This window comes from Bidens hawaiensis, unplaced genomic scaffold (genome assembly GCF_021521415.1).
Source record: "Bidens hawaiensis isolate Kalapana, Puna unplaced genomic scaffold, B.hawaiensis_p1.1 tig00006368_1, whole genome shotgun sequence".
Taxonomy (NCBI): Eukaryota; Viridiplantae; Streptophyta; class Magnoliopsida; order Asterales; family Asteraceae; genus Bidens; species Bidens hawaiensis.
In genome coordinates, this window is record NW_027491426.1 from 240,593 (window position 1) to 312,681 (window position 72,089).

Consider the following 72,089-nt stretch of genomic DNA (forward strand, 5'->3'; position numbering starts at 1 on the left):
AAAAATTCGAGATGTTAGAGAAAACGGGTAAATTTACACTACATATAAAAATTTTTGGTCGAAAATAGGTAAATTTACACAACTGCGCAAAAAAAAAAAAAACCGGGGGGGGGGGGGGGGGCGGCCCACCTCGGGCCCTGTTGAAGCTTCGCCCTTTTACACGGTCGTATAGCCCCTATACGACCCGCATAGGTTTTATGGTGTATTAGGTGCTATATGAGAAATTAAATTCCTAAACGGCTCGTATAGGTGTATACAGTCGTATATGCTACAAAAAGCTGTTTTTTGTCTCCTGCCAGTTATGCGTAGCCTATACGGCCTGACCCGTATAGGCTTATACAAGCCGTATAGTCATCTCCAGTAAGCATGGAGGTGGTTTATGAGGATCCCATCCCATTTAGTAATTAAATTGAAATTGAAGAATGAATTAACCACATGGTTTGTCCTTGTGGTTTGCATACATTGTATGCTTGATCCTTAAACTTAATTAATTACAAACTTGATCATGTTAGTTATAAACTTATTAATAAGGTGGTTCAGATGTATGAATTTTGTAACAATGACGGTCCCCATATTTGAAGCTAAAACGATAATAATAATAAATGGCTGTAATCTAAGATTAAGAATGTACAGCAAATGAAATAACTATAGAGAAAATACAACCAAAACCTAAACCTAAATACATACGATTGCTGAATTCAGGTCCAATTGACTCAAGTAACACATCCGGAACAAATCGAGCAAACGGGGACATAAACAGAGAAATTCAAAGCATCACGAGACAAAAACTTAACCTAAGACAATGTTGATATGAATATAAAAAATCAAAACAAAGATAAATTATTAGTAAGAAAAACATTTGTGTTTGAATAACACTTATCAACAATTTAACACTTTGCAACTAATATTTCTAACAACTTATCAATTTTCGATCAACCAATCACTTATGTATACAACCTAATCACAAACAAAGCCCTGAAAAGTTAACGTCGCTTCAACGAACAACCTCTAAGAATCAGTAAGCCCTAGCGAATTCTAATAATATTAATTGTGTTGTTGATAATGGTATCCATAACTTTAATCGAATTAGGGTTTCAGAAAACTTGAATTGGAAAGGGATTTACATGTGTATGCTGTCGGCGGTAGAATAGAAATCCGATACATTGACGGGATGAGGATCGCAATACATGAATCAAAGCATTGAATCTTCGTCCATCTTGAAGGAGTAGTGGGCATTACAGATGTAACCACCGCTGGTTGGCTTTGGAGTACGATTAAGGTTGTAATCAGGGTTTTCGTAGAGGTGATATGCGAGCAGGGAAGAAAGTTTTCAGATGAGGGTATCTTGATAAAGAAGAACGGGAGGTTGAGGGAGAGTTAGAAATTATATTTTTGAGGAGTTAATGACCCGTGTAGTTATCCGGATTAAATTAAAGAGAGGTTTCCATTTCAAGCCATACGTATTATTGTATGGTAGGCAACAATTATAAAGACATTAGAGCATTCCCAGCCTATTCCCTACCCTATATTCATATATATCATATACAACAACAACCATACCCAGTATAAATCCCACCAATAGAAAATTGTTAGCAGGGTCTGGGGAGGGTGGATGTAGGCAAGCCGTACCTCCATCCCAAGGGATAGAGAGGTTGCTTTCAGAGAGACCCCCGGCTCGAAAACCATATGCATGGGATCAATAATAATAGTGATATTAGTAATGAATACTAAATATGTGTTATAGTAATAATAGTAATATTAACAATGAATAGATCAATAATATTGATATTATAATGAATAGATCCATACTAAATATGTGGTATAGTAATAATAGTGATATTAGTAATGAATACTAAATATGTGTTATAGTAATAATAGTGATTTTAAATATGGAAAATTAATAAAAGTGATATTAGCACTTAATACTAAATATGTGTTATAAATACTAATTTGAGGATAGGGTATTATAGTAATATATCATTTTTCACTCGAAATAAGGTGAAGAAACGCCCTCCATCATAGAACTATAATCAAATCTCTACGTTTCTCCTAAAAGTCCTTGGCGTTAATCTTGCGTCTCCAAGAATTCCTATCCTCAACCTTGTCCTCGGAGAGGTGCAAATCTAGCAAATCATGCTTAATCCTCTCGGCCCAAGTTAATTTGGGACGTCCTCTATCCCTCCTCCCCTCTATACTAATAGTTTCTACAGATCGGACAGGAGCCGCCGTCTCTTTTCTCTTAACACGTCCAAACCATCTCAATCTCCCCTCTCTTATCTTATCTGAAATGTTAACAACCCCTAATCTCTCTCTAAAAACATCATTTCTTATCCGGTCTAATCGTGTGTGCCCACACATCCACCTTAGCATTCTCCTTTCTGCAACCTCTAGCTTACGCGCATGCGACTTCTTGATAGCCCAGCAGTCTGTTCCATATAACATCGTGGGTCTAACCGCGACCTTATAAAATTTACCCTTTAGCCTGTTTGGGAATCTCTTGTCGCACAAAACTCTTGTAGCTGCCCTCCATTTAGTCTATCCAAATTGGACACGGTGGGCCATGTCATTATCTATTTCCCCGTCACTCTGAACAAACGATCCTAGATATTTGAACTTCGTTACCCGCGGAACCACTTAGTCTTCGATGGTGATCTGGATCTCCTCATCATCGTTTATCCCGCTAAAGTTACAATGGAGATACTCAGTCTTTGAGCGACTAATCCTTAAACCTTTATTTTCTAAAGCTGCTCTGCACTCCTCTAACCTCATGTTCAGATCTTGTTTTCTCTCAGCCACTAAGACAATATCGTCTGCGAACATCATGCAGCAAGGGACTGTCTCCTGAATTGACTTTGACAACTCGTCCAAGATTATTGCGAAAAGGAAAGGTCTCAGTGCTGAGCCCTGATAAAGGCCTAACTCCACCGGGAATAAGTCAGTATCCCCCAAGAGCGCACGGACACTTGCTGTAGTGTTGGCATACATATCCATAATCATCTCTATATATTTCCATGGCACCCCTCTACCCTCAAGGCAATCTCAAAGTAGTCGACGTGGCACATTGTCATACACCTTTTCTAGGTCGATGAACACTATATGTAGATCACGCTTCTTCTCCCTATACTTTTCCATGAGTCTTCTTAGGAGGTGTATTGCCTCTATAGTGGACCGCCCCGACATGAAACCAATTGGTTCACTGTAACCTGGGTTTCCCGTTTAATTCTAGTCTCTATAACTCTTTCCCATAGCTTCATAGTATGACTTAGTAGTTTGATGCCTCTGTAGTTCCCACAACATTGGGCGTCTCCTTTGTTCTTATAAATAGGTACTACGACGCTACTCCTCCATTGATCTGGCATCTTATCGGACTTGAAGATACTATTGAATAGAGTAGTTAACCACAAAACTCTTTCCTCCCCTAGGCACTTTCACACCTCGATAGGTATGTTGTCTGGGCCAACTGCCTTAGTGTCACACCCCGCCAAGGCGGAAACGCGGGCACGCGTCGTTCATGGATAATCACAACAATTGATTAACGTGGCGATCCTATATGCAATGCGATGCTTGTATATGCCCACAAATTTCTTCCTGATTTTAGTAACCTGAATAACATACTTAAAAGTTAACATAATGTTGGTGAGTTCACAGGTTTTAAATGCATGATTAAATCCGTTGTTTGGAAGATATTGAGTTTCAAACATTTAAAATGTATAAAACATGAAATGATTTCTCAAATATATGTTTTCATGATTAAAACACTTATCAGCAGCTTATGTTTTCATGACAAAAAGTGCTTTAAAACTTGTTTATGTTAACGTAAATAAACCGTATTTCAAAAGTTATTTATGTCTTTGTGACTAAAGCGTACATTGAAACTTATTTATAAAGTTGAAAACTTTGTTTGTTACGAGTGCGTTTTCCCGATTAAAACGTTGTCCAAAAAGTTTACGTCTACGAACTTAAAAGCCCTTTTATATACAAGTGAGTGTATGCGATGAAACATGATATATACGATAACCTAAACAAGATCGATAATCCTTTGTAGACTAGCTAAGAATAAAAATTAATATATGACAATGAGCCTACAATCAAACCTAAATCCATATGTATGCCCGATAACCGTGCCATCACGGTGTGAATTATAGAATATATGTTCCCATTAACATGTCGGTTGGAGTGACTAACCATGAGCGGGGGATCAATCCCGATAGTACTACCCACATATTCCTCGGCTAAACCCATAGTTAATGATTATAGAATGTATTAATCCGAAGATCTTAAGGGCCTCATGTAACTCATGCTCACATAAAGATTCTATGTCTTGTTTACTAATTATCGTAATAAATAAGTTTATGTAAAGTATCAAATACGTTTATGCAAGGTTATAAGATAAGTTTATGTAAAGTTATAAAATAAGTTTATGCAATGCTTTGAAATTAAGTTTAAGCAAAGTTAATAAATAAGTTTATGAAAAGTTACTAATTAAGTTTATGCAACGTCACTAACTAAGTTTATGCAAAGTTCTCAAATAAGTTTAGTATGTTTCTCCCCCGAATTTGTAAAACAGTAGAAGAGAAAAGGGGCGTGAAACTCACCTCAGTGTCTGTGAGTAGCTATAACATGACAAGAGATTATGACGGTGTCCGAATTACGTGCGTCCACTAGACTAGCTAGGTAAAGATTTCTAGCTAGGAGATGAATATGGGCTTAAGTCCTAGCACTTGAATCCAACACCTATAACTTGAATGTCCTTCCTTCATCCCGATTATGTCTCCATAGATTTATTATTTGTATGTGCTAACCAAAACCATGAGTGGTGAAGGCAATCTACTACGGTACCGGCGGTGAGGAATGTGATGGTGGTGGCGTCCTACGGTGGTGGTTAGGGGTGACATATGGTAGTTTACGGTGGAATTTACGGGTGATTTACTATGGTGTTTACGGTTGCGAGGTGGGTGGCCGGTGGTTGTTAAGATGAAGAGAAAGATGGTGGTGGTGGGTGTTCGGTTGTAAAAGGAACAAGGAGGAGAGAGTAAGAACTCTATTTACAAGAGTGTTTGGTACTTAGTTTTGTGTGGTTTCCTCCTCACATCCAAGTTTCTTTTATAACCACTAGATATTATACCATCTTTCTTGTAATTAATTGTATGCATATGCGTTGGGTGTATAGACATAAGTATATACGATGTGGATAAGGTGATAGAAGTGAACTAGTTTAAATGCTCCTTCTAACTAGTTGACTTGTTTGCTTATTCACTTTTATGCAACAATTTATATAGGTAAGTTTTGAGTCAAAGAATGGCTACTACCCCTACCTTTTAGTCTCCTTTCACACTTTAGTGCAAGTTTGTAAAAGTGGTATTGCAGGCTTATAATCACATGGTGTCTTGTGTGTGCATAACAATCGAGATACATATAGAGACAAACAGAAATGGACAGTTGGTGTGATGGGTGGTTGTGGAAAAGTCTTAGAAGGCTTTCTTTTATTTTGATTTTCTTATATTTTCATTTGGTGTAATATTCTTTGGGATTTATGTTTTACATTGGAGTATGTTTTCATGCATGGACCCTACTACCTTTCACCAACTTATGTAGTCTAGGGATGTGGGTATGTTTTGTGTGTTGGTGCATATTATAACAGAGAAAATAAGAAGGGTCAACAAAGTTTATGGGTAAAATGAAAGAGAGTTGAACTTGCTTTTTATTTTGGTGTACTTTTGTTTATTCTCTTTTGATGAATGATTTATTAATGCACATTCTTTGACTTGCTTTTGACACTGTACGCATTCATCTCAAACCTTTTACCACATTTATGTAACATAAGGTAGAGCAGTGTTTTGTTTTTTTTTTTTTTATGACATGGATAAATTAATGTGTGGCACGAACCGATTTCTTTTCTTTTATTTTTTTTATATAAATTATAAAAGTATTATTTTTTTTCCTTTCAATATATATAAACAACAATCGTCATGTCGGCTGTTTTATGAGCATGTCGCAGTAATCCATATAATCACCTAGCGTGTAAGATACATGTGAACACAATTTCTTAGACTTTTGATGATTTAATGAATATGTATCTAATCTAGGGCATTTATGTAATGCAATTATGTCTAATTATTGTTTAAGAATTGTACGGATATCGCGGGTTGTCACATTCTCCCATTGTTAAGAGAATTTCGTCCCGAAATTTAGCTGATGGCGAGATCTGAATGGAGTCATTAAGGTGACGTTAGGACCATGATAAAATGAAATGGGGAGACTCATATGCTTATGAATATGGAATCATAGTAGTCATTTGTCTTTAAGGACAATCACGATGGTTCGGGCTTTTTTTTCTTCTTGTTTTTTTTAATGAATATTGAAGATTACATTTCGTACATTTTACCTTCCTCAGACCCTACCATAGCTTTGCTATTGGTGGGATATACTGAGTACGATGATGATGATGATGATGACATTTCACGGAAACGTGTTTACTAGCTTATGGGATGATCCGAATTTTTGAAAGTGCACTAAATGAAAAATGTAAGTACTTACTCTATTCCTTTTATAATGAGATAGATGCCAATATGGATAGCCACATAAAAGGAATAATCTATTTGAGTTGTTATCTAGATTGAAGAATTAGTAGTCAAAGTTACCAAGTCTTTCATAGACTAGACGGCAACAGTGGACAACCGAGTCTGGCTTTGAGATAGATTATGACAGGAATTTGTTAAATGTGGCCCTGTCGAATTATTTGCATTTAAATATAAGGAAGTAGATGAATGGAGGAATTAAACATGGAAAGAAATAAGACTCGAGAGGTCATAAAGATTAGATCTAGAAATTTGTGTGGAAGCAAGGTGGCGGTAGAATGTTGGATTAACATTAAACTTTATGTATTTATTACTTCAGTTTCAGGATAAATATTTTTGTTCTTAAATATAAGGAACATTCGTTTTCCTAAAATGTATAACGCCGATAGAGTTTAAAGGCTATAGTTATTATGAAAAGTTAGTTGATTAGCGTTAGTCTTATAAGTGCTATCAAAACTTTCTTAAAGAATCAATATGATGTTTTGGAAAATTCGTGTTTAAAATACAACATGTTTATGTATAGGTGGTAGTTTCGAACAAATAAGTGTTTAGATCTTTAATTTGTGGGAGGCGGGTAGTATGTTGATCAAATATATATAAGTGTTACTATGAAATAATATGAACTTAGAAGTTTATGTAAAGGTGATGTGAGTGCAAAAATATAAGTGTTACTATGAAATAATATGATTCAAAAAATTATGTGAATTTATATTAAAGAATTCTAGTTTTAAGCCTTAAATAAAGATAATCGATAGTTAAAGAAAATTTGGACTTGACATTCGTATAGGGATTTGAGTAAGGGTTGATAATCAAGGCTAGATTTAATAAAAGGAATTATACTCCGACGAACATAGGAAATGACGTAGAAGTAATATTGGGTGAGCCTGATGCATAAGAGTTTGAAAGGCATCAAAGGATGATACAAATTAACCTTTATATGAGGAAGACAGTTCAATAAACTTTATAATATCGGACGTAGGGTTCTATCATCATGTTAAACGAAGAAATCGATTGTTGGTGGCCCGTTAAAGTGTTGTTAAGGCAGTTAACATTTTCTAAATCCAACTATTAGAGAGTGTTGGAATGATGGAGATAAATGCAAATATTTTGGCGCTAACAACAATAGTCGGGAAAAAGTTACGATTTATCAAGTCTACGAAATGGGTGGAATGAACGATTCAATAGATTGCATTTAGGCAGTTTAGAACATGATAGGAGATTTCGATGAAGGTGGAGTACATCCGGATTGCTAGTCTTATCATAAGTGTATGCCAAAGACGTCGTAAGTGTTTACGTGGGTATGAAGAATCTTAGGTTATACAAGCAACGAGAAGTGTATGCAAAGAGTTTTGATTAAAGGAGTGAGATTCCATTTACAATTGAAAAGTAGGAATTTCCGTTTTATTACACTATATGGAGCGTTGATCGCTTCTAAGTCGAGTCACTCCAATTGTGGGTAAGACCCGCAGAAGTATTTATAGCCATCGGGATGAGTGAGGTAGGGGAGCCACAAAGTGACTTGTGCTATACTAGGGAGAATATGGGAAAGTGATAAAGACCTAGATTGATTATAAATGAAATTTTTATTTGTTGTTACTTCTCGGTGAAGTAACAAGTTACAAATCTTTTCAAAATCGGCTTGGGTGGGGAAACCCAAAAGCTAATGGAATGATTTTGATGAAAAGCTAATCAGTTTTGTCGTCGAGGGCAACATTTTTTTTAACCCATCGAAGTAACAATGTGTAATGCTAAATATTTTGAGTGGTCAACAATAGTTTGGTGTATCATAGGGTATTTTTATGGTTATCCTAATAAACATTCATTTTATTTAGAGTTCAGTCTCAGTTAACGAACTTACAACAAAGGACTATATGAACATGTGCTCGATCCATAGAATTCGCCAGGCCTTTCATGCACGACTTCTCATATTACGCGTGCACTCATAATAATAATTTTCCTTGCATGATCGTTCGGGCGCTTTCCAAATTCGAGCTCCTAGTTCAAGGAACCGAGGTATTCATTTAGTTTCATTCTCACATATCGAATATTTTAATGGCTAAGGAAAGTGAAACTTTTAGCCTATTATTGAATTTGTAACAATGGGATGGACGAGAGGGGTCCACCCAGATGCATCCTCGAGTTAGAAAGTTATGAGGAAGCTTTAGTTTGAACACCAGAAGAGTAGTCCTCCAACCACTTGCTCTTAAAATCGTTGAAACACAACTTTTAGTCATTACCCGTATAGGTATCCATCCACTTTGAGGGTGTAGGCGAATCATGTCGGTGTGAGGACTAGTGCAACATATTATTCGGTAGTGCGGCAAGTGAGAGATCATTTATGTTTTGTTGTGTTGAGGAAGAACGTTCAGAATTAGTGAATGTTGAGGACGGCATCTTTATGATATTAATATCCGTATAATATAATATGCTTTTATTTTATCTAAATGCAAATGCAATGATTATTTTTTTTATGAGTCATTTAGTTATAGACTAGGCCCTCTAGTTCACTATAACCAATGGCTCTGATACCAATCTGTCACACCCCGCCAAGGCAGAAATGCGGGCGTGCGACGTTCATGGATAATCACAGCTATTGATTAACGTGGCGATCCTATATGCAATGCGATGCTTGTATATGCCCACAAATTTCATCCTGATTTTAATAACCTGAAAAACATACTTAAAAGTCAACATAATGTTGGGGAGTTCACAGGTTTTAAATGCTTGATTAAATCCGTTGTTTGGAAGATATTGAGTTTCAAACATTTAAAATGTATAAAACATGAAATGATTTCTCAAATATATGTTTTCATGATTAAAACACATATCAGCAGCTTATGTTTTCATGACAAAACATGCTTTAAAACTTGTTTATGTTCACGTAAATAAATCGTATTTCAAAAGTTATTTATGTCTTCGTGACTAAAACATACAGTGAAACTTATTTATAAAGTTGAAAACTTTGTTTGTTACGAGTGCGTTTTCCCGATTAAAACGTTGTCCAAAAAGTTTACGTCTACGAACTTAAAAGCCCTTTTATATACAAGTGAGTGTATGCGATGAAACATGATATATACGATAACCTAAACAAGATCGATAATCCTTTGTAGACCAGCTAAGAATAAAAATTAATATATGACAATGAACCTACAATCAAACCCAAATCCATATGTATGCCCGATAACCGTGCCATCACGATGTGAATTATAGAATATATGTTCCCATTAAGATGTCGGTTGGAGTGACTAACCATGAGCGGGGGATCAATCCCGATAGTACTACCCACATATTCCTCGGTTAAACCCATAGTTAATGATTATAGAATGTATTGATCCGAAGATCTTAAGGGCCTCATGTAACTCATGCTCACATAAAGATTCTATGTCTTGTTTACTAATTATCGTAATAAATAAGTTTATGTAAAGTATCAAATACGTTTATGCAAGGTTATAAGATAAGTTTATGTAAAGTTATCAAATAAGTTTATGCAATGCTGTGAAATTAAGTTTAAGCAAAGTTAATAAATAAGTTTATGAAAAGTTACTAATTAAGTTTATGCAACGTCACTAACTAAGTTTATGCAAAGTTCTCAAATAAGTTTAGTATGTTTCTCCCCCGAATTTGTAAAACAGTAGAAGAGAAAAGGGGCGTGAAACTCACCTCAGTGTCTGTGAGTAGCTATAACATGACAAGAGATTATGACGGTGTCCGAATTACGTGAGTCCACTAGACTAGCTAGGTAAAGATTTCTAGCTAGTAGATGAATATGGGCTTAAGTCCTAGCACTTGAATCCAACACCTATAACTTGAATGTCCTTCCTTCATCGCGATTATGTCTCCATAGATTTATTATTTGTATGTGCTAACCAAAACCATGAGTGGTGAAGGCAATCTACTGCTGAACATGAAATGATTGAAAACAATATGATTTGAGAGGACAAGCCAAGCTTTCAAATGAACAATGCTCTTGTGGCACCCATAGGCAATCTCTCGGTGAAGAATCAACAGCCTATCATTGAGGAACCTTCAGAAGCAAACTCATCTTGTAACAGTCAGTCAAGATTCAAGGCGCAGCTGATTGAAGATGAAAATCAATCTACTGGAAATGGGCAGTCTACTTTCACTCAACATAATCCAACTCAAGGAACAGGTTACCAGGCATTATTCTCAATGTTCACTGAGTCTTACCATGCCTTTGTGGCCAAGAATCTGATAAACACAAGCATCGTGCAAGAAGACTTAGAACAGATAGATGCTGATGATTTAGAAGATATGGACATCAAATGGCAAGCGGCTATGTTGGCAGTAAGAAGCAAAAGGTTGTATAGCAGAACTGGCAGAACCAGTTTCAATGGACCAAATGAAAGGATTGGATTTGACAAATCCAAAGCCATCTGTTATAACTGTCAACAACCAGGACACTTTGCAAGGGAATGCAACATGCTAAGGCAGTCTGGCAATCAAGTTAACCAGAATCAGTTCTACCAGAATCAGAACCAAAACTTTCAGCAGCAAAGGAATCAAATGCCCAACCAAAATCCCTATCAAAATCAGAATAGAACCCAGCAACAAACCTTTCAACCTCAGAGAAATAATCAGATGCAGGTTCACACAAATCAAAACAGACCATCTTAAAATGTTGTGAACCAGCAAAGGGATCAAGGAAATGTAGCTGTTACAAGGGTACCACAAGATGGGGAATTTGACTGGAGTAATCATGCAGCTGAGATGGAAAGGGTAAATGTTGCATTCATGGAAAAAGTGAATGATCAAGCTGAATCTTCAAACTCTCAGGTACATTCTAATATGTCAATTTCTGATCTTCTTGCTACAATTGATGAATTAAATCAGGAGGTTGGAAAATGGAAAACTGAATGTGGAAGGAAGGATATCTTTCTGAATGTGTATGAGGCTAGTGAGGCTACATATGAAAGTCAAATCAAGGGATTGGAGGATGATTGTATGGTATCATATCAAGCTCAATCCAGAATGAAAATTGAGATAGGACTAAAGAAGATGTTTGCTGAAGAAAAACTCAAGAATGCAGAGTTGTTGATTGAAATGGAGTTTTTGAAAAACCTTGTCTCTACAGGAAACATTGTTGGTCATATTGAAAAAATAACAGAGTAAGAGAAGTACAAGAAGGTACCACCACCATTCTGTGACAGTTCCCATTAAAAGTTGATAAAGAGAGCAGAAGTGAGTATCTTAAACAGTTCAAAAATGTGTTTGATGATAAGCCTGAATTTATCAAGCAGTATGATGATGTGATTGTAGATCAGGATGGAGAATTTGTGATGAAACAGACTGATAAGCAAGAAACTGTGATTGATGAACAGCTTCAAGGAGAGAAAAATAAGTGGAGTGAATACTCCAGTGAAGAAAGCAATTGTAGCTGTGGAAGCTCTAAGTCATCAAAGGGGAAGAAGAAGAAAAGAACAAATAAGAAGAAAAGTGACAAAATTCCTCTTCTGCCACCTGTGACATCACAGGTAAGAAAGCACCACGAAAGAATGAGAAGAGAGCATGTTCCATTTGATATATGTGCTAGACCACAGCCAGTCATCAAGAAGAGAACAGAACCATAGCCAGTCATCAAGAAGAAAATAGAACAACAAATTAAATCTTCTTATGATCAGAGTTATCCACCAATCTACCCAGTCTTTTCTAATCATGAATTATTTGATGTTGGTGATGTGAATTATACTCCAAGAAGAAGACATTCAAAAGAAGAAGAGGGAAGTTCTTCAAGATTGCCATCCAAGCTGAAGAAAATTGTTTTTGTCAAAGAAAAATATCCACAAGCAATTGATCTCAGCAAGCCAATCAAGATGGATTTCTTCAACACTTTGAATCCAAAGACATCTTTAGGATTTGACTTCCCTAAACCAAGTGACAAGATCAAGGACAAGAAACTTCTTGAAGATTTGGGAAGCTTTGCTAAAGTATTATGCAAGAAATGTGATGCATATGGGCATCACACTGACTCCTGTTGGATTCTTGAGGATATTTTTAAAATTCCAGATGTGGTTAGTGGCTATGACATGAAGAGCTACAAAGAAATGTATGAGAGATACTTGAATGGAAATAAAAACCCATCTAAAGATAAGAACCATCAGCCTATGTTGGAACAAAGGCTCAAAACAATTTTGAAGATCAAAGAAAATAACCAAATCTTGACAACAACAGACAAGAAAAGAAGGTCACCAAATGAAGAGAAAGCCAAAAGGAGACCAGGTGTTCTGAATGGTGATGAGAAGTTTCTGTTAAAACAAAGATTTGAACCAAGAGGATTCAAGTGGAAGACAAAGAAGGAAGTAGAAGAAGGGAAGGAAAAAGTGATTGAGGAAGTTGACAGTAGCATTAAAGTGTCTGCTGTGTACTCTGGATCAGAGTCCGACACTGATGAGGATTGTGAAGTCGTGTATGAAGATCCACCACCTGCTCCAATCCTAACTTCTTATGCATCCTCCACTATCTCTGAATTACAAACTGATGGAGCTTGTAACTCAGAATCAAACTGATTCCTTTTGTGTGTGTGCAGGAACAGTCCATGAGTAGCAATGATCTATGGTATATGGACAGTGGATGTTCAAGGCACATGACATGTGACAAGACTGCATTGATTAATTATGTGAAGAAATATGAGGGACCAGTTGCATTTGGGAGTGATGAAAATGGAGGAAAAATTGTTGGAAAGGGAACACTCACAAATGGCAAAGTATCCTTTGAGAATGTTCTACATGTTGAAGGACTACAGTACAATTTGCTGAGCATTTCTCAAGTATGTGACAGGGATACAAGGTTGCCTTCAATGATGAACATTGCCTGATTTTGAAGCCAGAGTTTGTGATTCCAACCGAAATGATTATACTGATGGCTCCAAGAAATGGCAACCTCTATGAACTGAGAATGAATACTGCAACTTCAAGAGGTGGTTCATGCTTTGTATCAAAGGCAACTGAGAATGAAACCGTGCTATGGCATAGGAAGATGTGTCATGTAAATTTGAAGAACATGAACAAACTAGTGAAAGGTGAACATGCTGTTGGTCTTCCCACAAGAGAGTTCAAGCTAGAAGAAAAATGCACATCTTGCCTAAAAGGAAAACAACACAAATCCTCACACAAGAGAAAACTAATAAACACAATAGATGAGGTCTTCATGGACTTGTTTGGTCTAGTGAGTGTTCCAAGTATTAGAAAGATGAGATACTGCCTAGTGATAACTGATGATTTTTCAAGATTCACTTGGGTATTTTTCATGGGCAACAAGGATGAAACCCCAAACCTGATCAAATCCTGTGTACTCAAGATGGAAAATCAACTTGACAGGAAAGTGAATGTAATTAGAAGTGACAATGGGACAGAATTCAAGAATGACACTATGAGTGAATTCTGCACTTCTAAGGGTATTTTCCAGCAGTACAGTGCTCCTAGAACCCCTGAACAAAATGGTGTTGCAGAAAGGAGAAATAAAACTTTAATTGAAGCTGCAAGAACCATGATTGCTGATGCCAACCTTCCTGTTACCTTCTGGGCAGAAGCAATAAATACTGCATGTTATGTGCAAAACAGGGTTCTACTTAACAAGTCTCAAAACAAGACTCCATATGAAATTCTCTACCAGAGAAAGCCTTATGTGAAGTTCTTGAAGCCTTTTGGATGTAAATGCTCACTCTTGAACACAAAGGACTACTTGAATAAATTCCAGTCCAAATCACTGGAATGTTTCTTTATGGGCTATTCATCTCATTCAAAAGCTTATAGAGTCTATGTGAAAGAGCACATGGTGGTCATTGAATCATCTGACATAATCTTCAATGAAAACCAGTTCAACAATACTGATGGTCCAAAATGGCTATTTGATCTTGAGAAAATGATCAAATCATTTAAAATCTATGGTGAAGACATGGATGATTATAGAACCAGCTTTGAAGAAAAAGAAAAGGCAAAACAAGTTGATCTGGACAAACTATGGACCTCAGTTGCTCCTGAAGAAAATGGATTTAACTTTGGAAGAAACATCCAAGGAGAAGATGAAGTAGAGAGAGTTGGACAAGAAGCTGCAGTAGAGAGAGTTGGACAAGAGGCTGCAGTAGACAGAGTTGGACAAGAGGCTGCAGTTGAATTCTCATAAGAAGGTCCAAGTGTTACTGAAAGTGAGCCTATCCAAAGTCAACAACCTTCTCAGACTGAAGGAATGTGTCAGTTCGAAGATAGGTTTCATACCCTGTTTGACTCATTCCATCTAGGAGGAAATGAGGCATCTACATCAGAAATCAATCATGTTCAAACCTCTACTGAAAATCAAGACAGATCTGAAGATGAATCTGTTGAGATGAATATGACAAATCTAGAAGCAGAAGTGTTTGTACCACCAGTTGTTCAAACTACCTCTGTTGAAAAAATCACCCTGCAGAGAACATAATTGGAGACCTACATGAAAGAGTTACCAGAAGTGCATCTGAAAAAGCAAATATCTGCCTGTATGCCTGTTTTCTATCCCAAGTTGAACCAAAGAATATCAATCAAGCTTTAAAGGACAACAGCTGGGTGGAAGCTATGCAGGAGGAATTAGCTCAGTTCAGAGACTTACATGTGTGGGACTTGGTGGACAAGCCCAGAGGAAAGTATGCAATTGGTACAAAATGGGTCATTAGAAATAAGAAGGATGAAAGGGGGATAGTGATAAAGAACAAAGCTAGATTGGTAGCTCTAGGGTGCCTATAAGAAGAAGGAGTAGACTTTGAAGAGGTATTTTTGCTCCTGTTGTAAGACTAGAGGCTATCAGGATTTTTCTAGCATATGCAGCATCAATGAACATTAAAATCTATCAGCTTGATGTAAAATCTGCATTTCTGAATGGAAAGATAGATGAAGAAGTTTATGTCACTCAACTTCCTGGATTTGAAGATCCAATTCATCCAAACAAAGTCTACAAGCTCAGCAAGGCACTTTATGGACTACATTAGGCACCAAGAGCCTGGTATGATGAGCTGTCTAACCATTTGTTAGAACATGGTTTCTGCAGAGAGGCCATTGACAAGACTTTGTTTTACAAAAGAAAAGGAAAATATTTGTTACTGCTGCAAGTGTATGTGGATGACATCATTTTTGGCTCAACAAATGAACAAATGTGTAAGGAATTTGAGCAAGTGATGAAGTCCAAATACAAAATGAGCTCAATGGGAGAAATGAATTTCTTCCTTGGACTGCAAGTGCAACAGAAGACAGATGGAATTTTCATCAATCAATCAAAATATGTTCAAGAAATTCTCACCAAGTTCAAGTGCCAAGACTTCAAGACAGTGTCAACACCAATGGACACACATGAGAAAATGGTACCTGATGAAAAGGGGGAGCCAGTAGACCAGCATGAATATAGGGCCAAGATAGGTTCATTGATGTATCTCATAGCATCTAGGCCAGATATTATGTTTGCTGTGTGTGTCTGTGCAAGATTTCAAGCAAACCCCAAGGTGTCAAATATGCTAGCAGTGAAAAGAATATTCAGATACTTGAAAGGAAAATCAGACTTGGGAATTTGGTATCCAAAGAACTCTTCCTTTGATTTGATGGCTTATACTGACAGTGACTATGATGGTTGCAACATGAGTCGAAAATCAACTTCAGAAGGATGCCAGTTTCTTGGAAACAGACTAGTGTCATGGCAATGCAAGAAACAAACCACAGTGTCAATCTCAACTGCTGAAGCGTAGTACATTACTGCATCTGCCTGCTGTGCACAGGTTCTCTGGATTCAAAACCAACTACTGGATTATGGTCTGAATTTCTTACTCACACCTATTTTAATTGATAACACTGCTGCTATGTTTATAGTTAAGAATCCAGTCAAACATTCTAAGACTAAGCATATTGAAATTAGGCATCATTTCATTAGGGATTGTCAGGAAAAAGGGCTTATAGAAATGAAAAGGGTAGACACATCTGATAATTTGGCTGATTTGTTCACCAAACCTTTAGATAAGACAAGGTTTCATTTTCTGTTAAAATGCCTAGGAATGATAAATGCTGATGAGGTTTAATTTAGGATGTGTGCTTAAGTGAGATGCTTACTGATGACCTAGGTTACTCACTTTGAATGTTTGCATGATAAATTGCTATGTTTGAATGCTTACTCGAATTGCATGAATCATGTTTGTGACTGTTCTTGTGTGGAATTTCTGTTAACTAAGTTAATCACAGCTGTTAGTACTTTGATCTGTGCTTGCATGATGAATTTTTATGATTCTAAGTACTTCGAGCATGAATCTGTGCTTGATGAGGTGCTTATTGCTCTTCGAGCACAAGCATAGGCTTCTGAAAAACTATTCTAAGTCATTCGAGCACATATGTCATTGCTTAACTGCTCGAGCATAGAATGCAGTCTTGAAAACTTTTGCAAGTGTTTCGAGTTTGCTTCTGTGGAAGATGGGTGTTTAATGCTATTAGAGCACAAACAATCCATACTTGGAAGTTCAGGATAAGTTGCTTATTCCTTGCAACTTACTGCTCGAGCACAAAGTTAAGTCTCTCGAGCACAATCATTCAATTGATTCACTTCTAAGGTTGCTCGATAGATTTTCGAGCATGCTCGATGAAGTTCTGAGCATGCTCGACAGACTTAAGTGATACTTTGTTGTTTCTATGCTATCTGAAAGTTTGTGTTTTGATTTTGTGAAAGTGTGTGCTTAATTACAAATGCTTAAATGACAACACCATCTTTAAAATCACTGTTCTTCAACTGAATTTTCAAAAGGAAAATGGTTTTTAAATGGTAAAAGTCTTATGATAAGCAACACTGTTTTGGTGATCATACAAGAGAGATGATAACATTATCCAAGTTCCTAATCAGAAGTGAAAATTGTTTTTGAAGTAGAGATTGAATCCAACTAATAATGGGAAATGATAGTACATTTTCTAATCTCCTAACTCATGGATTATAGGCTTAAAAGATTTCTGCTCAGTAAACTGACAATTTGTGTGGCTTCTTCTTATGAGTGCAGTGATCTATGTGATACAAATACAACACTCTTGCTAAGTTTGATGTGGTGATTCATTTGAAAACTAAGTTATGTTTCCTTGCACATCTCTCCGAATGATAGGCAGAAAGGCAATTATCCAATCATACACGAGCCTGTTGATGTTTTGGTCTAACAAAAACAAGTCCTCAAATTATGAGCAGCTACTAAATAGCTATATATATATATATATATGTGTGTGTGTGTGTGTGTGTGTGTGTGTGAAAGTTTATCAAAAGAAAATGAAGCAAATGAAAAAGAGTGAAAAAGAAAATGAAATATGCTTCAAAATAATTAATGATAAATAAATATATCGTCACCTTAAGGGGCACTAACAGAACTACAAGAGTGGGGCATTCAAATAAGTCCTAAACACTCTGAATGAAAGACATGTAAGTCCGGATGGCTTGTAAGTCCAATGTTCAACCTTATGGTCTGATATCTATGTATCTTATTATTTACCAAACTGCTCGGACAAATAAAAAAAAATTTTGACCAACGCATCAGGAGGTTGAAGTCATTTCGGGGTGATTCGGAGAAAGCTAAATAAGCTTTGAGAAGAGATAAGGAACAACTACAGTATAAAATGTGACCATTCTAACTCAAGCAACTAATTGAACCTTAAGAATATTACAAAAAGTCATAAGAATCATGCTAAGAGCATACACCTAATGTCAGGCTGACTTAAGTCATAATACGACTGAAAATGAAGTGGTGTGACAGTTATTGGACAATCTGATCCCATGTTGAGATCTTTCCAATGAATTGACATAACTTTTTGAACTGGATTTTGATCTCTTGTTCACCTCAAACCAAAGCTTGAGCAAACGGAATGATTTCATTAACTTGTAATTTTAATTAATGCAAAGTTTGAGTGTGATCTTTGTCTTAACTTCTAGGCAAATGATATTGACTTAAACAATGTTATCTGTGTTTGTTCTAAGTATTTTCGAGTATGATCTACGAATTAGACTATACTTCGAGCTTGCTTTTGATGTGTTTTGTTATCTTTGATCTACGAGCACGAAGATATACTTTATTTTACTAAGTATCTTCGAGCATGATTGCATGAGTAAGTATGATTTCAAGTCTACGAGCACGAGAACTGAATGATAGGAAACATCTAAGTTTTTCGAGCAAGGTCTGTGCTAGGTATCTTCGTGAGTTTTGAGTAGGAGAGATGAATCTATTGCTAAGAAATTTTCGAGCACACAAGGGTACCAGATCTGTGTGTTTGAGTAAGGGATTAGGAAATATTTAGTTTGATTTAAGGCTTTCGAGCACAGTGTATTTCGAGCATATTGGCATATGGATGTCTAAAGCTAAGTTCACATAGGAATGCATCTCGAGCATAGGGAATTGACATGATATATTTCTAAGTATACTCGAGCAAGAATTGTACCATGTTCTTGTGTACAGGGGGAGCCAGCTTTTATTTTGGCTGTATACTCGAGCAAGGGAGGTACATGTGAATTTGAAATTAAATGAAAATTGTCGTGTGCTAGACGACAAACCAAGGTATTGTACCACCAAATCGTTAGGTATAAAAAGGGGACTTAGAAAACTTTTCACACATTTCTCTCTAATTAAACCTAAACGATAGCCCTCTTGCTCGTGCTATCTCCCTCTTGCTCGCTGGTTTATTATTTATTAATTTCACTTCGATAATAGCCATTAGCTCTGTTTCGACTTCGGTAAGACATCGATGTTCGATAATCGTCTCACTGATTTTGAAATTAGGGTTTCCATTTAAACAAATTGACTAACTGTTTACTTGTCTTGCAGGTACGCATATTACTACGGAACAGGTTCTTTGAAGACTCCAATACTCACCTATCACTACTCATAAATTAGTTTTGCAACCATGTGTACTGACAATTTCTTTGTTTATGCAGACATGATGGTCCTTAAATTCGAAAAGAGGCACAATATGTGTTCTCAATTGGAGCTCGATGATGAAAATATGGAGCTAGAAGTTATGATAAACTTTTTACGAAAATCCAATCTACGAGTGGCGCTACAGAGAACCCCATTATCTACAGGAACCATCTTACAGATTTCTGGCAGACAGCAACTTATGTCAGTGATGTAAACGGACAGCGAATCGAAGCATCTGTGCTCAACAATGATTTTGAAATTACAGAGGCGTCCATTCGAGCTGCTTTGGACTTGAATGACAACGTTGGGGCTTCGCAGTTGTACTTGGTTCCTCGGTTACTGCTTATCTTTCACGAGACCATGGGATACCAAGGAGATGTCAAGGAAGGTCAATTTCAGAAGGGGAGTTTTCCTTTGGTCTACCGATTTTTGATTCATCATGTAATTCAGTCCCTATCTCCTAGGAGTGGGACTTGGACTTTGCTTAGTAGAGAGCTTGGGTCTCTTACTGTAGCCATACTGTATCGACAACCCTTCAACATTTCAAGACTTATTTTTCAAGGGCTGATCTCAAATGCAGAGAAGAATGTTACTCAACGATTTCTGATGTATCCAAGGTTTCTTCAAATCGTAATCAACAGAGCTATACCTGATATTCAACGAACAGGTCAGGTTTTGAGGCTGCAAGACCCAAACATCTGCAAACGCATGAAAGATGCCAACAGTAAGTTTGTTGATAATGATGACTGGGATATTCTACCATGGCTGCTTGTTCCGGCACTGGATGCCATTGATGTGCCGAGTACTCCGGGAAACAATGAAGATGAGGCAGATGTTAATGATGGTAATGATGATAATGATGATGATGATGGTGCCGATGGAGGAAATGAGATGGTTATTGACAATGCTGCTGATGCACAGGTTGTAGTTGACGAGCCTCTGTCTGAAATTGGTCAAGAAGCAGCTGCTGCAACTGTTATTCAACCAGACTCTCCACTTTCTCCAATTCACACTGATAATGCTGCTGATGCACAGGAGGTGGTTGCGAAGACTGTGTTTCCAACACCACGTTCTTCACCCTTGAAAGTTTCCCCTACTCATGATACTGATCCAATTCTACCGACTTAACCAACAATATCTCATGAGCCATACAAAGTTCCATCACTTGAAACTGAAGATTCTGAACCATTTTCAGAACCAGCTCCAAAACCATCTGTTGAAACTCCTATGTCCAGTCCAAACCTCTATGACACTATTTGTGAAAATGCTCAACTGGAGTTTGAGAACATTATGCTAAGAGAAAAGAATGCCATTTTGGCTGCAAAGAACTCGGCTCTGGAAGCTGCACTAAAGGAGGCATTATTGAAAATTCAAACTCTTGAGGGGCAGTCTGAGGTTGAGAAGACCTCAGATGCACCAAAACAAGGGGAGAATATTGTTGTTAAAGAGGAGGTTGGACCATCTGATGCACTGAACATGATAAATCAAGTCTATGATGATGAGTCAGAGGTTGAGGGGGAGAAAAGTGGAGAAGATGAATCTGAAAGGGAAAAGTTAAAAAGGAAAGAAAAGGGAAAAGGGATTGCCCACACAGATGATGACTTACATCCTATACCCAAGCATGCAGTTCAGTCTGATGATCTATTATTTAAGGAAGATGTTATTGATAAAGACATGGCTGAAGCTGAGTCAGTAAAAACAGCGATAAATCTAATGAATGAAGAGCTGGAGGCCCTTGAAAGGGAAGAAATGGTTGAAAAAGAGGAGGAGATTCCTCAAGAGGTTATTAAAGCATTGATAAACATGAAAGACAAAGAGGAAGAAGATGAGAGGAGGTTAAGGGAAGCTGATGCAGCAATCAAGGCTACAATTGATGCCTTGAATGAAAGTCTAAATAATGATCAACAAGAAAAAGAACAAGACAAGGCTGCAGAACCTATGATTATTGAGCCTGAAGAGCCTGAAGTGGCTGAAGAGCCTGAAGTGAATGAAGAAGAACTGGGGCTGGGACCTGTAATAGATGTAGAAGATGAAACAGTTGAGGTCTCAGCAAGTACAATGGTCAAATTGATAATTATGAAGGATCTTACTCTGATCCTGAATAATCCAGAAAGACATCACCCAGAGATTGTAACAGCAGCAAGAAAGGCACAACAAGATTTTATCAATTTGAATAAAGGAGAACCAAGATTTGAAGAATATGTTAAACCAAGTGAGCCAATCATTCAAGAGGTTACTGAAGAAACTTATACAGATGAAGCGGCTATTGAAGAATCTGAGTCAGTTGATGAAGAGATTATTTTAGAAGGACCAGAAGTTGAATTGCATCAACCTTACTCTCCCACTCAATCTCAATCATCTTTGAAAAGAAAAGACACTGATGAAGTTGAAACACCCAAAGCTAAAAGACAGAAATCCTTGAAGAAAAGGGTGTACAAACTAAGGTCAGATATGCTTGAACAGAAAAAGAGAGCACAAACAGAAAGAAGTGAAGAACTCATGATTGATGCTCTTCATGAACTTGAAGAAGAGGTTGATATGGATGTTGAAAATGAGGATGAGGAAGGTGTAAAAGAAAGTGAGAAATCAAATGAAGAAGTTGAGTATCTGATCAGTTTGGGTTATGATCCTCTTTATGTTCAAAAACTATCAAAAGAGGATGTGGCAAAAGAAGCTGATGGTTGGAAGGCAAGGAAAAGTAAAAGGGAAGTCCTACTAAAGGCTGGCCACAAGCCAGCATTCCTGAACTTACAACCCTTTGACAGGATTGATAATTTATATAAAAGGGCTCTCATGGAGGATCTATCTGAGTGTGTGAGAAATGTGACTAAAAGAAAAAAAGAGAAAGAAAAGAAATATACATAATCAGATAGTAGCAGGAAAAGGACTGAAAAGAAACAAAAGGATGAAGAAGAATATGAATCCTTAAAGTCAAAACATAAGGATATCAAATTTCTCCAGCTCTATGGATACAAGTATAATAATTTGATAAATCTCTCTCATGAAGAACTGAAAAGAAAAATCCAACAAGTGAAAGACTCTCACAAGGATAAAGCTAGTCAAGAAAAATATGAGAGAGAACAGGAGCTGAAAATGAGGATGCAGAAAGAAAAGGAAGAAAAAGAAAAGAAAGATCAAGAGGCTAAGAAGTGGTTTGAGGACCCTCAAAGGATGGAAATGTTAAAATCTATTGTAACAGATAAAGGGATATCAGAAGAACAGTTTCAGAACATGCCTCTTGCTGAACTAATGGAAATATATCACAGAGAACAGAGGATGTATCTTGAAACACAAAGGAAACTGCAAGAAGATAGAAGGAGGGCTGAAGCTGAAGTTCATGCTGAAATGATGAATGCCCTCCACAAAAAGGGAGTAAAAATGTCAAGACTAATGATGCAAACAGAAGATACGATCAAGAGATGGTATGTTGAAGAAGGTCTTGACAAAATAAAGAAAGTTGAAGTAGGGAGCTCAAGCAGAACCCACAGGTCAGAGAGTGTGAGGCCTGTGCAGCCAAGAAACTTGAATCTGCCCACACGTCTCTATTTTGATAGAAGATCGAAGACCTTAAGGGTTGTAACTGAAGACAAAAAAGAACATCTCATCATCTTCAGGGATGATTTGAGAAATTTTACAAAGGAGCAACTAACCAAAATGGCTGAGCTGACTTTATATGAAAATCAAGTAAGAAGTCAACCTGAAGACAAAAAAGAACATCTCATCATCTTCAGGGATGATTTGAGAAATTTTACAAAGGAGCAACTGACCAAGATGGCTGAGCTGACTTTATATGAAAATCAAGTAAGAAGTCAACCATCTGGTCAACTGAGGAATGATTTCTCCAAGTTTCTGAAAGAACAAGCAGAAAAGGGATTCCCATTTCTGCAGCAGAAGAAGAGAGAGATCTGAAGCCAAGCAGAAAGAGAGAAGAGGAAGAAGAGAATCAGCGAAGTACACATTTCTGAGCTTTCCCTCTCTGAGTCAAAGAAACAAAGAACTCTAGCAAGCAGCTCTCATCAGAAAAGGAAGACCTTAAAAGAGTGCTTGGCTACGAGAGAAGTGATGAAGGAACCCAACTCAAGAGTACAACAATTTGGAAGAATCACATACATAACGTACAATCAACAAGATGATTCGACCACTTTGAGAAATGAGTCTGGGATACCTATTGCAGTCATAAGGGAGGATGGAGATCTGCATTATATGCATCCTCAAGACCTACAAGACTTAATTGATGCAAGATTTCTAAGTGATGCCTCTGACTCCTCAGAACTTGACATGTTGAAGCAAAGAGCTGCATATGTGAAGAAACTAGAAGAAAGAGCAGAAGCAAGGAACAGAGAAAGAAGATAACAGAATGAAGCTAATGAATGATTGATTTTTATTTCTTTTTATCTTTATATTTTGTTTGAGTTATAAAAAAAATTTTGGTTTGTAATGCCCATGAGACAGAATTCCAATTATGTAATGAAATGACATGTTCTTAAATGATTTATCTAGAAATATGATATATGTGTAACTCTATACATGTATGTTTTGGTGCATCTGAGCTTGTTTCAATCTAGGGGGAGATTGCTGGGTTGGATTTTCTACAAGGAAGATTGGAATCTTCTCAACCTCCTCAGAAAAGGCTAAGTATGGAATTCGAGCAAGCCCAGACGATCGAGCATGGTTTTTACTACTTCGAGCAAGGTTTTGAACCTTAAATGGTTGATTCTTCTAAGTGTTAAAGGCTTCGAGCAAGCTACACTTCAATGAGCAAGAGTATTCTTCTATCGAGCATGGATTGCCAATCGAGCAAACAGCTTGATCATATAAGTTCTAGCCAAGTGTTACGAGCACAGGATGATCGAGCACATGGGGACGAGCATGGATGCAATAAGAGGATGTCACGTGAATCAAAGCAAAGACTTCGAGCACAGTTCAGTTACTGAGCAAGATTTACATCCGAGCATGCTAAAGATTGTTGAATAAGAAAAGCTGAAGACACCAAGAAGAATGAGCTTGCTCGATGGACTTATTCGAGCAAAGTTTGAACAAGTCAAGAGGAATGAAGCTTACTTAAAGGGAATATGTATTATTCGAAAGAGAATATTCCAAGTAAAGTCTGCTCGAGGACATTCACCGAGCACACCTAGTATAGGAAGTTTGCTCGAGCAAGGTATGTACCTTGCTCGAGGACTGTAACACTTGTATTTGATTTATCTTTCATTATGTAATGACTAGGACTTCTAGAAGGAATGTCAGGGTCTATAAATAGACGTCCTAGGGTACCTTTAGGGTACGGATTTCGAGACGGAATAGGTTGGCACACACTGATTATGAAAAACATTCCATTTTGTTCATCGTACAATAGCCGCCGCCGTCACACAAAACCCTAGACATTCCATTCACTGTTCCATTGATGTATCATTAAATATAGTGAATCTTTGTCTCTGAAATAGCATTTACTGATTATCATTTACTGTTTTGTGTTTGATATCTGTTCACAATCCTTCGTTCTCAATCATTGGATATCCTGATTCCGCCGGGATATTCAATCGGTCTTTGGGTGTTCGAGTCGGTGTGTTCTTGTCGAACCTTTGCTAAGGTTTCACCCGACTGAAGCTTGTGAAATGAGCACATAAGGGTTATTTACACTCGATGCAATGGACCTGAGTGTAAAGAACAAACGAAGGTCCTTTTCAGTTGGGGCTACCAATCTACTCGGATATGAGGTCCCTTTTCCACTCGAAACAAATGGACCTGAGTGCAAAGGGGGGTGTATGATCATACTTATTGAGGCAACCACTTGAAATCCACGTATAAAACAAATAAGCAAGTAAGCATAAGTCCATGATATGAATTATAGTTTGTAAGCAAAAATTGTAATTCTTGAGTTTTGATAGGATACATATACTACCCCCAAAAGTAATAAAAGAGTAAAAAGGGAGTGTGAGAAACTCACCTTGAAATTGAAGATAAACATTGCAATGAAAAGCGAAAGCATGATAACGAAACCAAAGCAACCGAAAGTACTTTAAAGAATCCGAAACGATTGAACTTCTCGAACTATAAAATAAATACGAATATTTAAAGACCAAACTAACGGGATTATAGATGTTTAAATAATTTACCTTTTGGGATTATATAATATATTATTAGCTTTTATTATTTTAAAGCATGGGTAATTTAATATTATTTTTAGGCTTTAACGATAATTTTAACGGTTTGATATTATTTTAGTATTATAACTTTTAACACTAATATGAACGTTACGATAATTTACAAGGCATGGATTTTATGTTATTGAATTAAGGTTAATGAATTACAAGCTAACAAATTTTAAGGCTAACGGATTAAAGTTAAACGAAACTAATATTGACGGTTTAACGAAATATATGTTGTTTAAGTATTATTTAGCTAACATGGGAATTATATTCTTTGTTGAACGCGGATTTTGACGGTAAAGTTCTTATTTTAGTGTATTAAAAAGTTAGAGAAAATGGTAAATATAATATTATAATATTAGCGGTTTGTTGTGAAACGGAAAACAAAAGGTTAGTTTTTAGGCGAAAATGGTAAAAGATAATTTATAATTAATTTTATTTAACTAGAATAATTTTATTTGATTTATTATGATTTTTAAAGAATTTATTTAATTATTATTTTTAATAAAAATCGGTTTTAAAAAAATCATAAAAAATAATAGCCTGACCCGGGTTTCGAACCCGGGTCCTTGAGTTCAACAATAAGTCTTAACCACTGTGCCAATTATTCAGTTTGTTTACAAAACATAAATAAAAATAGATAAACAAAGGTTCATGTTTATGTTCTTCACCACAAAACCCTAGGTTTTGATTCTCCATTTTGGCTCCATGTTCGATTAAATTATGATGGGGGTTTTGTTTATCGGCTAACTACAATCAAAATCATATAGCAATCACCTGGAATGATGCTGGAGAGACGACGAATGACAGTGGCCGGAAAGCGGTTCTTTGAAGACAAATTACGGCTTGTTTAGAGTGTTTTGGTGACAATATAGTTTGTGAATGAGTTTGGATTGACGATAGGAGTTTATTTATAGTGGTAACTTGATCGCAAATATGTTAACTGTATAAGTTTGATTAACTTAATTTCCGGCGTACGTCACGGAGCTTAAATCACGGCTATAGGACGTTATAATCTAATTAATATAATGATTAACGTTCAATGATGAACACTAAAGCCGTTACCATAATTATCTTGGTCAATCGCGAGATTTGGGGGTTGTTTTAATGTTGCCAGAGCCGCCGCCAGCGCTTGTCGGAAAATGGTGATCGGGAAAACGAGAAAGTGGAGACTGCTTTTTGGCAAAAAATCATAATTTAAGCTAATTTACATTTTTAGTCCCTCCATTTTCAAGTTAGTTTAAATAAAGAATTAAACTATTATTACACTTTAAACCTTTAACTTTGATGTAAGCTTAATAACGAAGAAGGATTAAAAAATGCGTGGATAATTTTCAAATTATACTGCTTGGTTTGGAGGTCGTTTAAATCCTTAAAAAAAACTTTAAATCCCGGAAGTTCGCTAGTTGAACAAAATGAATTGAAAACGAACAAACAACTCAAATTCTCATGGCCATTATATTAACGATGAACGTTAAACACAAATACCATGAACCGACGAAACGGGTCGTTTTGCGAATACGAATACGTATACCAATAAAAATAACGAACGAAACTTGAGATTAATTAATAACATATATATATGATTTGGTTCATTTCAGAAGTGTTTCTTATTGCGGGAATTGCGAGAAAAGATTCTAACCAATCATATAATTTCTTTTTTATTTTCTGATTATTTATATCCAAGGGTATATTAGTGAAATATAAAATATTTTATTTTGTAACTCATGCTCATTAATGGTTTAATAATTAATGATAAATTACAAACTATTATTATTATTATTTCATATAAAATTTGAAACATTGAAATCTATTTGATTTAAAATCATTTTATTCTATAAATGGCTAATTATTGTTGTTGTTATTATTATCATCATCATCATTTGATCTAATGTAATGTAGGTGTAGCTACGTAATGTGGTGTAAGCTCACTTTAAAATGTTGTGTAGTTATAATTAGTGTGGTGTAGACATATCTAATGTAGTACATACACACTTTTAATGTTGTGTAGTCGTAATTAATGTAGCGTTGACATATTTAATGTAGTGTAGGCATATCTAATGTAGTGTAAACAAAACTAATTTTGTGTAGGTAAAATTAACATAGTGTAGGTAAAACTAATGTTGGGTAGACATATCTAATTTAGTGTAGACAAAACTAATGTCGTGTATGTACACTTTCAAATGCTTGTGTAGTCATAACTAGCGTAGTATAGACATATCTAATGCAGCGTATGTAAAAAAAGTTTTAGTGTATGAGCACTTTCGAATGTTGTGTAGTTATAACTACATAATTCAAAAATACCACATAGAAATTACATATATGAACCTACAAAGTACACATGATAAAAATTAGAACTACACTATTCGAAATACCACCTATACGGTACATATATGAACTTACATACTACATAAATGAACCTACACGATAAAAAATACACTTACACAATTCAAAATACCACAAATACAATACATGTATGAACCTACATAGTATATAAATGAACCTACACACGAAAAAAAATACACATACACAATTTGAAATACCACATACACTAACAAAATAAATAACGTAACTTTTAACATAAGCATTTTTAAATTATGAATTTAATTAGTAAATTAATTAATTGTGAACAAATTAATTCCTAAATAATGTAACTTTAACATATTATTGGTCAACGGTTTTTTATGAACATTGAAAAACGTGTTAGTTTGTATAAACTAGAAAACGTATGGTAAAACCCATGAATTTATTTGGTAATATAGATTATATGATTTTTTTTTGCAGGTTGTGATACCTTCTTGCGAGCTTAAATTATTAGAATATTTTATTTGAGAAATGATGTAGTTAAAATTTAGGAATGTAATAATGAAATTTAAGTTACAAATGTGGCTTCTATAAAGCAAAATACCAACATACCCTTTTTGTTAGAAACTCCATTAATTTCCATTAATTTGTTGAAACTCATAATTACACTATTACCATTTTGATTGTAGACCATAGATCAATCATCATTAATGGTTATGATTAACTTCTCGCACTTTCTCGCTATAAAATCACTTTTCGCAAGATCTATCCCCTATATATATATATATATATCAAAGATTCAAAACTGAAAATTTAAAATGGGCCGGGTTTTCTGGTTTGAAAAGTAACGAATGTTACACTCACGCCCCTCAAGCACTCTCACTTTTTCTTAATCGGCCATATTGAGCTTGAAGCTTTTGGTTTTTCCAGCGAGTCCATTTCCGGTAAAGTAAACATAATTACAGGTAATTTATACATGTATATTAACAATTTTCAAACGCTAAACAAAACCCCTTAATCTATTAAATCGTACAATGAACGGATTTCCTCAATTGAAACCCTAGGGTTTCAATGAGGAAGACGATAACCAGTTGTTGTTATAAGAAACTGGTTTCATATGTTAACTGATTAGCACCTTAGTTCAATTGGTTGCATTCTGATTATGACACACGCGAGACCCGGGTTCGAAACCCGGGCCAGTTTTTTTTAATTATTGCTAAATTCTAATTTACTAATGTTAATATATAATAAATTAAAACCATAGCTTTAACGAATATCTACCCTGGATCAATTGGTTTAAACACAGAACTTAAAGCGCCTGGACCCGGGTTTGAAACCCGGGTCAGAACCTCATTTCTTTAATAAAAGTTTAATTAATTAATTACTCTTTACTAAATATTTTTAATCAATTAAAAATCATAATAAAATCATAAAAATCATTTTAAATTAAATAAAAATTATATAAATAAAATATAAATTATATCTCATCTATTTTCGCTTAAAACCGAACTTCCACTCTCATAAAACGTTAATTAAAAATCGTTAATAATCTATATCGTAACGTTAAAATATTAAAACTCATTTCGTTAAAACGTTAAATAAATTTCTAACCTATAATTATTAATTCAAGAATCCCGAACTTATTACTTCCCATCGTCGTCTATAAAATAATAATATAATATTATAATCGCAATTCCGTTAACTAAAATAATAATATAATAATCAAGATTGGTAAAACTTGTATTATAATCTCAAAACCTCAACATAACTTATCAATATATAACCCTGTTAGATTATCGATTGAGTCTCGTATTTGTTTATCCTAGCTAGTGTGGATCTTTCAAGTTGGCTTTTGTGACGCTTTCGGTTTGTTCGCCGTCTACAATCTTTACTACGCGTTTGGTTATCAATATCATATCAACTCATAAGCTAAGTTTCTCACAACCCCTTTTTAAACGTTTTCATATTTTAGGGTAGCATATGTATCTATTACAAATTCAAGTATTACGATTTCGATTACAAACTACAATTCACTATACGGACTTGTGTGTTACTTGATTACTTGCTCGAATTTACTTGCACGTCGTAGCCTCAATAAGTATGATCATACGCCCCCCTTTGCACTCAGGTCCATTTGTATCGAGTGGAAAAAGGCCTCATTATCCGAGTACGTTGGTTGCTACCAACTGAAAAGGACCTTACTTGCGCGATTACCCGAGTACGTTGGTTGATACCAACTGGAAGGGACTTTACTTGCTCGTTTATAACTTATCCATGAATTGTATGATTTTTATGTATGTATATAAAACTGTGGAAACTCACCAGCTATGCTCATAGCTGACTTTATTTTATACATATGTTACAGGTGTAAAGATATGAGGATGAAAGTTAGAAGACACATAGCATGCCTATAGGATATTCAAAGAACAACTTATCATTTATTTATTGTTTCAACTTGTATTATTTAATAAACTTGTGTTACATGATGGTTTAAATGAAATAATGTTACTATAGTCACCTAATAGTGTCACGTGTGTTTGAGCAATCTATACGTCACACTCAGGCGTTTCCGCTTTAGCCGGGGCGTTACACCCATCGAATCCTAGGTGTACCTTTTCTCTCTCGCTCAATCAACTTATATCTAAAGTTTATATCTGCTACCAGCAATCGGTGTTGAGCCACAACCGTCTCCCCCGGTATCACCTTACAATCCCTCCACCAACGTCAGTCTCCTTGCCTCATCAATATGTTGTCGATCTGTGTGTTTCATCCCCCGCTACTAAAGGTAATCAAATGTGATTCTCTTTTCTTAAAGAACGAGTTTAAAATACCTAGGTCATGGGCTACTGCAAAGTCCAGGAGATCTGTGCCAGATTCATTCCTATCACCAAACCCAAAACCCCCGTGGACGGCTTGGAAACCATCGTTATCCTTACCGATATGACCATTAAAATCACCTCCTATGCACATCCTTCCATCCCTAGGTATGGCCCTTACCACCGCGTCTAAGCCATCCCAAAAATCTCTTTTTTCCCGATCTCCTAGTCCAACATGTGGTGCGTAAGCGCAAACTACTGTCACTACTTCCTCACCTAGAACTAGTCTTAACACCATACTCCTATCATTATGCCTTATCACCTCCAGCACACTATTGTGTAGTTACTTAGCCACTAGGAACCTTACACCATTCTTAGCTCCATCAGACCCCGAGTACAACAATTTGTATCCGTTACACTCGGCCCCTTTATGCCCTTTCCATTTAGTCTCCTGAAGGCATGCTATCTGGACCCTACGCCTTTTAAACACAGCTACCAACTCTAACAACTTACCACTTAGAGTTCCTACATTCCAGGAAACCAAACGCAATGTATGTCCCCTACCTTTTCCTTACCTACACCCCTCCTTTCCGGACATGGTCTCAAGTAAAAATTATGGCTTCTACAGTCTATGATTGTCGCTAATCACACAATTCTAAGCAATAGCCACAAAAGATGTAGGTTACACGTCAAACGTCACACCCAAAAACACAAACGACCCTCTAAGTGGTAATATGTGTTAATAAATAATATTAGGAGTTTATGTTAATCAAAGTGGGTATATTTTATTAAAACTTTATCAAACCAAAATACTATTTTAAGCTTTAAATTTAGAAAGTATTTAGTTACCCAGTTAATTGGTTTTTAAAAAGAAAAAAATGTGTGGTGTGTCGGAGCTAGCAGTGGCTGGAAACGGTGGCGTGTTGGTGGCCGAAAACGGAGAGAAGGCCGGAAACTCCTCAATGGCCGGAAATCGAGCTCCCGGTAGGTTGAAGCTAGCAACTTGACCAGAAGACGATTGGCTCGATGAATCCGGTCCCTACCGTTGGCGTGACGGGGGTTTGAGGAGGACTGTGATGAGGACGAAAGAGTCGGAGAGAGCTTACCTGGTTGGACACTTACCTGGTTGCCGGCGTCGGAGAACTTACCTGGTTGCCGGCGTCGAAGAGTTGCGGGTCACCGTTGTTGGACGTACGGAGAGTTGCGAGTTACCGTTGCCGGCGTCGGTACATTGTAGGTTTTGTTACCGTTGCCATATATATCATATAATTACACTAAACATCACTTTTTTTTCTCTCTTCTGTTTAATTGAATACTACTTTTTATACTTTTGTCATTATCTTTTCTCTTTCCTTCACTTACAACCACTTTTAGAAAATATTAAAAAAATATACGGTATGAACAGTGAAACCCAAAATTTAACTTTCCCTTTGTCTCTCCTCAACTCACAACCACTCATAACCATACCATATATATTTTAAGAAAACAGGCTGACTAGTTATTGAAATGCCATGTAAAAAAAAACAAAGAAAAAAGGAAAAGAAAGATGATATGAGCATAATCTAGACGGATGGATATGAGTTATTTGAGCAACCTTCCTTTTCCTTCCTTGAGAAATGGCGTCACTCTTCCTTCCTCTTCCGCCTAAATTCTCTTCCTCCGCCCTCAACCGCCGCCCCGTCGCCGCTCCTTTCCGCATTCAGCCGTCGCTCCGCCTCAACTGCTCCGGTTTGTTTCATTATAATAACAGTAGCTGTTAGTGTTATTGCTCGCTTCTCGTTAGGTGAATTAACTGTTAGTTAGGAATCTGTTTTACATATTCATTCTCGTTGTTAATTTGCAACATTATTCATGTACATTTTGCACCTAGGGTTTGACAATTATAATCAGATTTTAGGCTTTTAGATTGACTTCTGGTGTGCAAATGCAAATAAATATTATATGTTGTTTGATTGACTTATAATCCCGATGAAATTTGTGACATTTACTTCTTGTGTTTGACTAATGTTGACAAGCTCATCTAAAATTTGTGTATTCCATTCTGATGGAAGCCAATAATACAAATGGTTCTGAAGACAACTCATGTCGGTTTAAGGAAATGAGGAATGCAGCGTGTGGCGTTCTTGCTGTCTTGGCTCTGACTACCACTTCACCAGTAATTGCTGCTAATCAGGTTCACTTCAAACTTATCTACATTTGTCGTGTTAAAAACTAATATCATAGTGTCCATTAGGAAGATAACTAGTTCCACTTAAAACACCGTGCTCAATTTGCAGAGGCTACCTCCTTTGTCTACAGACCCTGACCGATGTGCACGTGCGTTTGTTGGAAACACCATCGGTCAAGCTAACGGTGTATATGATAAAGCGATTGATCTTCGTTTTTGCGATTACACTAATGATAAAACAAACCTTAAGGGGAAGTCTTTAGCTGCTGCACTTATGTCTGATGCTAAATTTGACGGTGCTGACATGTCTGAGGTTGTTATGTCTAAAGCATATGCTGTTGGAGCTAGCTTTAAAGGTAACTAACATCTTTTGCTTTTTTTCTTCCACATAGTAATAAAAGGTTTATTAATTAATTATAATTAATATGCATGTGTTGGTTATGCAGGTACAGATTTTACAAACGCGGTTCTTGACCGAGTCAACTTTGGGAAGGCTAACCTTCAAGGAGCTTCATTTAAGAACACTGTATTATCGGGTTCAACGTTTGAAGATGCTCAACTGCAAGACGTGGTGTTTGAGGACACAATTATTGGGTATATTGACCTTCAAAAGCTGTGTGTAAATAAAACTATTAATGATGATGCAAGAGCTGAACTCGGGTGTCGAAATTAGAAGATAAACCCTGGTGTATAATTGTGTATTTTTTAAAATGTATGGGGTGAGCTTTTGTTGTATATTGTTGGGAGATATACATACGTGTTGAACTCTTTGGTTAAAATATGGAGAGCAGTGTTTTTTAATGGAAGAAGTATACTAATTCTTTTCATTATGTTCCAACACAAATGCTTGAATGTATCCAGTTCAAAGTTATAATTAACAATGTTAGTTTTAATCCAGTACGTTATTTTGTGGCATTGTTCAATTTATATTGCTGAACGCATAAATACTCCTAGATGTCGGTTTGGTCACGCAATCAAAATATACAGTTTGGTGGAACTTGAGGTGTGAGATTTAGACAAGGCGCTAGTCTAACATGAAATTCACGGGTTTGAGTCAATTTCAGCCGAACACCTCAAACACATAGCTAAAAGGTCAGGTTTGGATCACTTGACGGATTCACGGGTTAGACCGTTTAAATGCATAACTTTTAGACGACAGAAGTTGTGCTTTATGTCATAATTTAAAATGATTTGACATTTTTAAGTTGATAAACGGGCATAAAGTGAGGTGGTTGAGCTTAGAGAACTATTAATGCTTTGTCAAATGTAGTTCTGGCGGAGGGACGGGCAGAATTGGATAGGGTTCCGGTCTTGACTTTATTGGCCAAACGGAACATCTCGTTTGAATCGTTAGACTGCCAGACTTGTGGAGTGTTGGAAGAAACGACCGAACACATCTTTGTCTCGTGTGGTTTGGCCCATTCGGTTTGGCAAGTTATTTCCAGCTGGTGTAAAGTACCAAATCTGTTTGCTTTTGGTGTCTGGGATATTATCGAGCTCCATAAATATACTAAAATTTCAAAGAAAAAGGCGGTGGCTTTTTACGCGGTTTGTCTCATTACATTATGGCGCTTGTGGAAAGCAAGGAATGATATGGTGTATAACGGTTTGATGGTTACGGTGGAAAGCGTTGTGGAGGACGTTAAAGTTCTTAGTTTCTTTTGGGTTAAAAATAGGCCGGGTAGTTCTTCGATCTCATTGAAGGATTGGGTTAGATTTTTAGTGTAGTGGAGGGTGGTTGTATTTGACTCTCGTGTGTGTGTGTGTGTTTTGACCCACATATAGCGTCTTGCTATGTTGGTCTGCTTATAACCTTGGGTGGTATGCTTTAATAAAATGATTTTGTTGGCCATTCAAAAAATAAAGGCATGAAGTTTTATATTCTAAGAATTGTTATTTTATACATATACCTGTATGTTTTGTTGTAAATTTGTGATTTTAGAGTACTAACATGTAAAACAGCAAATTTTAAACGTGTCTTGTTTGTATCAATCCATAAACACGGGTGTCGTATTTATGCTCATATATCTTACACGATTTTGAGAGGTCATATAGTTTTTCGATTTTAGAGAGATGACTAGAAAAACCGAATCCCGATGAGGAAGAAATCTGAGTTAGATTTAAAGACAAGGGCAAAGCATCTAATACCATGGTTGATGAGAAAGTTTAATTAATCAAATGAAAAGATGTTTGCCTAAAACTCACTCAGTCTAATAGCTTTTCAGTGGGAGATATTCAAAAGGAAAGCATCTCCTTACCTTAAGTATATAAATAAATCAATCCATCCATGCATACCCTACATTCATCTTTTTATTTTGAATTGCCACAAATGGAGAAAACCTTTACTTATACCCTTGTTCTGATATCATTTGTCCTCATCCAAGGTATGCATGTAGTCATTTTATTCATACTAACATTTTATCAAATTTTGTTTAAATATGTATGTATTTCTTTTTTCAAGATTTCCCTTTTTTTATAAATATGTAAAAAAAAAAAAAATCTTTTTTGTTGAATTCATAAACTTTATAAAAGTAACACATTGTTAAAATTTGGTATTCACTTTGAAAAGGATGATATGAGCCTGTTATCATTTTCTAGTTACGTACTAATAATATCTCTTTGATTGTGTCATTTACAACTTAACCCTAATTGTAATTATTACTATTGAAAAGCTTGGTTGATACTTGCATCATATATCAATGAATTTAGTGATAAATAATTGTGTATACTACACTTCGTAATATTTGATATAATGCAAGTTAAAAGGATCGTTGTGCGCAAAAGCAACAGATCGTAACTGGAGTGCTTACTTTTGATACATGATCCATTAGTCTTTTCTTGCCTCATATTAATCTTTCTTACATTAACTTTTAGGTTTATGAATTATGTCTCTAAATATACTTTTTAACGTTCTTCTATGTACTTATTTATCATTTTTTTCCATTGCAATCTCGTCTTTGTAAAATGTCTATCCCAAATCCAAACGACCTACTTAGATAATAACCATTATCCGACTAGATTTTCAATCAATCAGGTCATGCCATCTAGTCAAGCTGCCAAGATTTTTTCCAAAAAGCCAGTTGAACTAGGGATGAGCGAACAGGCACCGGCACCAAATTTGGTACCGACTCGGTATCAAGTTTTGAGTTTTCAATATTGTTACCGGTACCCGCTCATTCCTAAGTTGGACCGCCTGGATTTTAAAATGAGAAAATTTCCAAAATGTCCATTTTATAAGGAGAGATTCCGTTTATGCCCTTACAAATAATGAGTTTCAGATACGTCCCCTCCAAACACACCGTATATTTTAAGACGGGACGACATGTTTATAGATCTAGTAGGTAAACGTCACGTTAATAACTCAAGGAAGGACTTGTTTGTTCAACAATGGGGCGACCCATCTAACACGATGCAAACTGTTATGTTTTCGTGGCAGGCGTAGTCGTGGAGGGAAGCATCGGCGTAAACTACGGCACCGTGGGCAACAACCTCCCACCAGCATCCCAAGTGGCCCACTTCCTCCTCCACAACACCATCATCAACCGCATCAAGCTCTACGACACCAACCCCCAAACCCTCCAGGCCTTCGCCCACACCGGCATCCAGCTCACCCTCACCATCCCCAACAACCTCATCCCGAACCTCACCAGCCTCAGCTTCACCCAGCAATGGGTCAAATCCAACATCTCCCCACACGTTCCCGCCACCAACATCGTCCGCGTTCTCGTCGGAAACGAAGTCCTCTCCACCACCGACCACGCCACCTCCTCCCGCCTTGTTCTGGCTATGCACACCCTCCACGTGGCACTCGCCGGAGAAGATCTCGAACGTCGGATCAAGGTCTCCACACCGCATTCGTTGGGTGTTTTATCGTCTTCATCCCCGCCGTCTTCTGGGAGGTTTAAGACGGACAATTTGGGTCTCATTGAGCAATTGCTCGGCTTTTTACGGGTTACTGGATCGCCCTTTATGATCAACGCCTACCCGTTTTTCGGGTATTCGGAAAGTACATTCGGTTATGCGTTGTTTAGACCTGCACATGAGGTGTTCGACGAAACGTCTGATAGAAAGTATACGAACATGCTGGATGCGCAATTGGATGCTACGTATTCGGCTATGAAGGAGTTGGGTTTTGGGGATGTGGAGATTGTTATTGCCGAAACCGGGTGGCCGTCGAAGGGTGATCCGGGTCAGGCACATGTTGATGTCGAGACGGCTCGGGAGTTTAATGGGAAGCTGATTAAGCATGTCATGTCCGGGCTCGGGACGCCTCTCATGCCTAATAGAACTTTTGAGACTTATATTTTTGCTCTCTTTAATGAAAATCTAAAGCCTGGCCCGACTTCTGAGAGAAACTTTGGGCTTTTTAAACCGGATATGACGCCTGCCTATGACGTCGACATCTTTAGACACAATGTAACGTTTTCGAATACACTTTTAACTTTTGAAATAACACATTAATCAAAGTCATGGGTTTTTGGTTAAAGGCTTTATATGTGCTTTGCTATGATAGGCCGGGTCAACTTCACCGTCAAATTGGAACCCTGATAGAGGGGTGCCGGTGAGATCACCGGTGCCCCAACCCAGTGGAGGGAAAACATGGTGTGTTCCAAAAACCGGAGCTAATGAAAAGATTTTACAAACGAATATTGACTATGTATGTGGGCTAGGGTTTGACTGCCAGCCAATACGCGAGGGTGGGAGATGTTTTCATCCCAACTCGGTCCATGCCCATGCGGCCTATGCCATGGATGTGTATTACCAAGCCACCGGACGACACAACTATGACTGTGACTTTGGTGGAACCGGATTCATAACTTCAAGCAATCCAAGTATGAATCTTACTACAGATTTATGTTTACAAGTATAGTTTTATATACTTCACAAAGCAATCTTTTCTTGATTAAAAAGATGCATGGAAGTTATTTATACTAGATGGTTGGTATGTTTGGTTAATTATGTTTTAAATTTGTTTTGGTTAGGTTATGGAAGATGCAAATACTAGTGCAATTTGAAGGAGGAAGGTTTACATTTCCAGTGTTATACTATAGACATGTCAAACTTTAACATCACACCACTAAAGGTTTGTTATGTACATTATGGTATATGCCTTGTTATTTTAATAATTAAGATATTTCTATATAAGTTAAGGATTTTGTATATAAATTATATATTTGCCATATTATCCATTATATATTATATGAGTTCATATTTTGATGGTTACTTTGGAAAATGTTTAAGCACGATAATAAGTCTTGTTGACGGGAGTGAAAATTTATGAGTATAATCGTGTAAAAAGATATGAATCTAATTATGTCACATAAAACTCGTGTAACTTAATCATTATCTACCGAAATTATTAATGCAAAAACACTATAGAGCCATGAATTTAGTCGCAATTGGATACTTCGTGATCTATGAGACAGTACGAGATGATAATTGAGCCAATCATAGCCGAATGATTGTTTCTCATTGAAGATAACCGAATGATTACGGTTCATACGTGCTACATACATGCAGTTAAGCGGATCAAGTTAAGCTCGATCCGCCATGGTGTGCACTGTGGAGGCCTATCAGCCTAGAGAGAATCCTATTCATGGTTTACATAATTGCAGATTGCTTTGCGTTTCTTGTTTGTACAAAGTGGGGTGATTAAGTGATTCATTATTCATAGTGCAATATTGGGTTCACAAAGGATATATCTTAGAATATGACAAGAAACATATGGCTGTTTCATGAAATTCTCATTGTATGTTTTCAAATCATTCTCTGTATGCAAATAAACCATTTTGATTGTAAATCGGAATTTCAGTTTACATATTATTTTATTGCAAATAAATCATTTTGATTGCTGATAAATACCTTGACTTGTATGTAAGGTAAACTTGTTGCTGTTACATTTATCCCTCTTCCTATTGCATTCTCTCCCATATTTTTAGTGTGAAGATTTGGAATACCTTTTTTCAGCATTTCATTTGAGGGATAAATTTACATACCATGACCGATATGGGAATATACTTTGCACATGCTGCTAGAGCCCGTGATACCTGGGTCTTTGCAACATATGTGGTTATAAAGTCACTCTACATGTATGCTGTAAAACGTAATTAAAATACCCTGCTTGCTTGAAAAATGTATACAGTAATAAAGTTACCATGAACACTTAATTTTTACTAATTACACTATGATTTTAATTTTACACTTATTTACCAAAATGCCATAACAATTATTTATTTATTTTTCGCACCATTCGCAGGGAATATTGAGTTTTTATGTTAACCATACTCTATATGTATATAAGGTATTATTTGTTTAGTCAAAGGACTTAACATTTGGTATTTGTTTATGGATGTCATCTATGCTTACGTAAGAACACCAAGAAGGACATTTGTAACATAAACTATTATTTAATTGAAATATGTAAGAATTTTGTTATAGACAGACCACACTATTGCTGCTAACCCAAAACCTTTAATTGAAAATAATAAACTAATAAGAAAATTAACATAAATATAAATACTATATAATATATTGTGAGATGATTGAAAACTTAACATAAATTGTCTTTCGTTGACTCTAAAGACTCCTCACCCTCTTTATCTCATTACCCTTGGTTTTACTCAACCTCCACTAACATCTCTTGCATTAACCTATAGCGAATTACGGTACAACCACGTTCTGTACCTATGCCATTGAATTCACAGCCGCAAACCGAACTCATACCGATCGAATCCCCGTTGCGTCCCCACCGCAACACGATGGCTCACCTACTAGTCTACCTCTACCTATATAATAAATGAAGAACACTTTGGACAAGTGTGAGCAGCACATTAAATTTACTAACGTGTCTCCATCACATTGTGTTTGCTACTGTGTTCTGCAAAGAGATCTTGCTATCTTCCTCTGAAGGCTTGTTAGCGTTTCAAGAATCCCACTCCACAATCTGATATCTTCTCTCTCAAAATTCAAATTTTGAAATACAAGTCTCAAGCCCTATCCATCCTCACTGCCGCAACTCTTCAGTGTCAGCCAATATCACCATCTTCGTCACCCTTGACAATCGAATGCTTCAATTGATTTTGCAAATATTATTAGTTTAAAACTTTTCTTGAAACGTATTTGTGATTAGCAGTAGTGTATAATGAATGCCATTCAGTGGGTGGATAACGGGTCAAAAATGGTAAGGCTGAATCATGTAATTTTTTGCATAGGGGTTGAGTTGATCTAAAACACTTTTTTTTTTCACTTCTTTAAATTGATGATGGTTTCGTTTGTTAAAATTTTATTACATTACTACATATTTATTACATATTGATATATTATTACAGTACTATTCAAATTTCTTGAATGAACCAATTTGGAAGGTTCCACACACTAATAATATATTAGAAAGTAGAAATACAATGTAGGTCACTTTTTACCTGTTTGACTCATTTACATATTAACCAAAACTCACCCACTAAAAGGCTAACTGGGTTTGTATAACCATTTGTAGATTGTTGTTTTGAGGTACGCTGTAATGTTTCATCTGTTCATGTATATTTTCTTAATGCGCAGTATATTGTGGTAACTCTTTGGAGTGTGTATGGACAACCACTTTGGATATTGCAGTTTAAAAGGTATACAACAAGGCATTGTAGGAAGTGGGAATTATGGATTATGGAAGCATTTTGTTATATAAAATTTAGTATAATTAACTTTTACCATTTTACCTTTGTGATTATGGCTTGACTTCATATTGATATATAAGATTTTATGTATTGATATACAGAGATTTTTACAAGTTTGTAAATGCAAAAATTAATATTTATTATTATTATTTTCTTTTTGGCTCATCTTGTGTCTCAAACGGGTCATATGTAAACATTGCTTAAATCAAGACTATTGTCGTACTTATTAAATGTTGTTAAAAAATCTTTTATATTTTGTATGTTACCGATTAATTGTCGGTTTGATGAAAGTAGGAGCAACAAAACAAATGAATAGCTTATTATGCCAAACTTTTTCCAATAATATGATTTGCTACACTCAATATAGAACATGATGATTTAACTATTCTTTTGTTATATCCAAAATAGTAACACAATCCATGCCACAACACATGGGAGAAAAAACTTTTATTCAATTAAATTTTAAATTTACTTATATTAGTTTTTAACACATGTTTTAGAATTAACTTTTACCGCCCGTTTGATACACGGGCATATAGCCTAGTATGTAATATATATATATATATGTGTGTGTGTGTGTGTGTTAAGAATGAGAAATATGTAATTGATGTTTTTAGCTTTGTGGAAATATGTAATTAAAGATGTCAGGGAGGGAAAATATATAAATGCCCCAATTATTAAATATTTTTGAATATCATGTGATGTATTGTTATTTGTTCATTAGTGTTTATGTTAAGTATTTTGATATGTTTATGTTTTTTTGTCCATTGACGTTCATTAGTGTCCATTGGTGTTTGTTTGTCCATTAGTGTAAACCATTAATGTATGTTAACAATACTAACTAACGAACACGGGCAAACTCAATTCCTGGATAAATGGACATGAACACGAATTTTCGTTTGGTAGGGTGTTCGTGAACCGTACGTTTGTCCGACAAAAGCTTAACGGACGAATACGGACAAGGTCTTGTTCGGTTCGGTTCGGCCCGCTTACAGCCCTAGCTGTCCATCAGTATCCGTTTGTCCATTCGTGTCCATTAACGTCTGTTTATAATATTGGCTGATGGACGTGAACAAACTCAATTTCTTAATGGACGGACACGGACATGAATTTTCGTTCGGTAGAGTGTTCGTGAACCGTCCATCGGACGAACATAAACAGCCCGGTTGAGACGAATCTGTATAAAAAAAGTATGCCTTGTATTGTTTTTACAGATACAAATACAATTATTAATTAAAAATCGTTACTGTAGTCGTTATCTATCTTTCTACACAAGTTAAAAAGTTAGTTAGTAGTTTTGCGGCGAAACAACGCAAGCACTGTTACGCCTTCTCTCTCCCTGTTTTCCGATTATCCCTCCGTCAATCTTCTTCTTCTTCTTCTTCTTCTTCTCTTCTCAATTCTACTTTCAAACCCTAATTCTTAGGTCTCCATTCTGCAATCAATGGCGATGGCTACTACTGATAGCCTGCAGTACCTACAATCAATACTCTTAGCCCTCATTGTTTCATTTCTTCTCGCCAAGCTCTTCTCCATAATATTCTCTTCCGGCGACGACAGTAATAATAATACTCTCATCTCAACCAATGTTAGGCGATCAGACGCGGAGTTTACTAGGAAGGAAATTGCAGCCACTGCTGGTGATGATGATGATGATCATGACTGGGAAGGTGTGGAGACGTCGGAATTAGATGCGGCGTTTTGTGCGGCCAACGCCTTCGTGGCGGCGCAGAAGGTTGCGTATGATGTGAAGTTGAAGCTGTATAGAATGTATAAAGTTGCAACGGAGGGTGCTTGTAGTGTTCCTGTACCTTCTGCCATTAAGATCACTGCTCGAGCTAAGTGGTAAGTTGATAACTGAATTAACCGGTTGTCGGCTATTTTTTTTATGTCGGTTTAACCGAACCGAACAATTTATATTTTCATAGTTTTTATACTTTTCATTTTATGTATTTCATGTTTTATATCACCATTTCATATATTTATGCATCCGTTTCCCGAAATTTACCGAAAAGCTAACCGAGTAAACAGAACAGGTTAACTGAAAACCGAATGATTAATTTGGTTGAGGCTATTACCTCCGAACTGTGCACACTGCCAGTAAGTTTAGTTTGTTATGAAATTTGAAATCATAAGCATATTTGAAAATGATGTATAGATATCTAATATTGATTGTTGTGAGATTGATTGAATTATGTGTTATTATTGGGCCAGGAATGCATGGTATAAATTGGGTGCAATGTCTCAAGAAGAAGCAATGCACAAGTATCTTGACATTATTACAGAGTTATACCCTAGTTGGGCTGATGGTTCTACTTTTGTGAGTACTGTCACACTTTCTCTATCACAGCAACATCTAAAAATGGCAAAATGGATGATGATTTTGGGTAACGAGTCAAAACGGATTATATTTTTGTTAAAGTTCTGTTTGTCCAAAGACTTGATGATTGTCTATATAATAACACACTTAATTGAACAAAAGGTTGTTTTATATAATAAATTAGGAAACACAAATTTAGTGTACTATGGCCTGTTGACCTGTTTTGCTCGTTGGAAATAACACCACCTTTTCATTTTTTATTATTATTATTTTTTTTTTATCATGGAACTTTTGAGACCTTTATTCTCTGTTTTTGTTGATGCAATAACTCATAGAAGAGAAGAGGTGGAGAAAATAATGAGACAACCAGTAAGGATACTAAACCAATGGGACCTGATTTGAGCTCTTTTGTGCATGAGGAAGAGTTGTAAGATTCTTGAACCATTTTGTATATAATATTATTATGATTAAAGGTTCTTGGCCCATCCTGTATTAAATGTTCAGCTACCCATGTCATTTAATTGTTCATAAAGTCAGTATATCATATCTATTTGGATTTTCAAATGTGCTTATTGAAGCATCATCTTTATTTTTCAGTAAATTGGATGATGATATGCATGACTTTTCAAGAGAAGGTATAGCTTGCTCAAATATATTAAACTCTTTACTGTTAGTTACAATTTTCATGTAATATTTGCAGATCAAACACGCGCAGATCATGACCAAGTTGATGTTGCAGAAGTACCATTGAGCACGAATGCTGCTGATATGATTCTAAAGGTAATAAGATAAATTGCATTTGCGTGCAGAAAAACTTGGAAGCTATGTTTTTGGCTAAAACTGATGTTTGTGTTTATGTTTATTGTATAAAAGGACAACGAAGGCTTGGGTAATGCTGCTGTTGGTGAGCCGGATGAGACTAGTGCGAAGAAAAATGCTGTTGATGATGAGGGGAAGTAGCTTTCCATCCGATCTGTCTCAATCAAACCGGCATTCAATCCAACCCTAGATTGATAGTTCCACATAAAAATACTGATGATCTCTGATTCATGTGTACAGACTTGATATTTCCCACAAGTCTTTTGATCATAACAATCAATTAGTTTTTGCTAGCTTGTATGTCAGTTGCAATTTGCAAAAGACAATTAGACTCTTCGGTCTTTACAGGAAATTGCACATTTCAGTGGGTTTGGATATCTAGTTCCATGGAATGAATGGTTCCATACCATAAAGAATGATTCGCATATGTTACATCAAGGACGAACGATGCAATTTTCTATATAGCTCGATGACAAAAGGCGTAATTTTATCTTCTTTAAACAGTTCAATTTTGTTATGGTGGTTAGCCTGATATTGCCAGTCAGTTCATGGCCTTTTGAAAATCAGCCTAACTCAATCTAGCTCCTCTTTTCCAACTTGATTTTTTTAAGTATCTTTAAATTTTTTAAGCTTTAATTCATTGAATAAAAAAAATAATCAAGAGCAAACTAATTGTTGATTCACAATGTTGGGTTTTAGATTCTTTAAAGAAAAAATTACAAATTTTGTCCTTTTGAATATCGAAAATTATGGATTAGGTCTTTTTCGAAAAAGACTTCACTCGCTATCCTTTATATGTATCTTTGCCTCGTTTTTAGTCATTTACACTAACGATTATCCAAAAACTCAGTTAAGTCTTGACATGTGCCAACCATGTAAGGGCAAAAAGGTAATTTCTCTTCTTTAATTTGTAATTTTCATCCAACCATGTAACGATCATCCAACCTCGTTTTTTATCATGTAAGAACACAATTTGTAATTTTCTCTTCTTTAAGAGCATTCTCATCCCACCCCTTATCCTTAAACCAAAAATTACACTAAAACTCACTACATTTTCTCTTTCTAATTCAATTAAATAATACTTTTTATATCTTTTATCATTACCTTTTCTCTTTCCTTTACTCACAACCACTTTCAAAATATATTAAAAAATTATAGGGGGTGAACAATAGCTTTTCAAATATACAGAAAAATTACTACTTTTTCTAAAATATAAAAACTCGTCACTCACAACACCCTGAATCACTCTCTAAATTATAAAAACACCCCTCACATTTTATGAGGGGTTGGATGAGAATGCTCTAAAAAAAGCTATAATAATGCTTCTTTTTTTTATTGATGTGACGTTAGACTTAAGTTAAACATTCTGTGATTAACACTTTAAGCTATCAACTTTAGCAACTGACACTTTAACCCCTTAAAATTTAGACATTGACAGTTTAGTCTTTTAACTTTTAGCAGTTAACTTTAACCCCTTAAACTTTTAGCTATTCACGCTTTAGCCTTTGAACTTTAGGTAACTGACACATTAGCCCATAAACTTTTAGCTAATGACAATCTAGCCCTTGAACTTTTAGCTACTGACAGGTTTGCCCTTAAACTTCCAACTATCCTTAACTTCCAAAAAATGACAAATAAGCCCTCAACCTTTCAAATAATGACAGTTTAGCCCCTGAACTTTCAGCTATAGAAACTTTATCCCTTGAACTTTCAGAGATTGACACTTTAGACCTTGTATTTTCTACTATTACACTTTAGCCTTTTAACTTTCAACAAATGATGCATACCCCTTAAACTTTTAGCTAATGACAATTAGCCCAGAAATATTCAACTACTGACAGGTTAGCCCTTGAACTTTCTTTAGTTGACACCTTAGTCCTTGAACTTTAAGCTTTGGATACTTTAGCTATTGAACTTTGAACTTTGGGATACAGACTCTTTACCCTTAAACTTTCAACTATTAACACTTTAGCTCTTAAAGTTTCTTCAAATAACAATTTAGCCCTTAATCTTTCATATAATGACAGCTTATCCCTTGAACTCTCAACTATTGACACTTAGTGCTTGATCTCTCGCATATTAACACTGTAGCTCTTGAACTTTTAAAGAATACTTTAGCCCTAGAAAGAAGATAATGACTTTTTAACTCTTGAAATTTTAGCTATAGGCACTTTATTCCTTAAAATTTCTTTTCACAACACTTTAGCCCTTAACATTTTAGCTAATGACAATTTAGCTCCTAAACTTTCAGTTGTTGACATTTCAACCCTTGAACTTTAAGTTGTTGACAACTTAGCCCTTAAACTTTAAGCTATCAACACTTTAGCCCTAGAACTTTAAGCTATAGACACTTTAGCCCTTGAACTTTCTACGAATGGACACTTCAGCCTTTGAACTTTTAGCAATTAATAGGTTAGCCTTTAAACTATCATCTATTGCGCTTTAGCCCTTGAACTTTCAGCTACCGACACTTTAGCACTCGAACTTTTAGTTGCTAAAACTTTAGCCCTTAAACTTTTAGATAATAACTCTTTAGCCCTTGAACTTTCAGATAATGACTGTTTAGCCCTTGAACCTTTTGTGAATGATAGCCCTTAAACTTTTAGCTATTGACTCTTTAGCCCTTGAACTTTTTGTGAATGATACTCCCTTAATAGTTAAGCTATTGACACTAGCCCTTAAACTTTCAGCTATTAACACCTTTTGCCCATGGACATTCTACAAGTGACACTTTAGTCGTTAACCTTTCATCTAATGACAATTTAGCCCCTGAACTTTCATCTAATGTCAATTTAGCCCTTAAACTTTTAGCTATTAACACTTTAGCCCTTGAACTTTCTGATATGACTCTTTAGCCCATGAACTTTCTACGAATGAAACTTCAGCCCTTGAACCTTCAGCAATTGACATGTTAGCCCATAAACTTTCAGGTATTGACACTTTAGCCCTTGAACTTTCAGCTATTAACACTTTAATCTGCAAATATAGCGAGTCATCTTGATTGATTTTGGTTTGACCAATTGTGCAACTAACCTACAATACTTTTGGAATTTCGTTTTACATTCTTTGATGTTAGTACCCATGTGATTTAAGAATTTTGTTTGAATCAAGTTAGTAGTTTCATGCATCGAGCAAAATTTTTGCAAAGTGATTTTTTGAATGTTTTCCAACTGAGGTTGTATAACACTTCCCTCCCTTTCAAGAGGGTCAATGTGATCCACCTAGGGCTGTAAACGAACCAAACGTTAAAAGAACAGTTCGTGAATCGTTCGAAAGGAAGTTCGTTTATGTTTGTTCATGAATAGAACCCCCGTCCATTCAATTGTGTTTGTGAATGTTCGGTAATGTGTCCATGATATGCTGTTCATGAGAGTTTTTTGTACATTTATTTATGTTATCTAACCATTTTAAATTCATTAATTTATTACCTCAAACATAAAATAGTAAACCATTTTTAACCTTGTTTTTTGCGTTGCTCTTAACTCCTTCCTCATTATTCTCTTGTTTTTAAGCAACTTAGGGAACCTAGAAAAGACTTGGAATAGCCTCTAACACCTCTATAATGGATGGACAGAACCTTGTTGCCACCAGAACACCTTATCTAGCTTATAAAACCACCAAGAACACTTCAAAACTTGATCTTCAGAGCTTTCCTTGATTTTTAGATGTTTGGTGAATGTAATGAACATTCAAAGTGTTGGAGACATTTGATGACGTGTAGGATCGACGAATAATAATGTAAAACTATGTCTACTCATCAATCAATGTGCGTAATCCATTAGAAGGTAAAACACACAAGAAATCTCTTTTAAATCTTCTTATATTATCATAACAATCAAAGTACAATATGATTTTGACAATATCACAGCTCTAGTACAATGGAATGATCACTCTCTAGCTCATAAGTCTGACCCATATTTATAGACTTGAAAAGACCCTTATGCGGTGCATAAGTCGTATCCGGCGCATAACTTATGCTCCGCATAAGTCTTATACGCTATATACTTAAGTGTTACTAACAATAAAAACATATTCCTAACTGTTTAATACATACAAGACTCAAGCGATGGACGTTAAGTACTAACAAGCTCCCTCTCGGATATTGCTTAGTCTTGATCTTCAATATTTAGCTCTAAATACTCTTTCCCGATACTCCCTTCGCATTTCCTCAAATGATTTCTTCTTATACCCTTCTTGACTAGAATAGAAACAGCACACGCTTTATATTGAAACTTATTCCATGAAGTTCGTTCCATTTGCTCTTTACGTTCAGCCTTGATCTCTTTCTCTTCCTTGTCTTTTTCTTCACTCAGCTGTCTCCATTTACTTTCCCACACTCTACCAGAATGTATCTTATACATAAAACATACTTTAATGACACGATGATACTGTAGAGCTTGATCCACATCTTTCTCGTTGTAGATTTGTATCTTGTTCGCATATAATGGTTCGATGTCCTTTTCTGAACAATTCATTAACCACATTCACATACCACTTCCCATCTCTATTCAAAAAAATCACCGCTTCTCCAGTAGTACGATCATAGAACCACCATTTAAAATACACATGAAAGTTCTGTTCCATAGGATAAACTGGGATAATCTTCAAGGTTTCTGGCATGCGGTACCTACAAATTTTCACAAAATCTCCAGTATCAGGATCAATCTTCACTTTTGAAACATGCAAGTTAGGCCTTGAGGAGTCCAATTTCTGAATCCTCCCTTTGATTGTCTAACAATGAAATTCCAAATTTCTGGTATATGGCCTTTCTCTGGTGCATGCAACAATCTTTTCTGACACAAATCCATAGCATCCATCCACGGTAACGACTTCAATTCATTCAAACTTTCAAAGTATTGAACACCAAAAGCTCTTTTGACAACTATTTTCCTTATCTTGTTTAAGTAAGCTATGCTGATACATTTTCCTAAAAGCAACTTTCTTAGGCTTCTTCTAATACTTTAACGGTCGAAGGAATTGCTTATCATGCTCAACCTTGTATTCATCAAACCAATCTTTCTTTGCACTGTTTACCTCTTCTTCTTCTACAACCGGATTTCCTTGACTATCCAATTCTTGACTCAGCATTTCAATCTCCTCGTCAAAATCTTAATCAAATTCAGGAAACTCCTGATTATCTTGGTTTAAATATCGAACTGGTTCCTTCTCAATCACTTGTTCCAATATAGAGTTACCAACAGGAATTAACACTTGTTTATCATCACAAACAACCCCTATATCCTTTTCAAAATCAAAATCAAAATCAAACTCCTCTCTTAGTGACATTCATTAATCTGGCTAACTCAACACGATCCATAACAATCCCCCCCTCTTCAAGTTCTACACCTTTATATGGAAATAGAGCATGAGGTTTGGTTGATATAGGATCAACAAATAAAATATCCATATCATCTACATTTCCTCCCTTAGATCTTCTGGCTTGTTGTTCTTGTTCAGTCAATTCTGGTTTCTATGACTATGTTGCTTGAACTTCTTTAGTTTCTTCAGATCTAACACGAACTCCGGTACCTCCACCAGTGCTTGTCATCTTGATCATCATTATCATGAATTACAGGAGAATCTTCATAATCCACCTTTTCCTCTTCATTTTCTTCTTCACCAACAATGGTTTTTTCAATCTCTTTTTCAACAACTAGTAGTTTAGTAACTGGTTTGAGAATCGTTGGTTCGGAAACAGTTGAAGAAGTACAACATACGGCACTGGTGAGAATCTTAAGAAATGTCTAGCTGAGGGAAATCTCCACATACTACTCGATGAAGTGCGCATTGATGAAACAATGCACTTCGTCGAGAAATCGGTGGAAATCATGGATCGCAAAGACAAAGAAACCAAATGTAGCCGTATACCTTTGGTAAAGGTTCGTTGGGATCCAAGCGTGGCGCTGAATTCACTTGGGAGCGGGAAGACCAAATGCAAACTAAGCATCCTCATCTTTTTATACAGATTCTTCTACTTAATTTTGGGATGAAATTCTCAAAAGTAGGGAATGCTGTGACATCGTCAATTTTTATTCGTATTGAGTTGTATTCGTATTCTATTTGCATTTGGATTCGTTAAACCGACCTGTTGTGTCGTTTCGATGTATTAAATTTATTATTCATCATTAACAAAATATTCCCGATAATTTAAGTAAATCGTTCGTTTATTTTTTTTTACTGTATTCGATAATGAAACTCCGAGAAATAAAGTTTAAACAATTCGTAACTATGTGGGTTTAATACGAATATATATATATATATATATATATATATATATCCAAGGGTGTAATTTGTAATATTAATCTAAATTATGTTTTATTATAATATGAAAGTTTAAGGTTCAAAATGAAAATATACTATTAACCTTGATTTAAAGAAAACTTGAAAGTACATGGGTTCAAAGGGTAAATATATTCAAAATACTATATTAAAATCCTAAAAAAACCCATCAATGTTTTCCCGGTAAGCCGGAGTTCGGCTCCGACGACCTTAAATTATCTTGCAAATCTCGTGTTTGACCAATTAATTTGGTGTAACGACCATAGGCTTCAATAATAAACGTTAACCAACACTTTAATTAAGTTATAACGTCATATAATCGTCAATCAAACCACGAAACCGCCGCTAAACGGCCAGACTTTAACCAAAATGCAATTAACAATGATTCAACGCAATACCTTTCAATTATTAGTATAAATAGGATCCTCTCGTTCATCTAAACTTGCTCACGCTCTCAAAATCCACTAAAATACTCTCAAAGGTTCCTAATTTCTCCGTCAAAGTTATTTTCCAGCGAGCTCGTGTTCTCCGTCAAAACGTTCTTTTTCCGAGTAAACATTATATGGATTTTATTAGTTTTTAGTGGTCATCAAAACCCCTAACACTATTTAAACAAACGTGGATTAGATTGATCGAATTAAAACCTAGGGTTTGGTTAGGAAGATGATGAACACGAACAAGCATTTATATTTTTTTTGTCTATGAGATATTATCAAACTTAGCAACATGTCTAGTTGTTAAACATGTTGGCTGTTAACCAGCATACCCGGGTTCGAACCCGGGTCATCACATTAATTTTTTATATTCTTTTAAACCCTTTTTTATTATATATTAAAAATCTAATAAATAATTAAAAATCATAATAAATCAAATAAAATTATTAAACTAAACAAACTTTTTATAAATTAAGTATAAATTATATATGATCATTTACCATATAAAAACCAACTTTCATATTCGTTAATCCGTTAATATTAATTCGTTCGTTAACTTTTATTCGTTACTTTTAAATTCATTAAATTTATAATTCGTTAGCTTTAATTCGTTAACATAATTACTCTTTGTAACATGATTACCATTTAAAATCTGTGCTTTATAATATCGTAACTCTCATATTGGCGTTAAAGTTATAATATTAAAATAATACAAATCGTTAAAATTCCGCTAAGCTTAAAAACAATAATATTAAACTAACTCCATGCAATAAAAGTTATAATAAAATAATATATATTCCTAATAAAATTATACAATAATTAACTTTAATAATTTCGTTAGTTTTCTTATTTATTTTTATTTATAGTTCGTGCGGATCGTTCGTTTCGGTTCCTTTGATGTATTTCAGTTTTATCTTTATTTCCGCTTCAATTTCTGAGGTGAGTTTCTCACACCCTCTTTTACTCTTTTATTACTTTTGGGGGTAGCATATGTATCTTACAAATTCAAAGTATTTACGATTTCGTTTACAAATTACAATTCATTGCATGGACTTGTGCGTTACTTGATTACTTGCTCGAACTTACTTGCACATGGTAGCCCCAATAAGTATGATCGTACGCCCCCTTTGCACTCAGGGCTATTTTGTTATGAGTGGAAAAATGCCTCATTATCCGAGTACGTTGGTTGTTACCAACTAGAAAGGACCTTACTTGCGCGATTTTCCGAGTACGTTGGTTGTTATCAACTGAAAATGACTTACTTGCTCAATTACGCTTGTTAATAGAATTGTATGGTTTTTACGTATTTATATCAAACTGTGTCCAAATTATATTCATTTATTATATAGGAAGATCATCTTTCAATTTTAAATTTTTGGAAAAAGAAAAAAATCGCTGAAGCCACCGTTCGTCTGAACTACGACAGGCTCAGACGGCTTCGACAGTGGGTTTAACGAATATCCAGTTAACGTTAAATGACACGTTAATATTTGATAAATTTGAAACCGGATTCAACGCTAACAAACCTTTCTATATTCATAAATTTCCAAATCTAATAATAATTATTATTATTACGCGCTTGCAGTTGCAGTTGTTCCACTAGTTCTCTGTCTAGGGTTTGTTTCCAGAAGCGCCGTTTTGATCGTTTATTATTACGGATCCCTAATTCTAATTCTAATTTATCACCTGGTAACTAACTTATTCGCCTTCTTCCTTTTTCTTTTCCCATCATCTCTTTAGATCCGTAAGTAATTAATATTCATTCGTTCGCTTCAATCATCTCTGTGTTATGTTTACATCATGCCTTGGCTTTTATTCAATAATCAATCATCTGTTTTCTTAAATTGATTTATTATTTCATTTCTATACAAGAATTCATTCAAGTGTTTTTAATTATTAATTTCATTTCTGTTTTGTTATTAGAGGAATTCGTTGACTTTGTATAATCAGTTGTTGACTTTGTGATCAATAGTTATCTGGAAGTGTGCGTGACAATGGAAGTTACTCAAATTCTGTTGAATGCACAGTCGGTTGATGGGTCGCTTCGCAAGCACGCCGAAGAAAGCATTAAGCGCTTTCAGGACGAAAATCTTGCCGGTTTTCTCTTGTCTCTTTCCGCAGAGCTTGCTAGTGAGGATAAGCCCGTTGACAGCCGAAAGTTGGCCGGGTTGATACTTAAAAACGCGTTGGATGCGAAAGAACAGCATAGGAAGTTTGAGCTTGTTCAAAGATGGTTGTCGCTTGACGTGGGCGTTAAGACGCAGATAAAAACGTGTTTGTTGCAGACGCTGTCTTCCCCTGTTTATGACGCGAGATCGACTGCTTCGCAAGTGATTGCGAAAGTTGCTGGTATAGAGCTACCGCAGAAACAATGGCCTGAGCTTATCGGTTCACTTTTATCGAGCATTCACCAGGTTCCGGTTCATGTCAAGCAGGCGACTTTAGAAACACTTGGATATATGTGTGAAGAAGTTTCACCGGATGCTGTTGAACAAGATAACGTGAACAAGATACTTACAGCTGTGGTTCAAGGTATGAATCCGTCTGAGGCTAGTAACGATGTCAGGCTTGCTGCCACGCGTGCGTTGTATAACGCCCTTTGTTTCGCTCAAGCGAATTTTTCTAACGATATGGAGCGAGATTATATCATGAAAGTTGTTTGTGAGGCAACGTTATCACCGGAAGTGAAGATTAGACAGGCGGCTTTTGAGTGTTTGGTGTCTATTTCATCGAGTTACTACGAGAAAATAGCTCTATACATGCAGGATATTTTTAACATTACTGCAAAGGCCGTGAAAGAAGATGAAGAGCCGGTTGCGTTACAAGCTATTGAGTTCTGGAGCTCAATATGTGATGAGGAAATTGATATATTGGAAGACTATGGTGGTGATTTCTCCGGTGATTCGGATATTCCTTGCTTTTATTTTATAAAACAAGCTTTGCCTGCGCTTGTACCGATGTTGTTGGAGACTTTGTTGAAGCAAGAAGAAGATCAAGATCTAGATGAAGGTGCTTGGAATCTTGCTATGGCTGGTGGTACGTGTCTAGGGTTGGTGGCTCGAACGGTTGGGGATGACATTGTTCCGCTTGTGATGCCTTTCATTGAAGAGAATATAACAAAACCTGATTGGAGGCTAAGAGAAGCGGCTACTTATGCGTTTGGTTCAATCCTGGATGGCCCGTCACCTAATAAGTTAACTCCACTTGTTAGTGTTGCTCTTATTTTCATGCTTACGGCTTTAACCAAAGACCCAAACAACCATGTAAAAGACACAACTGCTTGGACGCTTGGAAGAATATTTGAGTTTCTTCATGGTTCAACTATGGAGACGCCTATTATTACTCAAGCGAACTGCCAACCGATCATTGCGGTTCTTCTACAGAGCATGAAGGATGTCCCAAATGTTGCTGAGAAAGCATGTGGTGCTCTTTATTTTCTTGCACAAGGGTTTGGAGATATCGGTCAAACTTCTCCTTTGACCCCTTACTTTCAGGAAATAGCACAATCTTTGTTATCAGTTACTCACCGGGAAGATGCTGGTGAATCTAGATTAAGGACTGCTGCTTATGAAACATTGAATGAAGTGGTGCGGTGTTCTACTGATGAAACAGCGAACATTGTCTCTCAGCTTGTTCCTGTTATCATGATGGACCTTCATAAAACCTTAGAAGAACATAGCCTTTCTTCTGAAGAAAGACAAAAAGAGAATGAGTTACAAGGCTTACTCTGTGGGTGCTTACAGGTGATTATTCAGAAATTAGGATCATCTGAGCATACTAAGGCTCTCTTCATGCAGTATGCGGATCAAATCATGAATCTTTTCCTTAGGGTTTTTGCTTTCAGAAGTGCAACCGTTCATGAAGAAGCAATGCTTGCCATTGGAGCTTTAGCTTATGCTACAGGCCCGGATTTTGCAAAGTATATGCCTGAGTTTTACAAGTATTTGGAAATGGGCCTTCAGAATTTTGAAGAGTATCAAGTGTGTGCGGTTACTGTAGGTGTGGTGGGTGACATATGTCGGGCCTTGGAAGAGAAGGTATTGCCATGGTGTGATGGGATCATGACTCAGCTTCTTAAAGATCTTTCAAGTAACCAGTTGCACCGATCGGTTAAACCGCCTATCTTTTCATGTTTTGGTGATATTGCAATGGCGATAGGTGAGAACTTTGAGAAGTATTTGATGTACGCTATGCCTATGCTTCAGAGTGCAGCTGAGTTATCTGCTCACACATCAAGCGCTGATGATGAAATGATCGAGTACACCAATCTTTTAAGAAATGGAATCTTGGAAGCGTATTCTGGAATCTTTCAGGGTTTTAAGAACTCTCCTAAAACTCAGCTGCTGATTCCTTATGCTCTCCATATTGTCCAGTTTCTTGATCTGATTTATATGGAGAAAGACATGTGAGTAGTTGTGTTTATTTGAGATATATAAAGATGGCAAAGTTTTAATTTTTATTTTGTTTCGTTTCTGACTTAATTTTACGTTGGTTTTTTTAGGGATGAATTGGTAATGAAAACTGCAATTGGGGTGCTTGGAGATTTAGCTGATACACTTGGAACTAATGCTGGGCCGTTGATTCAGCAGTCACTTTCAAGCAAAGATTTCTTGAACGAATGTTTATCTTCCGATGATCATCTGATTAAGGAATCTGCTGAGTGGGCCAAGTTGGCAATCAGTCAGGCTATTGCCATTTGAGTGTTCGGCTATTTGGTACATACTTTCTTGCTTATTTATTTATAAGTCCCTGCATGCATGCATATGGGTGAGTTATGTCTGATTTGAAATTAAACTCATCTGTGTCATCCTGGTCAATTTTGAGTGTTGCATTGGTTTCAGTCGACTGTCATGTTTGTGACAGCTTGGACTCGGGTCTTTTTTCTGTTTGTTATATACACAAGTCGGTTATCCCTCATTTTTACCGCATCAATTTGTTTTATTATGTTTCTCCTTATTTCTCTCATTTTTTGGATGGAGCGATTTTGAGTCATGCATCAGTCGGTGTCTTGTTACTGCCAAAGTCAGATTGCATCTTCTTTTTCAAGTCGACGGGTCATACAAAGGGTTGTTGGTCAAAGGTGAAGTAAATATAGTGTTTTATCGTCATCGTCATGACGGAAGTGGTATGTGTGCCACAACTTGTCATTGAAGTAGGATTTGAAATCTTCCATCTTTTCATTTTGTAAAACTTTGTGGCTATTATTATTATTTATTTATTTTTGGTTTCTGAACTGAAACATCACAATTATCCGATATAGATTTCTGTGAACGCAAGCATTATATTCATTGTTTTCTTTCCTTTTGTTTTATCACTTTTTTATTATATGATTATCATAATAGTATCCGAACTCATTTTGTTTCTGTACGTTTCATATATGTATAGAATTTCGTTGTCTATGATCACCATATATTGATAATAAAATTATATTTGTCTAGTTTTGTTTAGTTGAGCCTAACAACAAAAGGCAATAAGCTAACAAATTATCGGGCAAATCGACACAAAATTTTAAGATGGGAGGAAAGAAATGATTTCTACATAGTATTTAACTCATCAATATGTTTCCTCTTTCTGGGCTGTTCACAAATAAAAAAGTTGGCTTGAAAAGCAGGTGCCATTATGAAACACGGCCAAGATGAAGTGTCCAATGTTTCATCTTTCTTCGTGGCTTCTCTAGCGAAGTTAACATGACTAGGAGGAAAGTGAAGTAGACGCTTTTGAGTTATCTTTTGTGCTTTGGTAATTTGATGATCCTAAACAAAACCTTTATTAGTCATTAGAAGTGAACTCTAGTGAAGAATTAATCATTGGGTAAGCAATCAGTCACCAAATTCCTTGTTTTGAGTTCTATTAGGTTTTGAATCCAATACACAAACTTCTAGAAATTAAGTTCATGTATGCCATCAATAGCATAGAATATGAATATTTTGGTTAGGTTTAAATGTGCAACTTGTAAGGCCCCGAACCCGGTAGCCCTACTTTAGCGTCGGATTTACTCATAAACACAGTTCTTACAAATCAGAGTTCATTAAAACTTTCGCGGAATATAAAAACTTTCATAAAACATTTCGTAACAAAACACGTCTTGTCTTCAAAATTAACGAACATTAACTTAAACGTCTTGAGTCTTCCGATGCCAGCCTCTTATTCAGTGCCACGTGTCTCCTCAAGCGAGCTGCCTCATCCTACTCACCTGCGTGCATACTAAAAGTCAGCTACGCTGAGTGAGTTCTAGATAATCGGACGCCACACAATACATACACATACATACATATCCGAAGATACATATCCATACTTAACCAATTACCCTTCTGTTCTACATACATACTTACTACCGTACATACATACATATCTACAATCACTAACCTCAGTCTACCGAGAGTACGTTCATAGTCCGCCGTCTATACCTGTACTCAAGGTCGTGAACACGTAAAAGGTCCGCCGTCCTTACCTATGTTCACCATTCATGGTACGTACAAGGTCCGCGATCCTTCCCTATACCATCATACATCCACAACACGTACAAGGTCCACGATCCTTACCTATGTTGCAACCTAATTCATAGCACGTACGAGGTCCGCAGTCCTCCCCCATGCTAAAGCACGTATAAGGTCCACAGTCCTTTCCTGTGCTGACGCCTACCTATATTACGTATAAGGTCCGCAGTCCTTATCTACGTTACGTATAAGGTCCGCCGTCCTTATCTACGTTGGCGTCTATCTCCTATAACACGTATAAGGCCCACCGTCCCTATCTACGTTTACATCTATCATCTACATCACGTATAAGGCTCGCAGCCCTTAATTACGCCATCACCTGCCAAGTCTATGTCCAACAGAAGTTAGAGGGATTTGCCATCCTAACTTACTATGTCGAACGTAGAACTCACATACCATTCGTGTACCAGTATACACATACTTCACATATACAATAATTACATTATAGCATAAGAACACTCTAGGTGTTCTTTACATCCTTCATTTAACAACCATACCCCTTGTCGTTACGTGCAATATCCGAAGATCGTTCACGCCCCGACAAGTATTCATTTGTAATATTCATACATCTTCTATATATAATATTCGTACCTTTATTTTTAACCTGACAGTACGCGCAATATCCGAAGATCGTTCGCGTACCGACAATCAATCATTCATATCCATCACATATATCACATATGGCATACACTTATCACTTAGGATAAATGTATTAACAACACGTCGAGTATGCACACAGCCCCGAAAGGAATGGGGCTAGAAACTCACCTGAACTCTGCTTCTTCCTCCGATAGTTGTAAATCCCTTCTTTAACTGTGCTCGGCTGACTGTATAAGTTACACGTATCAATACTCGCCTGATCTAATCTGGTGGCCTAGTATTAGCTTACTTTTACTTATCGTTTTAATCTATTCTCTAATCGAACTTGACTTTAGGCGAAGTTAAACCTTAGGCGAACTTAGCTTCAGGCGAAGTTAAACCTTAGGCGAACTTAGCTTTAGGCGAAGTTGTCATCAGGCGAACTTGGCTTTAGGCGAAGTTGTCATCAGGCGAACTTGGCTTTAGGCGAAGTTGTCATCAGGCGAACTTGGCTTGCAGGCGAAGTTGTCGTCTGCAGCTACTGTTCGTTCTTAAATCCCTTAATCACCTTCGTTTCTTAACCAAATAACTCGATTTAGGTACCCACGGGATCGTCTGACCAGCGCCTACAAACCCCAACCATCAAATCGACCTAACATCGATGTTTAAAGGGTGCGATTTAGGCATATAGGTTACGGGTTCTTTTTATCAATCGATTAACCCATCAAATCATAACCATTTTCAGTAAGATTAGCTTTGTTGGATTCGTTTTTACCATACAAACTCAGATCTATCATATCTCAAATCAAACCGAACCTATACGAACGATTTCTAACTATAAACGTACCTTGAACGAGTCGAACTACGAACCCGGTTAAGCCTTGATGTTGTTTTGGTCCGTCACGACGTTCCAGCACCAACAAGCTCGGTTTTTCGCCTTCGGATCTTGGTTCGGGTCGTGTGTAAAGATATGGATAAATGGATGGAATGGAAAGGATTGGGGTTTAAGGGGGTATTTATACTCCCTCAAGCCCATGGACCGAAGGCCCATATTTCCTTTTGGTCCATATCCAAACCCATCTAATTATCCTACTAAGTCTTCATATTATGCTGTTCCACTAACTCGTTTATTTCACCCGACAAAATAATATATTAAATATTACTTAGAAATTTCGGGATGTTACACAACTTAATCTTGAATGGGTATCGATGTTCATAAGCGAATTTGAGTTGGTGTAAAAATTTATGAAATTATTATGTTTAGCATTCGCATCTGGCATCCCATTCTTTATAGCGATCTTTATATTTTGAGACATTATGTTGAGTACATCCCATTCTTTAAACTAATTTTTAACAACTAAAATCAAGTTTGCTACAGACCTACAGTGAATTGGTAGATGCATGCATATACAACAACATTCATTCGGCCGCCTCTTTTGCTCTTTGTTGCTTCCAGTCCTTGCAATCCCAGCCCCATGTCCAATCTGGAAAACGAGAGAACACGCCTCACTTATTCAGACATCTCTACAACAATTTCCTGCAGATGGGTCCGGTTTCACACAGTTATAGTCGAATTTCTGTCACATTCATCGTCTCATGTTGCCGAGTAAACAGCAAACGGCCTCCAATAATTGTTTTAAAGGATTGTAGTGTGATATTTTAGTCTAATGTTCTGGGAGCTTTACCAATTGCAATTGGGCCAACCCAACTGATTGTGTGTTCTTTTTTTCTAATTACTTTTGACTTCAGGTAATGCAAATTGATCTTGCTGTCATTGGTTAGGATTAGAAAGCAATAAAAAAAGTTTAATTAAATCACTAAGTTGTTTTGCCAAAGGATTAAATATGTTATGTGGTGTTGATTATGAGTTAGCAGACAAGAAATTGCAATTTTAAGGGTCAAGTTGAGAATCAATTAGAAAATGATCTCAAAAGTCAAAAGAGTAATTTGTTTTTTTAAAGAAGCTTACACTTGGTTCAAAAGGTTATATTTGTAAATCTGTTGCAGATGGTTTGACACGTTCAGTTTCATCCATCACCTACATCTTTTCTTTTTATAGTTTGTTATGTTAGTTTGCCATGTACCAATTACCAATTGCTTGAATTATACGCATATGCGTGTGGGGCATCTCAAAATACTCAATTCAGCAAACAAGTTGCCATAATTAAGTAGCCTCAACATTGAATCTTTTAACTCGAAAAATTGCCAATAAATAAATGAATCTTGTAACCTGAAAAATGAATCTCGACACGTCTATGCCTAGAGAAAGTGATCATTTTTCAGATGGACTAGATCCAAAACGACCCAAAATATATAAAAATTTATTAAAAATCAATTTTACAAGTAAATGACAATAAGACAATACAGTTGATAGTTAAAATTGTAGATGTAAGAAAGAAATAAAAATTATATAAAGATAAAAATAAGGAATGAGATATGGGAGGTTTTTGGGAAATGAGATATAAATATAAGGATATGGATAAAAATAAGGGATGATGATGATTTAGCTAAATTATGATGAGGATATGGATAAAAATCATAGTCTTTTAGTTAACTTATATCGGTATGGAAGATGCCCAAACACATCTTAATTAATAGTTTTTGTGATAACGAGTTGTCTTCTCTGTAATTATACAAATTAAAATTAAGCTGTTTAAACTAAAATCCACAATTAGGTGTTTAATCATAGATTATTTTGAGTAATTAGAGTGAATTTTGTCACCTAGATGGCGAACTGATCCTAAGATCACTTGGTTGCAATTTGTGTTGAAAAAACCACACTAGTTGAAAGCTAAACTGGGCAAGAACTATTTAATTGTGAGCTTTCTTTCTTAACCTTTGACAAGCTAAATGCCATTATTAATTAAGGATATATATTAAAAATTCTGTCCATCTAATTAGTAGGAACATTCCTAACAATAACTACCAACTCTTTTTGACCTTCTGAGACACAATTGAATAATTGCAATATCTACATCACAGTCACTCAAAGCAGTTTTGAACTTGCATGATACAACACCACCATCATCACCAACATGCATGGTTAATTTTATCCTTCGTCAAGACATGGCTATGTTGAACCTACGTTCCCGTACACCAAAAATATTTATGTTTATAGGATATTCTTAGTTACCAAACAGATATGATTAAGTTTAATACCTGCCTGAGGTATTATCACACTCTATTTCTATATAAAGAAAAGGGTACTTAAAGCTTTGCTTTATTTGTCATCATTTTGTTTCCAACTAACTTAGTGAAAAGCTCACATATTTGTAAACAATATGGGTGATCAATAATTTGGCCTCATAAATGAAAACAGTCACAATTGAGTTGCAGTGACCTTCTTTATGGTTTAACTATAATTTCTTACTGTTTTAATGTATAGTGATTATAATTCTTTATTTTAAATAAGAAACTTATATATACACACTTTTACCTATTTTTAGTTTTAATGTATAGTGATTATAACCACATAATCCACTCTTATTATTTCTACTATCAAGCATTACACTTGTATGTTTATCTGATTAAAAAGTTATATTGTATTAAACACGCGCGCTTAAAAGTATTTTATCAATTATTATATGCTTATGATCCCATGCTTGATGAGTAAACCAAAGCTTCAAGATTCCATCTGTTTCTGCAGGTCTATTCTAACAAACAAGATACACAAATTGCAATATAAATATAACAAATACATCTTCTTATATATGCTCTACAGTCTGCAAACCAAGAAAACTTAACATGTAACTTGAACCATAAAAAAATCATCTACAAAACCGATCGGGCATCACTTACCCTCTGATAATGAAAAGGGGACCCGACTTTCTTCTTCATGCGATGATAGATAAGATTCAATATTCATCCAAATAAGTGTAAAGCGTGTCATCTTTCTTGGACTTGCGTCTACTAAGCAATGCCTTGAGTAGATGTTTACTTTTACTTGGTATCTGATTCTGATCGCTCTCTTTATATCTATCTCTATCACTAGTAACACGCATCGAAACTGATTTTGGAGACTCCGAAAACTACACAAAAACCAACCGTTATGCTCAAAAGATTACTACTTTCAGCTTCAAAACAAGAAACGGTTGACTTTTGAGGTCAAAAGGGCCACTTTCCAATATCAAAATTAGTAAGATTATTTAGGTTTTCAGCAAGTATTTCATAACTTTTAAGAAATATTTATGATCTAGACCATCAAAACCGATTAAGTTTCTTATTATGCAATTTATACCCGAATCCATTTGATTGTTGAGTTTAGAATGTTTGACCTTAAAAGTCAAAGTATCAGAATTACCCTTTGTTGGACTGAATTAGGCGTCATAGGCCTACGCGAATTGGGTGTTGTGGGCCTTGAATTTTCTCGCGAATTGGGCGTTGTGGGCCTAGACAGAGATCCAATACGCAACAGCGAGAATCTTCGTGGTGAAACCGATCTCTTTTCTGATTCATCATCCAAACAATATCAGCTATGTATTCATCAATAAAAGGGCATTTGAATTTGCATTTAGAAACCAGTTATAATAAGCTTTTGATATTTGGATAAAAGTAAAACATATTCCAATTTGTTATTCATTCTATTAAGATAATTCTTAATAATGAAAGCATTCATACCTAAATCTTTTCTGGTCACCGCGCCTGTGAAGGCGAACGATCCAGGTTGGTGGGACCCTCGTGGAGACGGCGACAGGGACCGCCCTTCTCTACATTTTTTTAAAAAATATTAAAAATAAGTTGAATCTTGAATACAATAAACAAATGAAAGAAAAACAAATATTTACTTAAATGAAGATGGAGGTGTTTCTTTGATTGTAGCCCGAACAGCTAGATATCAACAATCAAAAACCGAAAAAATAAACACATTTTGCCATAATTTTATAAAAAAAAATTATTTATTTACCATTCTTAAATTCATGCCAATCATCTTCATCATCCAAATTGCAGCCTTGGTACTTCGATTTAGTCCTAATCCCACCTTGCATAGTCTCTCCAACTGAAGTGTTTATTCAACAATAATTAATTAATTACCACATTTCATAACCATAAAAAAATAAAAAATAACTTTTAATTACCTGGCAAAATGTATCTTTTATGGTACTTGGGAACATTAATCAACGAAGACTGCTGTGCAAGACCTTCGTGATCAAAACACCCTTGACATATACTTAGTCTCTGAAACACAGATAATCTTGCAAATACTCTAAAACAGTAATCCAAATGTCGCACACGCTTAAATATAATGGAATTGTATGTTTCTAACGCACCTGGTGAATACATGACACGCGATGCTCGGTTTGGGATACTTGATTTACTTTGTCATCTAACAAGTCATTAACTTCACTGGACACTGCCCCTAAATGGTCAACTGTGTTGACCAGAGCTTTGATGGCATAATCTTTTAATGTATCAACCACTCTGCAGTAAAAAACAAAGATGCAATTAAAAGTATAAACCAGATTATTACTTTCTTTAACTAAATACTTACAGTTGTTTTTGGTCATCATTAGTGTAAGATAATTCAAAATATTCAGCAGCTGCATACAATTGTTTTCTCAGATTCTTCAAATCCTGTAACACAATTAATCATATAATTAATCTTACAACAAAATGACAATTCTGTAAAAATGGTATGATGAAATTGCCTTGAGACTGTCAGAAAATAACAAGCTTTGCTGCATCGCTATCTCATCGAAGTTGGCTGGTTAGCGTGGGACCGTTAACGCATCAGACGAGGCTAGTGTCTCCATGCCTTAAAACAATTTTCAAATTTCAAACCAGATGCACAAATTCAAAAAAAGGTTAAAAAACCAACATCTGATGTTGTTTAAGGTTCCTAGTGGCCATTTTCCAATTTCTAGTTTAAACACCATATTTGGTTGTTAAAACAGGTAAACAAAACAATTGAAGCATTTCAATTTCAAGCAAAAACTGTATAATATATTTAACATTTAACAAAAAGTTAAGACAGCAAATGTAGAAGAATCCTTAAGAGAAACAAAAAGCTTGCATCTTTCCCTATAGATTCTTGGAAAACATAATAATAATAATAATAATAATAATAATAATAATAATAATAATAATAATAATAATAATAATAATAATTCTTCAACATGCCAGCAAAGCAACAAAAACCCAGCACCAAAATATCAAAACTGATAGCATTACACTTCAAAAAGAACAAAATCCCCAGAAGAGACTATTAAACCAATACCCATTACAATTCTTGCATAAAGATTCAAACTTTCACATTAAAGATGCAAGAATTGTCTGACCTGATGATTAGAAGTAGAAGAGCCGGCAAAAGAATTAGAATTAGAATTTAGTAACGGATATTTAAATTTGGCAAATGCATTTAGTAGAGGAGAATAATAACATTAAAAAAGGAATTTGACCAAAACAGTATAGCAATTATTCAGCTGGGGTATGTATGCGATTGTGGAGTTCAATAAAAGCAGAAAACTTGAAGATTAAGACTTTAAACTATAGTGGGAACAACAAGAGGAGAGAGAGAGAGAGAGAGAGAGAGAGAGAGAGAGAGCATGTTTGTTTACAAAATCATATTTTGACTTTAAAACATCATGATATTTTTATTATATGCCATCTTTCTTTTTTATTTTCTACATTACTTCTTCGATTTTTTATTTCTTTTTTAATTAATTAATTGAGACATGTATTTAGCTACATCTCACACCCCATACTCTATTAATAGTTTTGTTACGGGTGAGATTTACTAGCTGTGGTGGTAGTGGTGGTTGTTTTTGCTGTATTTAGCTAACCAGTTAACCGAACACATTATACTGTTTGGATTTGATCTTTCTTTTGGTACTTGTCGCAATGCGCAGTTTTGATAGCGCGAGTTGGACGTTACATGATAATGAATTACCTTTTGATTTATTATTGCTTCTATAATATATGATTGTTTATTGGATTGCATCGAAACAGAAGGCAAGCGGGCAACAAGCTGCGCCGCTTTTTTTTGGTTTTTTAGTCAATTAACTCACGTATTTAAGTTATCAATTAACCGTACACGTAGTATTTTTGGATATTATATTTTGTTAGTATCCGTCGCAGCTCGGGTTTAATACTGTGAGTTTGACGTTACATAATAAAAAGTAACAATATGAACATGTTTTGGCACCTATTTATACTAAGACTATATATTTTAGTTATCAGTTTCGTTTGCTATAGCGAGCATATAAAAACCAGATCCGGCCCTACAGGGTAACCAAGAAAAGCCAGGGCTTTAGGCCTCCGAAAAATTAAGGCCTCGTTTAAAAAAAAAAAAATTAATGTTATACATGTAACATACATATGGTTTGTACTTTAAAAATGTCATCATTCTCTTGCTGTAGTGTGGTGGTAGAACTCCCTCTTTTCAACCGTCTTCTTGCCCATGTTCGATCCTCAATGACTGTGTAGCCCCTTCTTTTTTTTTTTCTCTTCTATTCTCAGTGACAGTATCATTTTTTCCTTTTTTTCTTTTCCTACGAGCTTTTATCTAGGTAGCAGGAGAGTGGGACTGCCTTTTTAGGCATATTAATATTAGTTTGTTTTGAAGATCTTCATCTAGTATTTATTTTCTTGTGATGATTTTCTTCTTTTGCCAATGGCCTAGCATTTTTTTAATTTTCTTTTTCCTGTATTCTTTCTAGCATTTATACTATAAAGCATTTATTGGGACATGTATTTTCTTTTGTTACACAAGTACGTACCAAGACAATTTTGTGTTAAAGTTAGAGAACAGAATTTAAGTTGGATTTTTTGTTTTGTTTTATTCTGTTTTTTTTTTGGCAAATTACTTACACATTGTAGTTGGCATAAAAAGATAGGTTTGTATTGTGTTTTATAGCTAACGAATCAAATTTTGTTAGTGGACCAGTTAATTGAATAATTTAAAGCTGTTAATCGAATAAAGATGATGTAAAAGGACCCCTAAATTTTAATCCGCTTTAGGTCTCCTAATTTGTTGGGCCGCCTCTGATTAAAACCGACTACTTTCTTCTGTCACAACGCACAAGTTTATTCCCCATACCTTTTAATAAAAGAATTTTACGCGAACCGTTAGTCTAAATTTGACTACTAACAAATAACAAATTACGTCTCTTTCGTTATCGGCTAAATCACGTAAATAAAAAATTAGCATGCGTTTAGGACTGCATCATTTATAACAATTAAAAATAACATGTGTCACAGGACTCAATAATTTATGTATTTGTAGTGATTTCGGCTACTTACATAACTAGCATTTTGATTTTTAAATTTTAATAATTAGTCCGTTTCGATTATAAAAGATTTGAGTAATAATTCAGTTATTGAAAAATATTGTTTGGTTAATTGTTGACCTTGTGTGCTGATGGATTAATCAAGTTATTTCAATTGATGAATCTAACTAGGATATAACCAGTGTGATACACGGGTGGTTAAAAAAATATATCAAAAAAGTTAAATTGAATAATATGTATAATAGCATACATTATGAATTTATAAGATATAAATAATTTTCTAAAATACATAAATTAGTAAGAATATTTTTTATTTTATCATTCATAAAGTGGAAATTGTAAAAATAGAAACTTGTACACTTGACGGTCTATGTGGAGGGTCTAGTTGAATGACATATGAAAGGATTGTGTTGCTTTAATATATAACAATATACCATTTATAAGTCAAGAAACCCAACACAATAACTATTTAAGTGGAGTTGGTATGCATCTTTAGTTTGAAATATGAGGTATTGGGTTCGATACTTGTATCACACAATAATTTATTTTTCAAAATTTTACAAAAATATGTTATTTTAATATATAGTTAGATGAGCTAAGTGCCATTTTAGTACATGTGGTTTGTCCAATTACACGATTTTAGTACCGTTTTTGAATTTATTGCAAATAGCTACCTCACTTTTCTAAAACTTGCAATTTTAGTACTTTTTTTCTAACCCCGTCTATATTGTCCGTTAAGTCATTATTTATTTTCTATTATAGCTAAATGCCATTTTCATACCTGTGGTTTGTTCAATTACATAACTTTAGTACTTTTTTTTCCAACTTATTGCAACTACATACTTTGATTAGTTTCGGATAGACAGGCAAACCAAGAGAGGCATTACATATTACAATTAGAATATCATCTCTAACCCTAAATGAATAGATCAACCCCCCTCCTCGCGCTCATTGATCCTTCAAACCCTAACCATTGTTCATCTTCAATTTCAATGAATTACGATATATTGTTTTGTTCATGTGATTCGTCAACCGTCATTCATCTACAATTTCAGTTGATGTTATACTAAGAGGTGCGAAGTTGTGTGATTGTTATTTGGCTTGCTCCTTCGATGTGTTAAAGAGCTACTATTATCATACCCGAACTTTTAAAAAAAATCTATGCACATAAAGAAAATGCAAGAAAAATGGCTAAGATGAACTCGGATCTTGAGCTACTAGAAGTAAATTGGCAATCAAGAACAAAATGCTAACAAATATGTTAGACATTTCATGGCTGTTTTTCATCTTCTATCATGTATTTAGTTGTCTTTTAATTGTAACATGTAATATGTAATGTCTCTTTTTGTTTGTCTATCATTCTATCCAAAACTAATAAAAGTATAAAGTTGTAATAAATTCAAAAAAAAAAAAAGATACTAAAGGTGCATAACTGAACAAACCACAGGTATGAAAATAACACTTAGCTAAAAAGAGAAAGTAAATAAAATAATCAAAATTACTAATTTACCCTTGACTTAATGGAAAAAATAGACGAGGTTAGAAAAAAGTACTAAAATTGTAAGTTTTAGAAAAGTGAGGTAGTCATTTGCAAAAAATTCAAAGACGGTACTAAAGTTGCGTAATTGAACAAACCACAGGTACTAAAATGGCACTTACCTCATAGTTAGATTATATTGTAGTTATAGATCAAATCTATAACATATATAAACGAAAGTCTTTAAAAGCTCTCTGGTTGCACCTTAAATTCTCTTAAGCCACCAGATTGCTTTATTTGTAAATGGAGGCTTCTTGTGCATTTGATCCGAATTCACGGGTATGGTTCTTACCAAACCCAGATAGCTCTTAAACGGGTTATAACATCTCATTAAATTAAAAATTAATCCTACCAAATATTTGATGTGAAAATCCGATAAAATAGGGATATATTAAAAATTAATATCCGATTTAAAAAAAAAGATATTATTTATAATTAAGAAACAATTTTATAGTAAAAAAAATAAGCAGGTCATGGGTCACCAAATCCAGATAGCTTTTAAACGGGTTATAACATATCATTTATTTGTTCCCTTTATCATCAAATCCTATGTTTGGGATTCCTTATTTTTTTCTTCTTGTAACTTATTAACTTTTATAAGTTAAAAAAGTGTTGGATAATGTGACTTTTTTAAGTTCTTAAAGAAGGAAAAAGGAGGTTTTTTGATAAGTTTGGAGGGAGTAACTTATCAAAAACAACTTATATAAGTCAAAAGTAGGTGCAAATAAGGAAAGCTAAACATGACCTAAGTATAATATTAACTTTTCTTAAAATAAAGAAATTTAAAATCCAAACAATAAATATTAAAATGTAAAACAACCCCCGTAAGTATATTATTAACTTTTTTAAAATAAAGAAAATTAAAATTTAAAACATAAATATTAAAAAACTAAAAATGCAAAACAACCCACATAATACGGGACGGATCATGGGTCTCACCAAACCCAGATATCTTTTAAACGAGTTATAACATCTCATTTATTTGTGAAAACTCTTTCATTATCAAACCCTAAGTGTATAATTAACTCCGTTACAATAAATAAAATTAAAATATAAAAATATATAAATATTAGAAACGAAAAATAAAAACAATCCCCGTAATACGGGGGATAAAATCTAGTATCGTATAAAGGATACTAATCAAAAACCAAAATATTATGTATAAAAAAAATTATATATAAAAGTTTGGTTATAACGTTTGTTTGTCTGGTTCAATTAATTCGATTATCTATACGCATATAATCCTAACTAAATCATAAAATTAGTTTTCAAAACTCGTAACCCGACCATTAGTTTCTTGATTTCGGTTCGATTATTCTTTTTGTCTACACGCACACATACATATACATGGTTATCTCCTTTTTTGAGCATCCAAAGACATCAATCGCGTTATGGGTTATCGTCTTAGGATTTGCCTCCTTCAAAATTTCATCAGCTCCATAGCCAGCTAAGCTCGAAACGTTAGTGATTAAAGAGGCATGACATTCCTTATAAACTAAGTACCCCTCCTAGTCATGATTGATGCAGGATTTGTCTAAAATGTTATAATAGGTCATCTTCTCTGTGTTATTACATTGACATTGATACCACGGATATCCATGAAATTGTATAACCATCATGTTAACGAATGTTATACATGAAGCTCCATTGTTCCCTAGGATTGTCTTTGGGACTTTCCTGAGCAAGTTATAGCATTCCCAGCACGCTCACTATAAATATATGAGTAAGTTTTGTAAATTGTATAGTATCGTTATTAGTAGATAAGAGAGAAAATGTTGCGTGGGAAAGTTATATTTGGATTTATATTGTTCACACCGTATAGTATTCATCTCTACCCGGTGATAAATAAAGCATCTGTGCCCCTTTTGATCTCTCAGAAACTTTATAAAACGGACTTTCTAGAGACCCCCAACGGCCAATCCTCGCATTAATTGCTAAGGATCCAATAAGTCCAACATTTATTCCTTCAGATGTGTCAATTGGGCAAATATAATTTTTTAATATTTTCTGAAAGTGGTTGTAAGTGGAGAAGGGCGAGAAAAAAATAATGATAAAGGTATAAAAAATATTATTTAATTAAAAATAGAGAAAAAAAGGTAGTAATTAACTAATTATTAGTGTATAAGGCCTCCTTACAGGAGAAGGGGGTGGGGGTGGGGGGTGGGGGTGTTCGAGCCATCAGTGAGATACCACTCTGGAAGAGCCAGAATTATAACCTTGTGTTAGGAGCCAATGGCTAGTCTCACGTAGACCTACAAATTTGCTTGATGGTCTCCTTATCTCATGGTAAGGACTGATGAGTGTGGACTGTGTGATTGATGCATGGATACCTGAATTCCCTATTATGGTGGTTCTAGGGAGATTTGGCGATCTCTCAATGCCTAGAGTTGCTAGAAAAACTATTTCGTTCTCTTGCTTGCCTCAAAAAATAAATATTTGTGAATGGAGGGTTTTGGGAAATCATCTTCCTACACAGATGAATATGGTTGATAAGGGTGTTGATGTGCCATATGTTATTTGCCATTTGTGTGAGGATGGGTTAGAATCAATTCTTCATGTGTTTGGTGAATGTGGCTCGGTTAAAAAGATTTTGGATTTGGTTGAAGGGTGGCTTGCGGTGAACTTTTTGATTATAAGATTTCAGCTAACTTAACGGATCAGCTAGAAAATTCGTCTTTAAATTTGGCTAAGAAAGAGATTGTTGGAGCAACTTTTTTGTAGTTTGGTGGGCTATTTGGAAGTTTCAGAATGATAAGGTCTTCATGCCGGGTCGTCTAAAAATGCGCAGTTGTTTGATGATGTTATGTACTTTTCGTTTTGTAGGTACTTGAACTGGAAAGGTAAGTGCAAATTAACTTGGGAAGAGTTGTTACAAAATCATCTAATTTTCATATAGTTTTTTTTTACCGTCTAATCTCTTACAGCCTTGCTAGTCTGTGTTTAATAGAATTCCGTCCTTCAAGAAAAAAGAACTTAGCAGGTTGTAAATAAATTACCCAAAATATAATATAAAAATACCATTTGAGATTTTTTTTCAAAGTAAAAACCCATTTTCTTTAATTCAATATATCCAGAAACGATAGATTTTCCGGATTACGAACATGTGAAAATGACTAGCACAAAAACCCACTTAATATGGATAGAAACGTTCACGATATATATCATATTGGTCGGCTGCTGAAACTCACGTTGTACACTATTGTATTTGTACGTAGGGTTAAGCTAAAGTGTGTTCACATTTAGATAAGACATAACCTAACCAACTTAAAATAGAAAAGATTTGAGAACCACTTATTGTATTTGTACGTAGGGTTAAGCTAAAGTGTATGAAGTCTTTGGATCGAAGTCACGTTTGTTTTGAGGAATAACCCTCTATACGTCGCGGGTTATTCTACATTTTTACGTATGAAAATGTGTAGTTACCAAGAGCCAAATTCCTCTCTTATCAAGCTTTAGAATATAATTAAAATATAACATTTCGTTAAACGTTTTCCCTTAATGCATTCATCAGTTGAAAAAAGATAGCAACAAAAATATGGTGTTACAAGTCAAAACTAAGATTAAAATGTAAATAGTTGTAGTTCACAAAAAGGAACAGAAAGTCAGAAATGATGAAAGGCTAAAGTACACAAACCGACATCATACTTTCACGGTCACCTATATGAGGATCGTGAGTGTCAATGAGCTTTAGCTTTAGTTCAATCCACATAGAAGAGAAAGCAAAGATTTGGATTGAAGGCCGCTAGTCTCAAGTTAGAATTCGATCTCAACCGGGTTTTACCAAAATGGTCCTTTGGGCGGTAGATTTTCCCGGAGCTGAAGATGGTAAGCTTAGGCTACCTAGCTTTGTTTACGATCACGGATGTATGTGGTCGCATTTTGCCATTTGATTACCCTAAGTGGTTGGGCTTTATTGATTGGTCGTTAACAAAATCAGTATACCAAATATAGTTATTTTTTATAATATTTTTTTGTCAGAATTTACTAAAAATGGAAACATTTTATTTCAAATACATGTTGGAAGTATACGTTTATAATGATTCGCATAATGTTTATAAACTGTTTTTATAAAGTATTATATATTTTCATAATTAAAAGCTAATGAGCTGGTGAAGTGTTAAGAAAGAGACTTAGTATTTCATTTGACTCAGGTTATATTCCTGCTCAAGCATTTCGTTTCAGTGGCATCATGGTGAGATGAAAGATTAAGAAAGTAGGTGACGTTTACTAGTTAGATCATTGAATTGAACGAGTTTTATATTACCATACAGCCGTATCTTCGGATGAGTGTTTACGGGCGTTGGCCTAAGTGAGAATTTTCTCCGAAACAAAAGACGAGTGTATCTGGAGTGATTCATTAGCAACTAATTCATTTGGAGTGATTCATTAGTCGATCAAAAAATAATAATAACAAAATTAAATAGATGAGCATGCATATGGGATTGTTGATGATGAAAGGGACCGGGGGGGAATAAGAAATGATTAGGAGTAAAGGTAGAGCGTGGGAACACGCAATGGAAACATATAAAAGTCGCACACATTGACATTACACCCACAACAAAATAACGGGTATATAAAGCCGTAATTCTCGCCTCAATTTGCATTCGCTAATTCAACTTTACTATTTTATTTATATAATTTTTTTAAACGTCATTTCAACAACTAAGACCAGGAAGTAGGGCTGTAAACGAACCGAACGAACACGAACAAGGCCTTGTTCATGTTCCTTCGTTAAGAAAATAATGTGTTCACGAACACTTAACGAACGCGATTTTATGTTCGTGTTCGTTCATTAAGGAAATTAATGTGTTCAT

General features: G+C 35.5%; 4 protein-coding genes across 4 annotated transcripts; all 4 read left to right on the forward strand.

The window, feature by feature from the left end:
* The first annotated feature begins 32,364 nt into the window (after positions 1 to 32,364).
* On the forward strand, positions 32,365 to 33,727 carry LOC143632169 (thylakoid lumenal 17.4 kDa protein, chloroplastic-like). The gene is made up of 4 exons (XM_077100745.1): positions 32,365 to 32,476; positions 32,800 to 32,921; positions 33,025 to 33,271; positions 33,362 to 33,727. Exons 1-4 carry the CDS (start codon positions 32,365 to 32,367, stop codon positions 33,586 to 33,588), a joined length of 708 nt encoding a protein of 235 aa, XP_076956860.1. The 3' UTR covers positions 33,589 to 33,727.
* A 1,507-nt stretch (positions 33,728 to 35,234) lies between these two features.
* LOC143632170 (glucan endo-1,3-beta-glucosidase-like) lies at positions 35,235 to 38,061 on the forward strand. Its single transcript, XM_077100746.1, has 4 exons — positions 35,235 to 35,299; positions 36,352 to 37,331; positions 37,429 to 37,747; positions 37,898 to 38,061. The coding sequence occupies exons 1-4, from the start codon at positions 35,245 to 35,247 to the stop codon at positions 37,918 to 37,920; spliced, it is 1,377 nt and encodes a 458-aa protein (XP_076956861.1). The 5' UTR covers positions 35,235 to 35,244; the 3' UTR covers positions 37,921 to 38,061.
* Positions 38,062 to 42,035: 3,974 nt separating this feature from the next.
* LOC143632171 (acyl-CoA-binding domain-containing protein 1-like) lies at positions 42,036 to 43,865 on the forward strand. The gene is made up of 6 exons (XM_077100747.1): positions 42,036 to 42,430; positions 42,800 to 42,905; positions 43,241 to 43,332; positions 43,503 to 43,540; positions 43,606 to 43,685; positions 43,779 to 43,865. Exons 1-6 carry the CDS (start codon positions 42,036 to 42,038, stop codon positions 43,863 to 43,865), a joined length of 798 nt encoding a protein of 265 aa, XP_076956862.1.
* An 8,566-nt stretch (positions 43,866 to 52,431) lies between these two features.
* Positions 52,432 to 55,359, forward strand: LOC143632193 (importin subunit beta-1-like). The gene is made up of 3 exons (XM_077100766.1): positions 52,432 to 54,842; positions 54,939 to 55,152; positions 55,301 to 55,359. The coding sequence occupies exons 1-2, from the start codon at positions 52,432 to 52,434 to the stop codon at positions 55,135 to 55,137; spliced, it is 2,610 nt and encodes an 869-aa protein (XP_076956881.1). The 3' UTR covers positions 55,138 to 55,152; positions 55,301 to 55,359.
* The last annotated feature ends 16,730 nt before the right edge of the window (positions 55,360 to 72,089 follow it).

Excerpts from the sequence above, each read along its gene's own strand:
- LOC143632169 (XM_077100745.1), top strand. The coding sequence starts at position 32,365 with ATGGCGTCACTCTTCCTTCCTCTTCCGCCTAAATTCTCTTCCTCCGCC. Across the intron at positions 32,477-32,799 it reads GCTCCGCCTCAACTGCTCCG|CCAATAATACAAATGGTTCT; the intron begins GTTTGTTTCATT and ends TTCTGATGGAAG. Across the intron at positions 32,922-33,024 it reads CAGTAATTGCTGCTAATCAG|AGGCTACCTCCTTTGTCTAC; the intron begins GTTCACTTCAAA and ends CTCAATTTGCAG.
- LOC143632170 (XM_077100746.1), top strand. The coding sequence starts at position 35,245 with ATGGAGAAAACCTTTACTTATACCCTTGTTCTGATATCATTTGTCCTC. Across the intron at positions 35,300-36,351 it reads ATCATTTGTCCTCATCCAAG|GCGTAGTCGTGGAGGGAAGC; the intron begins GTATGCATGTAG and ends TTTTCGTGGCAG. Across the intron at positions 37,748-37,897 it reads CATAACTTCAAGCAATCCAA|GTTATGGAAGATGCAAATAC; the intron begins GTATGAATCTTA and ends TGTTTTGGTTAG.
- LOC143632171 (XM_077100747.1), top strand. The coding sequence starts at position 42,036 with ATGGCTACTACTGATAGCCTGCAGTACCTACAATCAATACTCTTAGCC. Across the intron at positions 42,906-43,240 it reads GGGCTGATGGTTCTACTTTT|AAGAGAAGAGGTGGAGAAAA; the intron begins GTGAGTACTGTC and ends AATAACTCATAG. Across the intron at positions 43,686-43,778 it reads CTGCTGATATGATTCTAAAG|GACAACGAAGGCTTGGGTAA; the intron begins GTAATAAGATAA and ends ATTGTATAAAAG.
- LOC143632193 (XM_077100766.1), top strand. The coding sequence starts at position 52,432 with ATGGAAGTTACTCAAATTCTGTTGAATGCACAGTCGGTTGATGGGTCG. Across the intron at positions 54,843-54,938 it reads ATTTATATGGAGAAAGACAT|GGATGAATTGGTAATGAAAA; the intron begins GTGAGTAGTTGT and ends TGGTTTTTTTAG.